The sequence below is a fragment of the Agelaius phoeniceus genome, chromosome Z, assembly GCF_051311805.1.
Source record: "Agelaius phoeniceus isolate bAgePho1 chromosome Z, bAgePho1.hap1, whole genome shotgun sequence".
Taxonomy (NCBI): domain Eukaryota; kingdom Metazoa; phylum Chordata; class Aves; order Passeriformes; family Icteridae; genus Agelaius; species Agelaius phoeniceus.
The window spans coordinates 95,281,655-95,352,341 of NC_135303.1; the positions used below are offsets into that span (position 1 = coordinate 95,281,655).

At 45.4% G+C, this 70,687-nt stretch overlaps 3 long non-coding RNA genes across 4 annotated transcripts; all 3 read left to right on the plus strand.

Annotated features, from left to right (window-relative positions):
- Positions 1 to 3,377: 3,377 nt before the first annotated feature.
- Positions 3,378 to 5,136, plus strand: LOC143692096 (uncharacterized). The gene is made up of 4 exons (XR_013179960.1): positions 3,378 to 3,510; positions 4,401 to 4,436; positions 4,537 to 4,936; positions 5,014 to 5,136. It is a non-coding gene; the product is annotated as an uncharacterized LOC143692096 (long non-coding RNA).
- Positions 5,137 to 8,373: 3,237 nt separating this feature from the next.
- LOC143692007 (uncharacterized) lies at positions 8,374 to 10,771 on the plus strand. Its single transcript, XR_013179858.1, has 2 exons — positions 8,374 to 9,746; positions 10,317 to 10,771. It is a non-coding gene; the product is annotated as an uncharacterized LOC143692007 (long non-coding RNA).
- A 21,201-nt stretch (positions 10,772 to 31,972) lies between these two features.
- On the plus strand, positions 31,973 to 40,774 carry LOC129122033 (uncharacterized). Of its 2 annotated transcripts, none has more exons than XR_013179963.1 (6): positions 31,973 to 32,094; positions 32,173 to 32,258; positions 32,339 to 32,454; positions 36,683 to 36,941; positions 37,740 to 37,937; positions 40,678 to 40,774. It is a non-coding gene; the product is annotated as an uncharacterized LOC129122033 (long non-coding RNA). The 2 variants fall into 2 exon arrangements; XR_013179964.1 differs by having other exon boundaries at positions 36,683 to 36,864.
- Positions 40,775 to 70,687: the final 29,913 nt, after the last annotated feature.

The window sequence follows — 70,687 nt, forward strand, 5'->3', positions numbered from 1 at the left end:
GTGAGTTGAGGGTTGTGACTGGGAGAGGGAGGGTGAGCAGGTGTCCAGTTAGGAGTTATTGGGGGGCAGGGGGGTTTGCAGGCAGCAGGGTGAGAAAGGGTGTTTATTTGAGGGCCCCCCCACGCAGGGCTTTTCAGAAGCATAGCAGAGGCATTCCCATGTCTTCCTCACACAAGGTCATCCAGTGCACCCACAGGAATGCCATTTAACTGTGCTTTTCTCTAACCCAGGTGCCACTAATAGTAAAGGCCACAGCCTTGGAATCAGGATGAAGGTGGAGCCTGAAGGAGCCAGGCACACTCAGGAGAGGGCAAGTAGCTGACTTGCTGGGATTTGGCCCACATAACTCTGAACTCATACGTTGGTTTTGTTTTTCTTTATTGTAGCTGACCGAGAGGCTAACAGGCGATCACGGGGCCCTCCGAGGCAGACTCATTTCAGGTGCAACGTGGATTCACATCGCCGATCATCCAAAAGATAAGTCTGGGTCACGGCCTGGAGAAGGGAGAGCAGCGGGTTGGGAGTTCCTGGGACAGATTGAAAAATTAGCAGAGGGAAAAGCAATCTTCTCCAAGGGGCCTCTTAGGACAGCTAAAGGGAGAGACTCCACATTTGATGGCAGCGTGCAGGCGGGCAGGGCAGAGCAGTTCCGGTCCGTGTCGTGTTGTCGGGTGTACCGTGTTACCTACTGTGTCTTTGGGGTCCCTTTTGCCTTTTCCCCTCGAGGCCCTCACCACAAGCATAATGTGTCGTGTTTAACGTCCCCCCGTTGGTCACGTTCTGTGTCACGGGTGTCTGCACATGTTTGTGCCGGAGCTGCTCTGCCCTGCCGCAGAGGCTGCTGCAACAGGACAAGGCTCAGGGACTTGCAGTTTGTGGGGTGTGGCCGGACTCTAGATGATATTCCTAGATAGACAGAAGATGTTTGGAGCTGTGAAGATATCCTGCAGCCCTTTGACGTTTGTCCTCGCTTTCTTTCAGACGCAGAAGGATAAAATCCAGGGCAAAATCCATCCACCCATCCCGAGTGAGGAGGTTCCCCCGAGCAGGTCAGTCACTGTTTGTCTCTGCAGGGAGAGTGTCAAGTGTGACTCTGTTACAGCTCTGTTCTTTTTCTTTTTAGGAAGTAAAGCTGGACATCAGCAGTCAAGGTGAGGTGGGCAAGGTGAGCATTGAGTAGCGTACAGAAGCAGTTGTTATTGCTCCAGTCTCACTTTGCGGTGCAGCTCTAAGCATCCGTTCCTGTTTCTGCGCTTCAGGCAATCCACTCGGAGTAGGCCAAGCCCCAGTCACCAACCGGCCGACGCGCCGGGTTTGCCGCTCTCCCGAGCCCTGGGGAAGAATCCCAGGACTCGGCGATGAAGCCTCTGCCTTTTCTGTTTAAAGGTGTCACCAGGGCAGCCTTCAGCAATGGCCGAGGAGTTGCGGTGAGTCAGGGAGGTAGGGAGGAGGAGCGAGGCTCCGCTCAGGTTTCAGCAGCGCCACATCCCCTCGTCTCCTCTTAGCCCAGGCGTGCCCCACGACGATGGCGTCAGCCTCCGAGTGCGGCTGAAGCGTGCGGCCCCAGGAGCCGGGCATTCTTGGGAAAAGAGTGAGTGGCAGAATTGTTGGGTTTTGGCCAATGTGCTGCTGAGGTTATGCATTGATATTTTGTTTTCTTTATTGGAGCAGACGAAGAAACAACAGGAAGTTGTTGAACAACAGTGCCAGCAGGACCTTCCCAGCTGTCGAGGCAGCCTTCCCTTGCACCTGACACAGACCGGCATCCCCAGATGTCTGAGAGATAAGTAGAGGGCCATGACCCACAGAGGGGATGAAACCAGGGCGCAGGGCAGGGACCCACCGGGAGGGGTTTTTGAGTCCGCTTTGGAGACGGGGGTGTCCACGAAGCGGCCCCTTAGGCCTGGGGGGGAAATAAAAGCAAAGTCTCACTTTTGATCCCAGTGCTGAGGTGCGCAGGGCAGAGCAGTCCTGGTGTGTATTGTGTCATTTGTCTATTGTGTGTTCTGTGTGGTTGGATGTGTCATGTCTTTTACCTTAGGCCTTTGAGGAGCCTAGCAGAAACCCTGGCATCATTGTTAGCATCTGTAATCTCTGCATTCCTTGGCCTGGTACCCAGGCCATTGACCTTTTGACTCGGGAGCTCCGACAGGCATCAGAACTGCATCTCTCTTTGGAAGCATCCAGTCAGGTGGCTTTTCAGGTCTTGTTCTGAGCTGCATGGACAGCCGTGCTCCTCAGTGCTCCGTTATGACGGATTAGGCTTTGTAAGAATGCGAGGTTAGGGAGAGGATTCTGACCGTAGGATTCCTGGGTGTCCATCTTTGCAGTTCTTGGAATAAATCTTTCAGCCAGCATCTTCCTCCAGGGTTCTCTGAGCCTCATCAGTTTGCCATCAGTCTCACCTCGGTCATCTCCTTTTGCATTCTCTGAGTCCTTGCAGCCACTTTCCTTGCCAGGAGATTTCTGTTCCTGTTGTGTCCCCCCTGTCTGTCACGTCCTGTCCTGTGTCACGGGTGTCTGCACACATTTGTGCCGGAGCTGCTCTGCCCTGCCGCATAGCCTGGTGCAGTAGGAGAAGTCCCTGGGAGTTTGTAATGTGGGGTGTAGTGGGACTCTAGATGGGATTTGTAGATGGACACAAGACGTCTGGAGCTCCTAAGTTATCCTGCAACAGTTTGAGTTTTGTCCTAACTTTTTTTTCAGATTCAGATGGATTAAATGTGTGCCAGAGGGCCCCATCCCGGGTGAGGGGTTTCCCCCGTGCAGGTGAGGCCCGGTTTGTCTCTGCAGCAGAAGTGTAAATGATGCCTCTGTTACAGCACTGTTCTTTGTCTTTCTTTTTAGGAAGTAAATGTGGATACCAGCAGTCAAGGTGAGCAGTGGAGAGCAGTAGTTGTTATTGCTCAGGTCTCAATTTCTGGTGCAGCTCTAAGCTTCCATTCTCGTTTGTGTACTTTAGGCAATCCACTCAGAGTATGCCAAGCCCCCGTCACCAGCCAGCCGATGCTCTGGGTTTCCTGCAAATGTGAAGCCTGTGGATGCATTACAGGACTTGGTGATGAAGCCCTAAACTTTTCTATTTAAAGGTGCCATCCGGGTGGCCTTCGGCAGCTGCCCAAGAGTTGTGGTGAGTCAGGGAAGTAGGGGGGAGGAGCGAGGGTCCACTCAGGTTTCAGCCGTGCCAAATCACCTCATCTCCTCTTAACCCAGGCGTCCCCTGTGGCGACGGCCTCGGTCTCTGAGTGTGCCCGAAGCGTGCGGCCCAAGCAGCTGAGCGTTCTTAGGAGCACGGTGAGGAGCAGACTTGTGGGGTTTTGGCCGATGTGGTGCCACGATCAGGCATTGATGTTTGGTTTTCTTTAATACAGCTGTCGAAGAGACACCAGCCCGGTGCCAGCAGGACCTTCCCGGCTGACGAGGTGGCCTTTCTTTGCACCTGAGACCGGCATCCCCAGATGTCTGAGAGAGAAGTAGAGGGCTACGACCCCCAGGGGGGATGAAAGCAGGGTGCTGGTTTGGGAAATCCTGCGACGGGTTTTTGAGTCCCCTTTGGAGGTGGGGGGGTGTCCATGAAGTGGCCCCTTAGGCCCCATAAAAGCAAAATCTCACTTTTGATCCCAGTGCTGAGGTGCGCTGGGCAGAGCGGTCCCGGTGTGTATTGTGTCCCTTGTCTATTGTGCATTATGTGTTGTTTGGGTATCTCATGTCTCTTACCTTAGCCTTTTCAGGGTCCTGTCAGAAACCTTGGCATTGTTCTTATCGTCTGTGATCTCTGCATTTCTTGGCCTGGCACCCATGCCTTACAACCTTTGCCTGGGGAGCTCAGACATGTATCAGAATTGCATCTCTCTTTGGAAGCATCCAGTCAGATGTCTTTTCAGGTCTTGTTCTGAGCTGTATGGACAGCTATGCCCTGCCAGGATCCATTATGGCAGATTAGGACTTGAAAGAATGTGAGGACCGGTAGAGGCTTCTGACCGGTCTGATTCTCGGGCATCCATCTTTGCAGTTCTTGGAATAAATCATTCAGTTAGCATCTTCTTCCATCAGTGTTTTCTGAGCCACATCAGCTTGCCATCAGTCTCACCTCGGTCATCTCATTTGGCATGCTCTCGTTGCTCGCAGTAATCCTTTTTGCCAAGAGATTTCTGTCTGTGTTGTGTGCCCATTGTTTGTTGTGTCCTGTCTGTCCTGTGTCACGGGTGTCTGCACATATTTGTGCCGGAGCTGCTCTGCCCTGCTGCATAGCCTTTTGTAATAGGACAAGCCCTGGGGAGTTGAAATTTTTCATGTGGGGTGTACTTGGACTCTAGATGCTGTTCCTAGATTGATATAAGGTGTTTGCAGCTTTTGAGTCATCCTGCAGGTGTTTGACATATGTTCTAACTCTCTTGCAGGTGCAGATGCATCCATGGCAGAGCACCCCATCCCGGGTGAGGGGGTTCCCCATAGCGGGTCAGTCACCATTTGTCTGTGCAGGGGATGTGTCAAGTGTGACCCTGTTACAGCGCTGTTCTTTGTCTTTATTTTTAGCAAGTATAGCAGGATCTCAGCAGTCAAGTTCAAGAGGGTAAGGTGAGCAGTAGCCTTTCTTGTTGCTGAGGTCTCAATTCCTGGGGCAAGTCTAAGTCTCCATTCTCATTTTTGTGCCTTAGGCCATCTGCTCGGAGCATGCCAAGCTCCCATCCCCAACGGGCCGACGGACCGGGTTTGCCGCTCTCGCGAGCCCCACGTTCCGGGCAGCCGTCAGGAACCGCCGAGGAGTTGCGGTGAGTCAGGGAAGTAGGGAGGAGGAGTGAGGGTCCACTCAGGTTTCAGCAATGCCACGTCACCTCCTGTCCACTTAACCCAGGCGCACCCCACGACGATGGCATCGGCCTCCGAGCGCGGCCGGAGCGTGCGACCCGAAGAGCCGGGCCTTCTTAGGAGAAGGGTGAGTAGCAGACTTGTGGGGTTTTGGCCAATGTGGTGCCAGGATCAGGCATTGATGTTTGGTTTCCTTTGATATAGCTGTCTAAGAGACAATGGCCCGGTGCCAGCAGTACCTTCCCAGCTGACGAGGTGGCCTTCCTTCGCACCTGACATGGACTGGGATTTCCATATGTCCAAGAGATAAGTCAAGGGCTACGACCCACAGAGGGGATGAAAGCAGGGTGCTGGGTTGGGGCTCCTGGGGGGGAGGGGGTTGAGTTGTCTCTGGAGATGAGGGTAGCCAAGATGTGGCCCCTTAGGCCACATAAAAGGAAAGTCTCACTTTTGATCACAGTGCTGAGGTGCGCAGGGCAGAGCAGTCCCGGTGTGTATCGTGTCCCTTGTCTTTTGTGTATTATGTGATGTTTGGGTATCTCATGTCTCTTATCTTAGCCCTGTGAAGGGCCTGTCAGAAACCTTGACGCCATTCTTAGAATCTGTGATCTCAGTGTTCCTCAGCCTGGTGCCCAGGCCATGGAACCTTTGACTCGGGAGCTCCGACAGGCATCAGAACTGCATCTCTCTTTGGAAGCATCCAGTCAGGTGGCTTTTCAGGTCTTGTTCTGAGCTGCATGGACAGCCGTGCTCCGCAATGCTCCATTTCAACAGATTAGGCTTTGTAAGAATGCGAGGTTAGGGTGAGGATTCTGACCGTAGGATTCCTGGGTATCCATCTTTGCAGTTCTTGGAATAAATCTTTCAGCCAGCATCTTCCTCCAGGGTTCTCTGAGCCTCATCAGTTTGCTATCTGTCTCATCTTGGTCATCTCCTTTTGCGTTCTCTGAGTCCTTGCAGCCACTTTCCTTGCCAGGAGATTTCTGTTCCTGTTGTGTCCCCCCTGTCTGTCACGTCCTGTCCCGTGTCACGGGTGTCAGCACACACATTTGTGCCGGAGCTGCTCTGCCCTGCCACATAGCCTGGTGCAGTAGGAGAAGTCCCTGGGAGTTTGTAATGTGGGGTGTAGTGGGACTCTAGATGGGATTTGTAGATGGACACAAGACGTCTGGAGCTCCTAAGTTATCCTGCAACAGTTTGAGTTTTGTCCTAACTTTTTTTTCAGATTCAGATGGATTAAATGTGTGCCAGAGGGCCCCATCCCGGGTGAGGGGTTTCCCCCGTGCAGGTGAGGCCCCGTTTGTCTCTGCAGCAGAAGTGTGTATGGTGACTCTGTTACAGCACTGTTCTTTGTCTTTCTTTTTAGGAAGCAGATGTGGATACCAGCTGTCAAGGTGAGCAGTGGAGAGCAGTAGTTGTTATTGCTCAGGTCTCAATTTCTGGTGCAGCTCTAAGCTTCCATTCTCGTTTGTGTACTTTAGGCAATCCACTCGGAGTATGCCAAGCCCCTGTCACCAGCCGGCCGATGCACCGGGTTTCCTGCAAATGTGAGCCCTGTGGATGCATTACAGGACTTGGTGATGAAGCCCTGAACTTTTCTATTTAAAGGTGCCATCCAGGTGGCCTTCGGCAGCTGCCCAGGAGTTGTGGTGAGTCAGGGAAGTAGGGGGGAGGAGCGAGGGTCCACTCAGGTTTCAGCCGTGCCAAATTACCTCATCTCCTCTTAACCCAGGCGTCCACTGTGATGACGGCCTCGGTCTCTGAGCGTGCCCGAAGCATGCGGCCCGAGCAGCTGAGCGTTCTTAAGAGAAGGGTGAGGAGCAGACTTGTGGGGTTTTGGCCAATGTGGTGCCACGATCAGGCATTGATGTTTGGTTTTCTTTAATACAGCTGTCGAAGAGACACCAGCCTGGTGCCAGCAGGACCTTCCCAGCTGACGAGGTGGCCTTTCTTTGCACCTGAGACCGGCATCCCCAGATGTCTGAGAGAGAAGTAGAGGGCCACGACCCCCAGGGGGGATGAAAGCAGGGTGCTGGTTTGGGAATTACTGGGAGGGGGGGATTTGAGTCCGCTTTGGAGGTGAGTAGCTTTGGAGGTGGGGGGGTGTCCATGAAGTGGCCCCTTAGGCCCCATAAAAGCAAAATCTCACTTTTGATCCCAGTGCTGAGGTGAGCGGGGCAGAGCAGTCCCAGTGTGTATTGTGTCACTTGTCTTTTGTGTATTATGTGTTGTTGGATATCTCATGTCTTTTATCATAGCCCTTTGAGGGGCCTGTCAGAAACCTTGGCACCAGTCTTAGTATCTGTACTCTCAGCGTTCCTTGCCCTGGCACCGATGCCATGGAACTTTTAACTCGGCAGCTCAGACAGGTATCAGAATGGCAACTCTTTTTCGAAGCATCCAGTCAGATGTCTTTTCAGGTCTTGTTCTGAGCTGTATGGACAGCTGCACCCTGCAAGGTTCTGTTATGATGGATTAGGACTTGTAAGAATGTGGGGACAGGTAGAGGCTTCTGACCGTAGGATTCTCGGGCATCCATCTTTGCAGTTCTTGGAATAAATCATTCAGTTAGCATCTTGTTCCTCCAGGGTTCTCTGAACTTCATCAGCCCGCCATCAGTTTCACCTCGGTCCTCTAATTTTGCATCCTCTTGGTGCTCGCTGTCATTTTCCTTACCCAGAGATTTCTGTTCCTGTTGTGTCCCCGTTGTTTGTCCTGTCCTGTGTCACGGGTGTCTGCACACATTTGTGCTGGAGCTGCTCTGCCTTGCTGCATAGCCTGGTGCAATAGGAGAAGTCCCGGGGACTTGATGTTTGTAATGTGGGGTGTCGTTGGACTCTAGGTGGGATTTGTAGATGGGCACAAGATGTCTGGAGCTCTTAAGTTATCCTGCAGCTCTTTGATTTTTGTCCTTTCTTTCAGGTGCAGAAGGATGAAATCCAGGGCAGAGCCCCCCATCCCGGGTGAGGGGATTCCCCCGAGCAGGTCAGTCACTGTTTGTCTCTGTAGAGAGAGCATAAATGATGGCTCTCTTTTTAGGAAGTCAAGGCCGAGTGGGCGAGGTGAGCATTGAGTAGTGTACAGAAGCAGTTGTTTTTGCTGATGTCTCAGTTTCTGGTGCAGCTCTTAGCATCTCCACTTTTTATTTTAGGTGGTCCACTTGCCGTCTATCCTGGCCGGGCATGCCCATTCCAGCTGTGTGCAGCTTAAGGTATCAGTGTGGCATCCTTGTCAGATTTGGGAGGTTGTGTTTTCACAGTGTCTCAGCATGCTTTTCTGCTTTGTTTCTTTGCAGGTGCTGTCGCTGCCCTAGGCATGCCAAGGAACAGAGGAGGGCAGGTGAGTCGGTGTTTAGGCAGGCTGACTCACAGGTGAGTGTTACACAGCAGCATGCTCAGTGTGTACCTATTCTTTTTGCAGGTATCTTCTGGGCACCCTCTGGAGTCAAATCAAGATTTGAGGTGGGCCGGGGCAGGGGTGCGGAGGAGCCCTGGGGATTACTGTTTTTGACGGCAATAGTCACCTTTTCTGTTTTGTCTTAGGTACCCTGAGGAGCCTCGTAGCCAAAGGTTGGAAACAACAGCACCGAGGCACACACGGAGCACATTTCACCATCCACGTCCGACCGAGGATGGATTTTGTCTGCTCCTTTTCCAAAAGATAAGTGTCGGGGCCAGCAGTTGGGAGAAGGGGAAAAACCTTTACTATCACAGAGGGCAATTTGATGTCAGCTTAGCGGAGAGGTCTGTAGTGGGACCAGCTCTCTGGAAGAAGAGGAAGAAGAGGGAGAGGATTTCTCCTCAGCCTGACCAGAGCCTTTGCCGGGCAGGGCAGTTCCGACCCATCTCAGGATTCTCGTGAACTTTGCGTTGTCTGCCTTCCTCGGCCCGACGTCGTCACGGATCTTTCCCCTGAGGAGCTTGCCTTCACGTCCGGAGCTACAGCCACGGTCACCTGGCCGTCGGCTTCCTTCTCTAGGCTTGCTGAGCCTCTCGAGCATCCTCTTAACTGCTGTGGCACTAACTTCTTTTAACGAGTTACATTTCATCATCACATGCTATCGTCATAGGGCTTCCTCTCCTTTGGCATCATCAGCCTCTGGCACATCTTGCGCTAGGCATCTCGGGTGCCTAAGGGGACAGTGCCAGGCAGTTGCCACTTGTCTCTGTGTCTATGTTGTCCGTGTCTGTGTTGTCCGTGTCTGTGTCCGTTGTCTTCCACGTCATAGGCCTTTATTACGTCTCAATGCTTTATCGGCACTATTCTGTGCCATCTAGGCTGTATTCTACTCACGTTCCTTTCTGGATATCCCTTATTCTGGCATCTTTACATTTTTACTCTTTGAGACAGGAATGTCTCAAACGGACAAGATGTTCTCATCCATCTTCCTTCTCACTACCAGCTTTGGTAGTGCCTTTTTTTCCATGCCATTTTCTTGGACTGCTAGAGGGAGTGTCTTGCACCCTCCTCATGTGACTGCAGTACTTCTATAGGTTCCATCTTCTGAAGGGTATAGGACTCAAGAATTCATCTTCCAGCGAGTTATCTCAAGTCCTGGCTTATATTGTGTGTACCTGTGCTGGCTTATACTGTATGTACCTACCCTCTATGTACACTTGCACTGTATGCATCGACTTAGATTGTTGTGTGTACTTATATTGTACCACTTATGGTTGGAGCTGCCCTGCCCGGGCACGTAGTCACAGTCAGGTAGAAGAGTTATAAAAACTTTACTGTTCATCTGTCTTTTATGGGATTTTGGGTAGAAAACTTATTGGTCCAGAGTGGAGACAAGTCCTAGCTGTCAGATAGCCACTCGTTGACCGCTTCCTGTCGTCTCACAGGTCCCCGAGGCTACCGATTTCCCCAGAACCTACCAACTGACGTCAAGGAGCGCAGCCAGAAGATGTGTGGCAGCACGTTCTTCAGCGTCTCGAGTAAGGGCCGCAGCGAGTGTGTAAGTGGGAAGAGCGTGTGAGCGTGTGTGAGAGCATGTGTCTGTGTCTGTCTGCGTCTGCTCATCTCTGCATGTGTCAGCGCATGCCGACTGGATTACTGGATTTAACCTTGTGTGTGTGACTTTTGCTTTTCAAGTTTTTCAACTCATTTTTAAATTTAGAATAAAAAATCCCCAGCTGGGTTTCCCCCCCGCCGGCTGTTTTTTTTTCCTCGGTCCCAGTCGGTCTGTGAGGCGACGCTCATCACCAGAGTTTGGGCGCGGACTGTCCAGGGACCGGGGTTTTTGTCAGGCAGGAAGATTTTTTTTGAGGCTCCCGGGAACCACGTTCCCGAGGACCAATGATTGCTGGGGTGTAATTTAGCAGTTGTGATGAGAGGGATGGTGACTTCGTGTGTCATCTGAAGGGGGTGTTAATTGTAGATGAGTGTTGTTTTTTGTGTGCTTTTGTTGTTTTGGGTTTCCTATAACAATAAATCCACATGTAAAGAAAATAGAAAAAGGTTATCATCTTGTGTTAATATGTGTGTTGTATTGCTCTGTATTGCAGGGTGAGCACAGGGTGAACTCTCTCCTCCTTGCTGTGACACCTGGGCTGGCAGGGATGACACAGTGACCTCGGCCGGCCGATGCTGCCTGTGCCATCACCTGGCACTGACGTGTTTGATGAAAATGCTTTTGCTGGGATTTTTCTCCTGAGAAGCCTCAGAACAGAAATGGAACCAATAACGATCTGCTGGCTGTGGAGTGTGGGCTGGAGATGGTTTAGCAACAGGGGCATCTTGGATTAGTCTCCTGTGCAGTGTCTACTTGATGACCAATCATGGTCCAGCTGCGTCGGGGCTGTGAGCAGTCCCAGGTTTTTATTATTTTATTTTATTTTATTATTTTTATTATTCATTCCTTTCCAGCTTTCTGATGTCTCCTTGCTCTTTTAGTATAGTTCTACTATCTCATTTTCTTTTAATATAATAGAGATCATAAAATAATATTTCAGCCTTCTGAGAGGTGGAGTCAAGATTCTCGTCTCTTCCCTCGTCCTGGGGACCCTCAAACACCGCCACAAACAGCAGCCGAGCGGGTTTGTGCGGTCCTGAGTCGGCAGACACCGGGGGGCAGCCCTGACACGGCCGAGAGCGGGGAGACACTGTCTGTGCCCCGAGGGTACTGCGGGCACCGGGGCTGGGGGGAGACACTCTCTGTGTGTGCCCCGAGGGAACTGAGGGCACCTGGGCTGGGGGGAGACACTCTCTGTGCCCCGAGGGTGCTGAGGGCACCTGGGCTGGGCCCCTGTGCAGCACAAGAGACACCAGAGACAGCGGTAGATGATAAAGGGCCGACTCTTAGCAGGGGTTAATCCAAGGTTTTATTAGGAGTCCCAAAGGAGCTCCTGCACCTCAGGGGCCTCCTGCCAAGAGCCCCAGGGAGATGTGCCAAGGTTACATTTAAAGGGAGGTGGAAACCGAAAGTAGATAACATTTTACCAACCAATAAGTGACCCTAAGGGATGGATGCTGGGGCATAGACATACAGGACAGCGTATGGGGCAAGGCTCGGGGGGCTGACCCCTGGCCTCTGGCTGATCACTGGACGACTTGGACCGAAACTTCTGCATGGAGGGGATGGGAGGCTGAGTGATTGACAGAGAGCCAGGGTGGGGGTTTGGGGATGATCTCATCCTGGGAGAGGGATAACACAGGTAGAAGGAGGGGGGTACAGTTTGGGATAAACGATTTGGGAAAAATATGGGGATACAAAACAAAACTACTTCAAAGTATTATAAAGTATAAAAATGCACTACAGCAGGTTTGGGCAGTACCAAATGAAATGTAATAAAATAAATAAATATAATAAATAAAATATAAAATATAAATAAATAAATAATTTCTATTCTTTAAAAATAGAAAAATTAAAAATAAAAATTAAATAAAAGTAAAAAACCAAAATAATTTAAAATAAATGAAAAACAAAATAAAAACTGTAAAGTGCTGTAAAGTGCTGTAAGAGTTCCATAAAAGGTAGTGCCGTAATGCAAGACCCTCAAACACCACCACAATCACCAGCTTGAGTTGGTCTGGGCAGCACTAAATAAAAAAATAATAAAAACCTTTAAAAACAGAAAAATTAAAAATAAAAAATAAAAAAAAAAAATTAGAAAAATAAAATAAAAGCTTTAGAAATAGAAAAATTAAAAATAAAATTAAAAAATTAAATAAAAACTTTAAAAATAGAAAAATTAAAAATAAAAAATAAAAATAAGAAAAATAAAATAAAAGCTTTAAAAATAGAAAAATAAAAATTATAAAATTAATGCTTTAAAAATAGGGAAATTAAAAATAAAAAATAAAATTAAAAAATAAAATTAAAGCTCTAAAAATAAAAAAATTAAAAATAAAAATTAAATAAAAAATAAAAATAAAAAAGTAAATGCTTTAAAAATAGAAAACTTTAAACTTAAAAAAATAAAAAATAAAAATCTTTAGAAATAGAAAAATTAAAAATAGTAAGTAAATTTAAAAAATAAAAAATAAAATAAAAAACGTTAAATATAGAAAAATTAAAAATAATAAGTAAATAAAAAATAAAATTAAAAAATAAAATAAAAATGCTTTAAAAATAGAAAAATTTAAAATAAAAATTAAATAAAAGTAAAAAAACAAAATTAATTTAAAATAAATGAAAAACAAAATAAAAACTGTAAAGTGCTGTAAGAGTTCCATAAAAGGTAGTGCCGTAATGCAAGACCCTCAAACACCACCACAATCACCAGCTTGAGTTGGTCTAGGCAGCACTAAATAAAAAAAAATAAAAACTTTAAAAATAGAAAAAAATATAAATTTAATCAAAAATAAAATAAAAAAATAAAATAAATTCCTTATAAATAGAAAAATTAAAAATAAAAATTAAATAAAAAATATGACTAGAAAAATAAAATGTGTTTTAAAAATTGAAAAATAAAAATAAAATTAAAAAATAAAATTAAAGCCCTAAAAATAGAAAAATTTTTTAAAAATTAAATTAAAAACAAAATGCTTTAAAAATAGAAAAATTAAAAATTAAATAAAAAATAAAATTTAAAAAATAAAATAAAAAGCTTTAGAAATAGAAAAATTAAAAATAATAAGTAAATAAAAAATAGAATTAGAAAAATAAAAGCTTGAAAAATTAAAAATAAACATTAAGTAAAAAAAAATTTAAAAAAAAAAACAAAAATAGATTAAAAGCAAAATAAAAACCGTAAAGTGCGGTAAAGTACCATAAAAGTTCCATAAAGGGTAATGCCATAAAGCGCGACTGTCGCAAAACTGCCGTAAAGCGCGACTGTCGCAAAAGGTGCCGTAAAGCGCGACTGTCGCAAAAGGTGTCGTAAAGCGCGACTGTCGTAAAAGGTACCGTAAAGCGCGACTGTCGTAAAAGGTACCGTAAAGCGCGACTGTCGCAAAAGGTGCCGTAAAGAGCGACTGTCGTAAAAGGTGTCGTAAAGCGCGACTGTCGCAAAACTGCCGTAAATCGCGACTGTCGTAAAAGGTGCCGTAAAGCGCGACTGTCGCAAAATGTGCCGTAAAGCGCGACTGTCGCAAAAGGTGCCGTAAAGAGCGACTGTCGTAAAAAAAGTGTCGTAAAGCGCGACTGTCGCAAAACTGCCGTAAATCGCGACTGTCGTTAAAGGTGTCGTAAAGCGCGACTGTCGCAAAACTGCCGTAAAGCGCGACTGTCGTAAAAGGTGACGTAAAGCGCGACTGTCGCAAAACTGTCGTAAAGCGCGACTGTCGTAAAAGGTGCCGTAAAGCGCGACTGTCGCAAAAGGTGTCGTAAAGCGCGACTGTCGTAAAAGGTGCCGTAAAGCGCGACTGTCGTAAAAGGTGTCGTAAAGCGCGACTGTTGTAAAAGTGTCGTAAATCGCGACTGCCGTAAAATTGTGCCGTAAAGCGCGACTGCCGTAAAATTGTGCCGTACAGGCTGGCGGCGCCCTGGCCGACAAGGGGTGCCGTACAAGATGGCGAGGGCCGCCCGAGTGGGCGTGTCCTGGGCGGGGCGCCGTGTCGACGGGCTGACGTCATTAGGCGGCACTCTGCCTGCAGTGCGCCGATGCAGACGGCAGGGGGCGCTGTGCCTGTAGTGCGCCAAAGCAAACGGCAGGGGGCGCTCTGCCTGCAGTGCGCCGATGCAGACGGCAGGGGGCGCTGTGCCTGTAGTGCGCCGATGCAGACGGCAGGGGGCGCTCTGCCTGCAGTGCGCCCATGCAGACGGCAGGGGGCGCTGTGCCTGCAGTACGCCAAAGCAGACGGCAGGGGGCGATGTATAAATAGAGTATAAAGTATAATCTATATAGAAGAAGAAATAAAAGCTCTATGTTACCTGCAGCTGTAGAAAATTTCAGGCTCCCATGGAGGAAATAGTTTTCCTAAAATCATTGCCGTTTTGGGGTTTTTTGCACTCCCCAGTCGGCTGAACGTTTCTACTGCTGCTTTTTTTTATTCTAAAGCTAGAATGGAAAGCCAAGATTAGAAATACAGCGAAAGAAAGAGAGAAAGAATTAAAGAGAGAGAGAGACAAAGAGACAGAGACAGAAAGAAAGAGAGAGAAAGAAATAAAGAGAGACAGAAAGAAAGAGAGAGACAGAAAGAGAGCGAAAGAAAGAGAGAGAGAGAGAGAAAGAAAGAGAGAAATAGAGACAGAAAGAAAGAAAGAAAGAGAGACAGAAAGAAAAGGAAAAAGGAAAGGAAGAGAAAGAAACAGAGAGAGAAAGAAATACAGAGAGACAGAAAGAGAGCGAGAGAAAGAAATAGAGAAAGAAATAGAGAGAGAAAGATAGAAAGAGAGAGACAGGAAGAGAAAGAGAGAAAGAAAGAAAGAAAGAAAGAGAGAGAGAGAGAAAGAAATAGAGAAAGACAGAAAGAAAGAAAGAGAGAGAGAGAGACAGGAAGAGAGCGAGAGAAAGAAAGAAAGAGAGAGAGAAAGAAATAGAGAAAGACAGACAAAGAAAGAAAGAGAGAGACAGGAAGAGAGCGAGAGAAAGAAAGAAAGAGAGAGAGAAAGAAATAGAGAAAGACAGAAAGAAAGAAAGAGAGAGACAGGAAGAGAGCGAGAGAAAGAAAGAAAGAGCGAGAGAAAGAAATAGAGAAAGACAGAAAGAAAGAAAGAAAGAAAGAAAGAGAGAGACAGGAAGAGAGCGAGAGAAAGAAAGAAAGAGAGAGAGAAAGAAATAGAGAAAGACAGACAGAAAGAAAGAAAGAGAGAGACAGGAAGAGAGCGAGAGAAAGAAAGAAAGAGAGAGAGAAAGAAATAGAGAAAGACAGAAAGAAAGAAAGAAAGAAAGAAAGAAAGAAAGAAAGAAAGAAAGAAAGAAAGAAAGAAAGAAAGAAAGAAGAAAGAAAGAAAGAAAGAAAGAAAGAAGAAAGAAAGAAAGAAAGAAAGAAAGAAAGAAAGAAAGAAAGAAAGAAAGAAAGAGAAAGAAAGAGAGAGAGAGAAAGAAAGAAAGAGAGACAGAGAGAGAGACAGAAAGAGAGACAGAGAGAAAGAATGAAAGAGAGAGAGAGAGAAAGAATGAAAGAAAGACAGAGAGAGAGACAGAAAAAGAGACAGAGAGAAAGAAAGAAAGAGAGAGAGAGAAAGAGAGAAAGAGAGAAAGAAAGAAAGAAAGAAAGAAAGAAAGAAAGAAAGAAAGAGAGAGAAAGACAGAATGCAGACAGAGAGAAAGAAAGAAAGAGAGACAGAGAGAGACAGAGAGACAGAGAGAAAGAAAGAAAGAGAGAGAGAAGGAGAGAAAGAAAGAAAGAAGGAGAGAAAGAAAGAAAGAAAGAAAGAAAGAAAGAAAGAAAGAAAGAAAGAAAGAAAGAAAGAAAGAAAGAAAGAAAGAAAGAAAGAAAGAAAGAAAGAAAGAAAGAAAGAAAGAAAGAAAGAGAAAGACAGAATGCAGACAGAGAGAAAGAAAGAGAGAGAGAGAAAGAAAGAAAGAGAGACAGAGAGAGAGAGACAGGAAGAGAGAGAGAGAAAGAAAGAAAGAGAGACAGAGAGAGAGACAGAAAGAGAGAGAGAGAGAGAAAGAGAGAAAGAAAGAAAGAAAGGGAGACAGAGAGAGGGAGACAGAAAGAGAGACAGAGAGAAAGAATGAAAGAGAGAGAGAGAGAAAGAATGAAAGAAAGACAGAGAGAGAGACAGAAAAAGAGACAGAGAGAAAGAAAGAAAGAGAGAGAGAGAAAGAGAGAAAGAAAGAAAGAAAGAAAGAAAGAAAGAAAGAAAGAAAGAAAGAAAGAGAAAGACAGAATGCAGACAGAGAGAAAGAAAGAAAGAGAGACAGAGAGAGACAGAGAGACAGAGAGAAAGAAAGAAAGAGAGAGAGAAGGAGAGAAAGAAAGAAAGAAAGAAAGAAAGAAAGAAAGAAAGAAAGAAAGAAAGAAAGAAAGAAAGAAAGAAAGAAAGAAAGAAAGAAAGAAAGAAAGAAAGAAAGAAAGAAAGAAAGAAAAAGACAGAATGCAGACAGAGAGAAAGAAAGAGAGAGAGAGAAAGAAAGAAAGAAAGAAAGAAAGAAAGAAAGAAAGAAAGAGAGACAGAGAGAGACAGAAAGAGAGACAGAGAGAAAGAAAGAAAGAAAGAGAGACAGAGAGAGAGACAGAGAGAAAGAGAGAAAGAGAGAAAGAAAGAAAGAGAGACAGAGAGAGAGACAGAGAGACAGATAGAAAGAAAGAAAGAGAGAGAGAGAAAGAGAGAAAGAAAGAAAGAGAGACAGAGAGAAAGAGAGAGAGAGAGAAAGAGAGAAAGAAAGAAAGAAAGAGAGACAGAGAGAGAGACAAAGAGAGACAGAGAGAAAGAAAGAAAGAGAGAGAGAAAGAAATAGAGAAAGACAGACAGAAAGAAAGAAAGAGCGAAAGAAAGAAAAGGAAAAAGGAAAGGAAGAAAAAAAAAAGGAGGAAGAGAAAGGAAGAAAAAAAATGAAAAAGGAAAAGGGTGAGAGTGAAAAAGAAAGAGCGAAAGTGGAAAAGGGGGTGAAAAACAGAGTGAAAAAAAGAAAAAAGAGTTGGAGTGGAAAAGAAAGGACATTCGGGAGGGGCGGCGCTGCCTAAGGTGCTTCCGCGCCCAGGAGCGAAGGAGCCGTTTGACCTCCTGGCGGGAGCGCAGCTCCCGGTGGCGGAGAACGGAGCGGTGGCTGTCAGTCCGAGACTCCAACTCCCGGCAGGCCCTGCGGCCGTAAAGCGCGGCGTCTGACGCAACGGCCGACGCGCCATATGAATGGCTGGCGGGCCGAGGCGGCCGCGCGCCGGGGGAGCGGGCAGCTCCCGGCGCCTGTGCCACGCGGGACGGAGCCGCGGCAGCGACGCTGGAGGGGCGAAGCCTCCGTCCGGCCGCCCGCACGGAGCCGAGCGGCGCGGAAGGGGCGTCCGCCCGGTGCCTCGGCCTCGCTCAGCGGTCCCGGTGGCGGGGGCTGAGCTCGGGCGGGGCGCGCTGCCGCCCGCCGATGGCGGAGCGCCAGGCGGTGCTTTGCTGCCGCGGGCCGGGAGCTGCAGGAGCCGCCCCGGGCGAGCGGCGCCGGGCGCTGCCGCGGTCACTGTGCGGCGGCTGCCCTCGGGCTGGCGGAGGCGCGGGAGCCGCCGAGCTGCAGCCGTCTCCCTCGGGCCGCTGCCGCTGCTGCGGGCGGGGGCGGACGAGCGGCTGCGGAGGCGGCTCCGCGGCGGGCTCAGCCTTGCGAGCAGAGAGCGCTCGACATCGCTGGCATGACACGGCTGCTGAGTGCCTCAGTGCTCGTGGCTCTTCCTTCCACGCAAACAGATGGAGCGGCATCGCTGAGCAGTAAAACACAGCGATGGCCCGGAGAATGGCGAGCGCAAGGAGCGCCGGGCAGGATCCTTCTGATGGCACAGGTGCGATCGGCAAACTCAGCCCCTTGTGCCCCTACCCTCCCGACCCCCAGGGGAAATGCTCTCCAGCCTCGAGCTGCTGAGAGACAAAACGTGTGATTTGACACTAGGGTCCGGAAAAGGTTTCCGTTTAGATTAGCAAATGCCTCCATTGTTCTCGGTTACATCCTAGGATCGGTTTTAGGCAGTGACTTTCTACCGCTTGTCGGATTTTCTTGTACAATGGTAAGAAAATAGGCAGGTCTGATACTGGTTTCGCTTTTTTTCTACTTCATGTTCCATGAGCTGCTTTTATCCAAGCAATTGGTTTAAAGTTCTACTGTAGGCGTTTCTGGTTCACTTTTTTTTTTTTTTTTTTCCTCTAAATCGGCAGTAAATATAGCTGAGTAAAATTACCTTGGTTTTCTTCCTTCTTAAATGTTTTTATTGATAATCCTATTTGAATATGCAGAACACGTGGGTATGTCCTGTAATATATCCTAGCTTTTCTTGTTTACAGGGTACTCAGAAAATATTTTTCCCTTCGAGTCCCACTGAAACATTCTCCGTGCAATGTCCGTTAAGGTCTGTGTTTGCAAATAAGCCACCATCAGCTGAGACATTTGCCTGTGTACCTTTTCCTGTCATTCAGAGCTTGCGTTCTGTGGTTTTTATGATAAACCTATCAAACTTGCGAAACCGTTTTGCAAGTCTTAACCGTTGAAGGCAGCAAGAAGTGGTTTTAAAGCCTGTTCTTGAGCAGACAAAGGGAAAAAGTGTGAATTTGCTGCTGAACTTGTCCTTTTTCATTTGACTTGCCTTGAATTATTTAGGAAGAGAGAGCACTAGAAAAAAGAGAGAAATAGAATTGGTTCTTGAGCCCTCCTAAAATGCTCCCCGTGATTCCGTGTGGAGCCAAAGTGAAGGGTGATGGAACAGAGCCCCTGTGCTTTAGAAGGAAATCAATTTCAACCTGATCTCCACCCTGAGTCTCCCTAATTTCTGTTTTTAAAATGCAAACTCAGTTTAGGAAGTGTTGGGAGTTAGTATTTTGGGGAAGAAATGGCAGTTGCACAAACCGTTCCATTTCCCAGAGGCTCTGGGAAGGATTCATTTTGTAAGCGCTGTAACTGCCATCGGTTGGGGGTTCGGGGTTGGAATGTGCACTTGCCCTCCTATAAAGCACTCGTTCATTTGCATTTCAGTGCCAGGAGTCTGGAGAAACTGGAGAAGAGCCCAAGAGACATTTTTCATCCTGAGATACAAAAGGTAGGAAGTGACTTTTTTTGGTTTGGTTCTTTTTCTTTATGATTTCCTGGAAATAGAAGTAATTAAGTATAGATCCTACTGGTTTGTTTCTTCCAGTAGCTAATAAGAATAATAATAATAAGAATCTAATACTACTTAAACTGTCTCTTTATCCATTGAGCTGGCCATTTCAAATCCAAACTTCTAAACACCAATAAAACCATCATCCTTGTAGAATCTTTAATAGGAGGGGGCTAAAGATGCTGTTTTTGTTGACAGGATGTATTGGTTCTTGAAGGGCAAGAGGTGAGTACAAGCCTAACTACTTCTTGCTCACAGACCCGTCCGGTGAATACGGCTTTGTATTTGGATGGGCTTTTGATGACTTCTAAATCAATTGCTCGTTACAGTAAAAAGAAGTCCTGTTTTTTTGAACCTGACAGCAAAAATAACTTGAAGCACCAACTAAATAATAATAGATCACCCATCTCAGTTAATGATTTTATGCTATACTATCAAAGTTTAAAGGTAAATTATTGTGTAGTAGGAGATGGTATAAAATGTATGTTCTAATGCGTAGGATGTAGGCAAAGATTAGAGGAAACAAATTTTTATGTCTTCTGTTTGACTGTTCACCAAATAATATTTGGTTTTATTTTCCAGGGATTGGTGAATTTTAAATTTGGAGTCCTCTATGCTAAGGATGGTCAGCTTACAGGTGATGAAATGTTCAGTCATGGTGAGGTTTTCACCTTCTCCTTAATTGTTTTGCTCATCTGAAAAAAAAAAAAAAAAAAAAAGGTATGTTTATTATTTGTTACCCCGTTCTGTCCGTTTCCTCAGTATTTGCTGGAGCTCTGCTTACCCAAGCTTTGGGTAAAACAAGCTTTGGGTTCCTTCTGTCCCACTGGGTGTTGCCCAGTTTGGTTGCATCTGGTGAAATTCAGCCTGAGCCCTTACAGAACCAGCTCAAACCACGTGAGAGCCATTCGCAGCTCTCTCAGGACACCCGGAGGAGGATGGGTGACGTTTCTGAGCATCTGGCAAGTGCACTTCTATCAAAACTCGGCCTGTGCAATTTCTGGGGAAAACCCTTCTGTATCCTGAAGGGTTCCTCAAAGTCTGTTGAGGATCCAGTTAGCAGTTGCTCACCTGGATGGTTCCAGCTCCTCAAGCTAACACTGGTACTCTTGCCCTGTAGTTTAGATCTATTGTAGTTTTGTTATTTTGCAAGATTTTACGTCTTTGGACAATAACGTGCATTTCACTCTTTGGAACCTCTGGGATCATTCTTTGGTGCAGCACCACCTAATGGGACACTTGGCTGCTGTGCTGAAGGGCTTGGTTACTGGAATTGTAAATCCCGGAGAGTTTGTAAGTCTTCTGTCCCCAGGGAGGTGTCACGCTTTGTTCACCGTTGCTCTGTTTGTCGGGTGCTGCTTCTCGTCGGAAGTATTAACTTCAAACTGCCCTGTTCTTTTTTGAACTTTTTTTCCTGGTTCTCTCCGTAGGGCAGGGAAGGACTCTCGTATCCCGGTCGTCAGACTCAGCGCTGCCCGAGAAGATACAGAGACTGTAAAAATCATAAGGAGCAGCTAGGACTGCAGAGGAAACAAACTGGAGAGAACAAAAGGTGATATTGTTCTCCTTAGCCTGGATTAGAAACATCCACTGCGCTTTGATGCCAGTGGCTGTCAGGGGCTCGTTAGGTCTCTTGAGGCAGGTGTAGGTGTTCACTTGTAGGTTCTATTTTTTGGCAAAGGACCACGAGAGAAGTTTATTTATAGATCCAAATAAACATTCATCTTATCTGAACATAACCTGTCATCCCCTTTCTGACATTAAGGACTCCTGTATAAATACTTGGGGGGGTTTTCTTTGTCATTTCTGAATGGTTCCATTTTGCCGGATACTTGAACGAGTCTGAGGTGGTTTAATTGCATACTGCTTCCTTGAAATTCTGTTGGTCTCTGCTTGGAACCCTTCTTGTACTGCTTAATGAAAGACTTCTGATGGTGTTTTCTTGCCTGTTTGTGGTTAAGGTCGTGCTCTGATGCATTTACAGAAGCCATGGCAGGAGAGAGTCAGCTGCTGGAGAAGAGGAGACAGTACTATCCCTGTGCAGCACGGAACTGTGCCACTGCTGTGTCATCAGCTGTGTCTGCACTGAAAGTAGCCACCTTCACTTGTAGGTAGCTCCTTGGTGCTTTAGGACACGCTGAGGGATTTATTCCTTTTGGGATCCACGATGAGAATTCCCAAGAGAGGTAGTAGTAATAAGGTCTGAGATTGGAAAAAAGCCTGTGTCCTTGGAATGTTGTTGTTGTCGTCAAAAGTTAATTTTTCCTTCTTTCTTAGCCGGTAGTCAGCTTTTTGCTTTATTTTTTGTGGTATCAGTATTTGATTGTTTAAAAAATTGCTTCAAAAGAACTGCAGTGGCTGGCCACCAGGACCTTGTTCCGATTTGCCTATTTGCTTGTAGCTAAAATGTTTCCATATTGTTTATCATTCTATTGAAGAAACTGCTGCCCAGGCAACTAAGAACTGAACATCTATCTGTCTAGGACACGGGGAGAGGATTTAGGTCATGTCTTTGTTTCCAGAAAAAAGTTCCAGTGTAGTTTCTAACTAGAGGAAAAGGGGGGGGGTGAAGACTCGGGGCTCTGATGCCACTGGGGGCACCCCGAGGTGCCCAGGAGAGGGAGCCCCACTGCGGTGCAGGAGCAGGTATGTTATCACGTACTAGAGAGCAAATTATAAATAGAAATAGGAAAATTATAAATATAAAAATATTTTTTAGATCGTTAAAGAAAGCGGTTTTTTTAACTTGTCAATAGGCAGGGTTTTGATGATAAAAATGATAAATACAAAGAATATGAAGGTAGAAATCTAAGTCTAGAAAGATATCATAAGTACATACAGATAAAGTTTAAAACTAGAAGAAAAAATCAGTTGCAGCAGTAGATACGATACATAATATAGATAATACTTTAAATACATGTCTAGAATTTTATAGATATTATAGATCATTATTAATAGATTGCATCAAAAGAAACGATAAATATAAATGTGAGTATAACTATACAAAGTATAAAAATATTTCGATACCGTTTAAAAGAAGGTGTTTTCTTGTATTTATTTGAGATGGGGTTAGAGATGGGGTTTTTGTTTGGATTAATAGAAGTATTCTAGAAATAGAAATCTAACTGTAGAGAGATCCAATCGATAGAGGAGGATATTTCTAAAACCACAACCGAACGCCGCCGCCTTCGGGGGAATCGCACGAGCTCGGCCGAAGCAAGGCGAGAGCGGCCGACCCTGACGGCCTCGAGCGAACCGAGGCGAGGCTTCCGAGGCTGCCTGAAGCGAAGCGAGCCGAGCTCAGGCGAAGCGAGCCTGCTGCTCTCGTGCGCGCTGCTTAGCGCCAGTGCGCTCCCAGCCTAATGAGCTCCTGCCCGAGCCCGCGCTCCCGGTCGTGTCCGCGCCGTGGCCGGGCCGCCCGCGGGACGCGGCAGCGGGAGAGCCCCGAGCCGGGCGAGCTGAACGGGAGGCGGCGGCGCTTGCCCGCCCGCCGTCGGGGAGCCGAGGCGAGGCGAGCGGAGCCGAGGCGCGCCGAAGGCACAGAGCGGCTGGGAGTTGGGCCGAAGCGAGGCGAGCTCGGCCGAAGAGGCGAATGCAGGCGCCAAGAGCCGAGTTGAGGCGCCAAGAGCCGACTGGAGCCGAGCGTCTCCGGAGCGAGCCGAGCTCCGCCGAGCGCCGCAGCATCCCGGGCAGGGCGAGGCGCCGGGCCGGGCTCGGGGTGCAGCCGGGGCTCTGGGGGGCTTCCCCGCCTGTCCCTCTCTCTAGCCCTCCTTCCTTCTCCCCGTCTTCGCCTTCTCTCGCTCCCTTTCCCCCATTCCCTCTCCCCCCGCAAAGCCGGCTCCTTCCTGTCCTGTCCCTAGCCCGCTACTCCCTTCTGTTCCCCCTGTCTCCTTCCTGTGCCCAGCCTCCGTGTACCCTCGTCCCGGGCTTTCCCTTCCCGTGCCGCTTTCCTGCACAGCCCGAGCTCCCTCGCCGCCCTTTGTCGTGCCCTGCTCTCGCTCCTCTCTTCCCGTGCCCCCTTTCCTTCTTTGCCCCGCAGCCGCGGGGCTCGGGCTGCCGGAGAATAAAGCCCCGAGGGCCGGAGCCCGGCGCCCCTGGGCCCTTGCGGGAGTCCCCGCGCGGGGCCGGAGGCTCTCGGCGGATCCCCCCGTGCCGCTCAAGCAGCGCGGCCGACAGCGCCGGAGCTGCGGCTTTGCCGGCATCGCGCTGAGAGCGGCCCCCGCTCCGTGCCGGGCCGTCGCCGCCGTCTGTGCCGCTCCCTCTCTCGCTGCCCCTGGCCCGTGACAGCGAGGCTGGGCAGGAACCTCAAGCCTTCTGGGGGCTGCCCCCCCTTTCTTGTTGCAGCAGAATCCCTTGCTGGGGCCATGCACGTGTGGGAAGGGCTTGGGGGAAGCGCTGCGCTGCTGTCCGGGGCAGTCGGATTCGTTCGGAGCCTTCTTTGGGGGTCAGGGAAAGGCGGGGTGAAGACTCGGGGCTCTGATGCCGTTGGGGGCAGCCCAAGGTGCCCAGGAGAGGGAGCCCCACGGCGGTGCAGGAGCAGGTGGGGGGCGGGCGAGGGGCGGGGGTCACGCTGGGTGCCGTCCCCCAGAGGGACCCAAAGCTGCCACCAAATGCACAGGGAGGGGTGAGTGGGTGTAGGATGCTAAAACCTGGCAAGGCATTCGGTTTTCTAGGTATTGCTAAAGAATAGGAATTGGTCTCTAAACTCAGCTGGGGAGAAACCCTCTCTATGCACTCATTTGTTTACAGGAACGTAGAAGGTTCCGACTGGAGATGCGTAGTAGTTCTGAAGATACTGCCGTGAGGTTTTGATCTAGGAACGGACCGAGCTGTGCCCTGGAACCCTCAGAACAGCTGCAGGGGCTGAAGGCGATAGAAAGGGCTCTCTGGCACCTTTTGCCTCCGTTCTCTGCCAGCGCCCAAAGCGTGTCGCAGTCCCGGAAGAGGCGCTTGTCATCCCGAGAGCCAAAAGGAAGACGTGTCAAATCCCAGCTCTGCCTTGTGTTTCGTGTGGGTTTTTTACTTCGTATTGATGTCATTCCAGAGAGCAAGGAAAGAAGAAATGGGACCGGGTCCCACTATTACTGTGTGAAGGCTTTCTTGAAAGGCTGCTGTATTTATATTGTCCTTTTCCACTCCAAGCTTGACTTTTGCCCTCGTTTTTCGAGCTCTGCTGCATTGGGTGTCCCAAGGAGGGCGGGGTTCCTCAGCAGGGCTCTTAGGAGGCGGCGCTGATTCTGCTTTTTCTGAAGGCGTCTCAAAGCGTGCTACCAGAATGACAGTTTTGTGCACTGGAAAGCTTTCCCTCAGTGCCATCAGCGCACGTCCGTGTCTGAATTGTGGAAGCAGACGGACTAAGAAAAGCCAGCACCCGGAGCAGATTTCTGTTGGCTCTGTGTCTGTGAGAAGCGGGCTGTGTGCTGGACGGGGAGAGGCGCTGTTGGAGAGTGGCATCAGCGCCAGGTGTGAGCTGTGAGGATGATGGGGGGCTCGGAGCAGCGCCAGGTGTGAGCTGTGAGGATGATGAGGGGCCGGCTCCTGCCGGGGGGGCGAGGCTGTTTTAGGGGGAGGCTTCGCCTCAGCTGCCTTTTGCATGGAGCTGCTGAGTAGAGGGGTTCGTGGGGGGGCTCCCGGGGCTGTCTCATGGAAGGACTGCGAGAGCTTCTGGCAGCGTCTGGGCGAACACCTGGATACGCGCTTGGATCCGCGGAGCATCGCTTCAAGGAGGTGCCGAGGGACGAATCTTTGTGCCGGGAAGCAGCAGCCGAACGGGTGAGCGCGTGTGGATTTGGAGCGGGGACTTTGGTCCTTTCCCTTTTCAATTGGATCTTGGCAGTCCCCCCTCCCCGCTTCCCCAGGAACAAAAAGGGAGCTTGTGAAGACAAAAGAAATGAAGGAGAGGCGCTACTCTCCTAATATTGTCTGTGTTTGAACTGGGGGGGATCCGCTTTCGCTTGCGGTTCCAAGGATGTCGGTTGAAGGAAAAGCTGCCTTTTCCCGGCTGTTAGGGGTATCCCAGGGGTGACAGGGAATCCCTGCGTTCCATTTGAACGGGAATGGGCAAAGTATTGTTGTCATCGGATGGCTTTGATTTGAAGGCAGCCAGCCCATTTTCATCATCCTAAGGTTTAAATGGAGGGGACAGCGCTGGTGTCCCTCCTTTGCAAGGGTTTGAATGGAGGTCAAAATCCCCCTTTGCACATGGCTGGAAGGATTTCATTGGAGGAAAGCCCCTTCTTTTCTGCTCTCCCAGGGGGTGAACTTGAAGGGGAGAAGCCATTTCTTTGCCCTTGTTGAAGCGAGGTGAGCGCCGCCCGCGGCGTCAGTTTCGGGGTTGAGTTGCGGGAAGCCGCAGCTCTGGCGGCGTTTGCAGGGCTGCAGTCGGGCTGTGCCGCTGCATTTGAGGGCGCTTCTTGTGGCCGCGGCCCGGGCCGGAGCGTTGCCGCTCGGGAGCGCTGCCGGCCCGGGCCGGGCGGGTGCCGAGGCGCACGGGGAATTTGGCGCGGCAGCGGCGGAGCCGCTTTGCCGGTGCGAGGCGCCGTGCGGAGCCGAGGGCAGCTGGCGCCGGGCCGGCCAAGGGCGGCAGAGGCGGCGCGGGCGCTGCTGCGCCGGCCCGGCCGGTGCCGGCCGCTCTGTCCGCTCCGGGCGCGGGGCTCGGGCGCCGCCGGGGCCCCCCGGGCAGGGGGAGCGGGCGGGGGTGGGGGGGCTCTCCGGGGCGGCGCCGCCCCTGCGCGCCGGAGCAGCCGCCGGAGGAGCCGCTTTGCCGCCGGGAGCCGCGCTCCGTCCGGGGCCGGCAGCGCGGGGTTGGGCTGCCGCAAGTTCTTGGGTGTCGTGGTTCGGAGGTGGCTTTGTAGGGATCGATCGCACGGGTTTGTTCTGGTCGCAGCGGGTATGCGCTAAGGGCTATGGCGTTCTTCCTGACCGGTACGGTTCTCGGTTCTTCGGGTGGTGACGATAAAGGTTTGGTTTGAATCGAGTTCTGTAGTCGGATATTTTTTTTGCCGGGCTATTCTGTTTTTAAAGGCGTGCAATGGTTTCTACGGGTCGTTGCGTGAAGCAGCGGCTCGGATTTTAACTCTGTCGCCGTGGCTTTTATTAGCGTGGGCGTGTAGCGTTTGTTTCGGTGGGTTCGAGGTGGCGTCGTGTCGTTAATAGCAGCGGGGTTTTTAAAATCTCTCTAATTGCGTTTGTGTTTCTCGTCTTCCAGGGCTTTTATTTCTTTGGTTTGTTTGATTGTAGTGTATGTTTTATTGTTACGGATCATTTGGGAGATCTTGTGAATGGTTACGTTTCTCTTTCGGCTTTGTGTTTATTTCTGGGTGGTATTTTTATTTTGATCGAATGAGGCTCTATGCGTTTATTCTTCAGTTGGGAATAATTTTTTTGACGTAAATTAAAGTTGATTTGGTTTGGGTGACTTTTGTTTTACAAATTATTTTCTTTTTTTTTTTTTTCTTTTTTCTTTTTTTTTCGTTTCTTGTTGTCCTTTGACGTATTTGGTGGTTATTGATCAGTTTTATTTTTGGGAACGTGGGTGTTTATATGGTGGGACTTTTTAAGTAGTTTTTTTATTTGGGTAGGTATTTTCTTATATTTTACTGGCTGAGGTTTTTTTTTTTTTTTTTTTCTATTTCGTTCATTAGTTCGCTTTCTAAAGTTCTTTTGACAGAGTATTGCTTATTCTTTGAGTTAGTGTAGATGGAGATTTTTGGTTAGTTTTTAAACTAACGTTCAGGGTCAGTGGCACTGATTGGAGTTGAGTGAGTTGGTTTGGGTTCTTTTAGAGGTTTTTGTGATTTGCTGCGTGTGTTTCTCCAGGGTTTTCTTTTCGTTTGGTTCCATTTTTCTGATGTGATGAGAACTGTTAGTGGAAAGAGTGTTGTGTGTTTTTTTCGCTGGCAGTTGTTTGGCTGGTGGAGGTCTCTTGATGGTTTTGGAAGACATTGGTGGGAATTCGATGCTGTTTGTTTTGTCATTGCATTTAGGAATTGGATTTTAAATGTAAAATTCTAAGGATGGCTATCTTTAAACAAGACAAGTAGGTGTGTAGAAATGGGAATAAACTTTTATTTTGATCTATTCGATCTCTATTTAAAATTTAACAGTTAACATAAGTCATGGTGTATTCCAAGAAGATATTGTAGTTTTTAATAGAGTATTGTGTATGTTGATAGATATATCAATAGAGATGCTAAATATAAACACAACTCAAACGAAATTTTAAATGTAGAAATGTGTTTCGAATCTTTGCAGATATATATATAAAATTATTAAAGGATTGTAAATATAAAGTGACATAAATCCATACAACACGTAATACAAGTGATACTGTATGTATCTTATGATGATATATTATAGCAAGTAGCTATAAAATAGCTCTAAATATAGTCCATCACTATGATATAATATCTAAAACATTATAGGTATGGTAAATATAAATACAACAATATTATTAAAAGTAGTTTAAAAGAAAGGATGGTTTTGTTTTTTGTTTGGCAAAAGCAGGGGTTTTATTATAAAAACTACAAATACAAATAATAGAAAGGTAGAAATCTAATTGTAAAAATATCTCATGAATACATCAAGATGGATATAAAAATTGAAAATATTAGAAAAAAGAAGTTGTAGCAGTAGATATGGTACATAATAAAAATAATAATTTATCTATATGATGTGAATGATATATATGTGATATGTAATTATGAATAGAATGCATCAGTATAAACGGTGACTATAAAAGTGAATATAATTATGCAAGCTCTAACTATAACACTATTTCAATATAGTTTAAAAGAAGGGTTTTTTGGTATTTGTTTGGTTAGAGATGGGATTATTTTTGGAATAATAAAAGTATGATGGAAATGTAAATCGAAGTATAGAAATTTACAATCAATATATACTGATATGGATAAAACCACAAAATATGAATAAATACAGATAATAGGAATAGACATAATAGATTGTATAAATGACGTAACACATCACTGTCCGGTATAAATATGTGTGTGAATAGAACTAGGAAAACTAGAACTATAAAATTTATTTAAAGAAGGTTTGAAAGAAAGGGGGCTTATTTGGTTCTTGTTGGGTAAGAGGCAGGTTTTTGGCATTTATTTTTAGAGGAGTTTTTGGGGGGGATGGCCCCTGTTCTTTTTTGCCGCCTTGGCCGCCCGCAGCCCCGTGGCGCGCGGCGCCCCCGGCTGGGGTGGGTGGCAGTGCTGCCGCCTTGTGGGCAGAGCGCGGTACTGCAGCCCGCCGCCGCCAGGCAGCCCTCTTGGGCGTGGCGCGTGGCGGAGTTTGTTTGACCGTCTCAAAATGGCGGCCAAAAGGGCGGGCAACCGGAGGCCCGCGGTGTGTGTATCAGGACTGCCTGCACGGAACACCGGCGCGGTCCCGGCGGGATATTCTCTTGCGTTTCAGGTGTACCCGGCGCGGGCTGTAGGGTCAGCGGCGCTGCGGGCGGGCGTATTTTGGCGGGTTTCTGACCGGCATCTGAGTAACCGCCTCTCTCGGCTGGGGGGGGAAGGGGGGGAGACCTTTCTCGGCCGCCATCATGGGAGCGGCGCGTCGCCAATGTCGAGGAGTTTGTTTGACCTTCTCAAAATGGCGGCCAAAAGCGCGGGAAAATCGCGGACCCGGGAGTCTGCCGCCCTGTGGCCAGAGCGCGGTACTGCAGCCCCCCGAGCCAGCGCCCTGCCCCTCGCCGCTGGCTGCCGGAGGCGGGGCAAGGACGCGGCTGCCGGGCGGGAGCGAGGGGCGGGCGGGAGCGAGGGGCGGGCGGGAGCGAGGGGCGGGCGGGGCGGGCTCGGTAAATGGCCGGGAGGGGTGAAAGACGTTCAGGAGTGCAAAAGGGACACGATGGCTGAGAAGAATGGCCGGGGGGGGGGGCGGCCCGGCGGGGCCGCTTTCGGCGGGCGGCGGAGGCGCGGTCGCAGCGCTCCGCGGGCCGGGGGCAGCGAGCGGGGGCGGGCGAACGCCGTCGGAACGGGGCTGCACCCCCCCCCCCGAGCCCGCGCACGCGCCTCTCCAGGCGGCGGAAGCGACGGCGGGCCGGAAAATCCCGGCGGGGCGGCGGCGCTGCCCCCCCTTTGTGCCGCCATCTTTGCAAGGTAAGACCGCCCGCCCCGCCCCGTCCCGCCGCCCTCCGGTGTCTGTAAACTTCTCTCTGGCTTCGCAGGTCCGTGCTGGAGAGTGGGAGAAAGGTCCCTGCTGCTTGCCGTGTCCTCGGTGGGCAGAGATCTCTGACCTTGCCTTGGATGGGCTGCTGAGGATTGGATCCATGGGGATGTGCTTGGATGCATTTAGTGACCTTTACAGATTTCTTTCCCCGCTTTTTTCAGTTCCCAGAATCACGGAAGAATTCAGGTTGCAAGGGGCTCTAAAGATCACCTCATTCCAAGGCTGCTGCCGCCGTGGGCAGGGACGTGCTTCCATCGAGCAGCTTGCTCAGAGCCTCATCGCAGAGCACCGAGGGGCCTTGAGCACTTGCAGCGATGGGGCAGCCCCAGGACCTCTGAGCAACCTGTGCCCTGTGCCAGCCAGGTGCCAGAGGAGGAAGGAAGCCCTTCCCACCTGGAGCAGAGGCTGCGTAGCCTTGTGTCACCGAGCGTGTGAGACAGAAAGGCCCTTCCTTTCTGGAGGGGTAACAACACTCAAAGCTCTTTCTCGGGACAAGCAGAGCAATGGAAGGCCAAAGGAGCCTTCAGTTCTTCCAGCAGCTTTGGGAACAACTTGAAGGAGGAAAAGCAGAGCCAATCTCTGAGAAGGGACGTGCGAGCTCTGGCGAGGACGGCTGCTCCCCCTGGCCTTGGTGTGGGACCTCCTGAGCTGCCATTCCTGTGGTGGGAGTGTTTCTCCTCTCCTCCAGCCAAGCCAGAGACCGCCTAGGGAAGGAGCAGGTAAGGTTGAAGCACTGAGATCTCCCAGGTAAGAAGTGACACGGCAAGAGGAAATGGCCTCAACTTGCAGCAGGGAGGGCTTAGATTGGATTGGAGGGAAAATTTCTTCACTGAAAGGGTGGTCAGGCATAGGAGCAGGCTGCCCAGGGAAGTCCCCATGCCTGGAGACATGTCAAGGATGTCAAGATGTGGTGTTTAGAGACCTGATTTGGGGGGCAGCAGCTGGGCTGGATGTCCTTAGAAGGCTTTTCCAACCGCAAGGATCCTATGGTTCTGGAAAGCCTTGACCCCTCTGGCTCTAGCACAGCACCTGGATGCTGACAAAATGAGGCTGGTCATAGAGCCTGGAGGTCCCTGTGCCACAGGGAGAGGACAAGCCGGTGTCACCTGCAGGGAGGGTCTCGTCCCCAGAGAGCAGCCAGTGACTGCGTCCCTGCCCGGGGCTCTGGGTGCACCCTTGGGGGGGGGACTCACCTGCCCTCCTTGCTGCTCTCATCCTTATCCCATATGGATTTAGCAGCAATCTTCTGTCTTTGCTTTCAAACTGTCCTTGGGAGAGTTCCAAGAGAGGGTCATTAGTTATTTCAAAGCCTACATCTTTTACCTATTGGCACTGAAGAGAAAAGACACAAACCTGCTTTGCATCCTTCTGCCTGGAAGTCCTTGTGACACACAGGGAAGGGAGGAAGGGGCTGGCCGGGGTCAGCCTCTGCTGAGCCTCAGCTCTGGCTGCTCCTGCTCACAGGGTAAAGCCAAAAGCTGTCGTGATCAAAAACGCAGGCCACCCTTCTGACCTGAGTCACAGGGGCCGTTTCTTCTGAATGACTCAAGATGGGAAATCATTCTTGGAGCTTCAGAAGAAAAAAACCCCAAAACCGTAGGTACATTTGTAAGAGTGTGTATGTACGTCCATTTCCTTGCAGGCAGCAGGGTGAGAAAGGGTGTTTATTTGAGGGCCCCCCCACACAGGGCTTTTCAGAAGCACAGCAGAGGCATTCCCATGTCTTCTTCACACAAGGTCCACTGCACTCACAGGAATGCCATTGAACTTTGCTTTTCTCTAACCCAGGTGTCACTCATAATAATGCCCACAGCCTTGGAATCAGGATGAAGGTGGAGCCTGAAGGAGCCAGGCACACTCAGGAGAGGGCCAGTAGCTGACTTGCTGGGATTTGGCCCACATAACTCTGAACTCATACTTTGGTTTTGGTTTTCTTTATTGTAGCTGACCGAGAGGCTAACAGGCGATCACGGGGCCCTCCGAGGCAGACTCATTTCAGGTGCAACGTGGATTCACATCGCCGATCATCCAAAAGATAAGTCTGGGTCACGGCCTGGAGAAGGGAGAGCAGCGGGTTGGGAGTTCCTGGGACAGATTGAAAAATTAGCAGAGGGAAAAGCAATCTTGTCCTAGGGGCCTCTTAGGACAGCTAAAGGGAGAGACTCCACATTTGATGGCAGCGTGCAGGCGGGCAGGGCAGAGCAGTTCCGGTCCGTGTCGTGTTGTCGGGTGTACCGTGTTACCTACTGTGTCTTTGGGGTCCCTTTTGCCTTTTCCCCTCGAGGCCCTCACCACAAGCATAATGTGTCGTGTTTAACGTCCCCCCGTTGGTCACGTTCTGTGTCACGGGTGTCTGCACATGTTTGTGCCGGAGCTGCTCTGCCCTGCCGCAGAGGCTGCTGCAACAGGACAAGGCTCAGGGACACGCAGTTTGTGGGGTGTGGCCGGACTCTAGATGATATTCCTAGATAGACAGAAGATGTTTGGAGCTGTGAAGATATCCTGCAGCCCTTTGACGTTTGTCCTCGCTTTCTTTCAGATGCAGAAGGATAAAATCCAGGGCAAAATCCATCCACCCATCCCGAGTGAGGAGGTTCCCCCGAGCAGGTCAGTCACCGTTTGTCTCTGCAGGGAGAGTGTCAAGTGTGACTCTGTTACAGCTCTGTTCTTTTTCTTTTTAGGAAGTAAAGCTGGACATCAGCAGGCAAGGTGAGGTGGGCAAGGTGAGCATTGAGTAGCGTACAGGAGCAGTTGTTATTGCTCCAGTCTCACTTTGCGGTGCAGCTCTAAGCATCCGTTCCTGTTTCTGCGCTTCAGGCAATCCACTCGGAGTAGGCCAAGCCCCAGTCACCAACCGGCCGACGCGCTGGGTTTGCCGCTCTCCCGAGCCCTGGGGAAGAATCCCGGGACTCGGCGATGAAGCCTCTGCCTTTTCTGTTTAAAGGTGTCACCAGGGCAGCCTTCAGCAATGGCCGAGGAGTTGCGGTGAGTCAGGGAGGTAGGGAGGAGGAGCGAGGCTCCGCTCAGGTTTCAGCAGCGCCACATCCCCTCGTCTCCTCTTAGCCCAGGCGTGCCCCACGACGATGGCGTCAGCCTCCGAGTGCGGCTGAAGCGTGCGGCCCCAGGAGCCGGGCATTCTTGGGAAAAGAGTGAGTGGCAGAATTGTTGGGTTTTGGCCAATGTGCTGCTGAGGTTATGCATTGATATTTTGTTTTCTTTATTGGAGCAGACGAAGAAACAACAGGAAGTTGTTTAACAACAGTGCCAGCAGGACCTTCCCAGATGTCGAGGCAGCCTTCCTTTGCACCTGACACAGACTGGCATCGCCAGATGTCTGAGAGATAAGTAGAGGGCTACGACCCGCAGAGGGGATGAAAGCAGGGTGCTGGTTTGGGAAATACTGGGATGGGTTTTTGAGTCCACTTTGGAGGTGGGGGGGGTGTCCATGAAGTGGCCCCTTAGGCCCCATAAAAGCAAAGTCTCACTTTTGATCCCAGTGCTGAGGTGTGCAGGGCAGAGCGGTCCCAGTGTGTATCATGTCCCTTGTCTATTGTGCATTATCTGTTGTTTGGGTATCTCATGTCTCTTACCTTAGGCCTTTGAGGGGCCTGTCAGAAACCTTGGCATTGTTCTTATCCTCTGTGATCTCTGCATTTCTTGGCCCGGCATCCATGCCCTACAACCTTTGCCTGGGGAGCTCAGACATGTATCAGAATTGCATCTCTCTTTGGAAGCATCCGGTCAGATGTCTTTTCAGGTCTTGTTCTGAGCTGTACGGACAGCTATGCCCTGCCAGGATCCATTATGGCAGATTAGAGCTTGAAACAATGTGAGGACAGGTAGAGGCTTCTGACTGTAGGATTCTCGGGCATCCATCTCTTCAGTTTATGGAATAAATCATTCAGTTAGCATCTTGTTCCTTCAGTGTTTTCTGAGCCACGTCAGCTTGCCATCAGTCTCACCTCGGTCGTCTCATTTGGCATGCTCTCGGTGCTCGCAGTTATCCCTTTTGCCAAGAGATTTCTGTCTGTGTTGTGTCTCCATTGTTTGTGGTGTCCTGTCTGTCCCGTGTCACGGGTGTCAGCACACACATTTGTGCTGGAGCTGCTCTGCCCTCCTGCGTAGCCTGGTGCAGTAGGAGAAGTCCCTGGGAGTTTGTAATGTGGGGTGTAGTTGGACTCTAGATGGGATTTGTAGATGGACACAAGATGTCTGGAGCTCCTAAGTTGTCTCTGTTTCTCTGCGAGCCTCTCAGGGACCCTGGGCCAGTCCCGAGTCGGCAGACACCGGGGTTGGGAGCCCCGACACGGCCGAGAGCGGGGAGACACTGTCTGTGCCCCGAGGGTGCTGAGGGCACCTGGGCTGGGGGGAGACACTCTCTGTGTGTGCCCCGAGGGTGCTGAGGGCACCTGGGCTGGGGGGAGACACTGTCTGTGCCCCGAGGGTGCTGAGGGCACCTGGGCTGGGCCCCTGTGCAGCACAAGAGACACCAGAGACATTGGTAGATGATAAAGGGCCGACTCTTAGCAGGGGTTAATCCAAGGTTTTATTAGGATCCCAAAGGAGCTCCTGCACCTCAGGGGCCTCCTGCCAAGCCCCAGGGAGATGTGCCAAGGTCACGTTTAAAGGGAGGTGGAAACTGAAAGTAGATAACATTTTACCAACCATTAAGTGACCCTAAGGGATGGATGCTGGGGGACAGACATACAGGACAGTGTATGGGGCAAGGCTTGGGGGGCTGACCCCTGGCCTCTGGCTGATCACTGGACGACTTGGACCGAAACTTCTGCATGGAGGGGATGGGAGGCTGAGTGATTGACAGAGAGCCAGGGTGGGGGTTTGGGGATGATCTCATCCTGGGAGAGGGATAACACAGGTAGAAGGAGGGGGGTACAGTTTGGGATAAACGATTTGGGAAAAATATGGGGATACAAAACAAAACTACTTCAAAGTATTACAAAGTATAGAAATGCACTACAACAGCTATGAAATAGATTTTGTGTTTACTCAAGCTTCTAAAGTCAGTCCACGTTAGGAAATGCGTAAGGCAGGAGTAAGAGTAGCCCACTTACTGAAATGCAGTGACTGATGGAGCAATGACTCTGTCCAGGCTCCTGATTTCCGAGTCCTCCATTAGAGCCTGCTTTCCTTTCACAGTTCTGTCCTCCGTGGTGATGCTGCATTGTTGTGGCAAATAAAGCCTCTGGTATTGCAGAGCTGTGAGCAGCCACTTAGACCAAGAACAAAGCTTTAATCTTCACGTTTTGATAGTCATCCTCTGCAGTGCTGCATTTTGGGAATAGAGAACGGGTTTGTGCTATTTTTAGGTGCATGGAATTACAGTAACATAAATGTCTTCTTTTCAATTTAATGTGCTGTTAGCTAGTGGTTGGTTTGATAGTTCTGTGCTTGCTACAAATCTCTGTGTGTTCGGGGGTGAGCAGTAAGAACATGGAGTTTGGCACAAGCGTGAAGGAAATTAATGTGGGTTTTTTTACTTGATAAAGGAGAAAAAGTGTGTTGATCAATAAGCAGCAAGTCAAATCCAAAACAGAAGAGTGCTCTATGCTATGTAAGTGTTTATTCCAGGTGATGCAGTCACAGACAAACAAATTGAATAGTTATTGGCAATGTAATGTTGAAAATTTTGGGAATATATCCAGTCAATTCCTAAAATATTGCTGCAGTTTAAATGTTGTGAGGGACATGATCAGCAGACTGTTTCTTTTTAATTCTTGTTTGTCTGAAAACCTGTAAGAATCAGGATTTTTCTGTGATATTCTCGGTTCATGCAGAGTTCATTGATTCAAAGGTACATGGCATGCAGAGTCCTGCAAGGCCTGAGAAACAGCTGCATCACACCTGGTGGATGTCCAAGAGTCTGCACAAACAGCAGGGATGAACTTTAGGATGAACTTGCAATTGATGAGCTCTGTTGTTCTGTCAGCTCAAGAGAGCACACACCCCCCTCCTTTCCAAGGATGAACATTTAATATGGCTCACAAAGTGTGCTTGCTTTTAATTTTCTGTGCCATTACCCATTCCAGCATGCTGCTTGTCCAGATCTGTTGGAGGTGAGCAGCTCCCAGCGTGAAAGGCTGATTTCTCAGATTCTCAAACTGCCTGGGGCTCAATGGCAGGACACCCCAAAGTTCACTTGAGAATGTATCTGAGGTTGTCCAAATGCTTCCTGCACTCGGGCAGGTTTGGTGCTGTGACTGCTTCCCTGGGGAACCCGTTCCTCAGGAGAAGGTAAATGGCTTGCTAGGGTTTTCACAGTCAGCATTGAGCTTTAATGCAGGTTTGATAATGCCCAGTACAGCATAATAGCCACAGGAGCATTATTCTGCATCAGAGCAAAGACATTGCTGGATTTGTGGAGAGATCCAGAATAAAGGGACTTTATTGTCCCAAAGGGAATTCTGAGCGATACCATAATGTAAATAGAACATAGGAATGCTAATAAAGAATGAAGTGAACATTGCTTTCAGTTAATAATCATTGTGAACACAATATTTATACTCCACATATTGTGTTTTCTCATGCAGTGGTCTTTAAACCAGAGAGATAATAGCTGTTGATCTAAGAGTTATTATACTTTAATTAGGAATGATTCTTCTCTAGAGCTTTTACTTGTCTTTGTTCTAAGAGCCAAAGTTGTTGAACTTTTTAGTCAAGACAGAAACCAGTTGTCAAAGTTGAGAAAGAAAAATGGAAAGAGAAAAATAATGCCTTTTACTCTTAGTTCTCTTTTTTTTCTTGCAATATTGGTAGAGAATATTCATGGAAAATACTTAGGCTTTTTATTTATTTTCCTGGAAATATAAGACAGGTGCCTTGTTTTTTGTTACAGTAAAATAATATACTCTTATGTAGCTATGACACTTCATTTTGTGGCTTGTTACTGTTAAACAGTGCCAGGATTCTGATGGCAGTCATGTAGGCTAAATAGTTATATCTGAAATTTTTTTATTGCTAAATAATTCATGGTCCTTCTCCTTTTTATTTGCCCCCTTTTAGACTGACTATTTGAGAGTTCTGAGTAGCCGTGTGAAGGCTGCTCCTGTTTTACTCAAAGTGTGGTATTCGCATTCTCTGAACAAAGAGAGATTTAATTCTCTCTCCCAGGACTTTTTCTGGGGAAGGCAGTGAGAAACCTCAGAGAAGAAGAGAAAACAATTCTTATCTCTACTTGCTGCTCCTGTTTGGAACATGTGGAATGTGTCATGGAGATGGTTTGCCAGAAGTGGTTTGTGAGCTGGACACCAGCGAGGGTTGTTTGGACTGATTGGCCAATTGGGTCAAAGCTGTGTTGTGACTGTCTGCAGAGAGTCATGTGTTTTTCTTTAGTAGTATTTGGTATCTCTTTAGTGTAGTTTTAATATGGTATTAGTGTAATATAGTACAGCTTAATAAAGCTTAATAAAGGATTTGTTCAGCCTTCTGGAATCATGGAGTCAGAGCACATCATTCCCCGGATGGGGATCGCTCATCTACGACACAAAGCGCGGATTTTTACGCCTTGTCGAGCTGGCATCTCTTGCTGACGCCCAATTCTTGCCCTTCTACAGAGGAGCTCAAGGAGAAGCTGCAGCAGTATGTTGATGAGGTGAATGCCCACGAGCCAGGTTTCATCAAGGCTGTCCGGCACAGCAGGCAGGAGGGGCTGATCCGCTCCCGAGTCAGCGGCTGGAGAGCAGCCACAGCGCCGGTCGTCGCTCTCTTCGATGCCCACGTGGAATTCAACGTGGGTTGGTGTGTGCTCCTTCCATTCTCTCACCCAGGGACCTTTGCCAAGCACTGGTGGTAAATTACTGACTGGCATTTAGAGGGTGAGTTAGAATTTTGAGCTTTTTAATGAAAATTCAGACATAATCATGGACACAAGCAGGAAAAATGTGTTTGTGCTGTGTAAGATGATCTAGATACATTTTCATGGTTTGAGTAATCTGCTGGTCTAATTACAAGGTAGTTAAATCATATTAGAAAACTGCACATTAAAAATCTCCTCCAGTAATGTAGCCCTTTGTCCATGAGGGTGAATGTATCTTCTTTTCATTAAAAAAGATTATGTTTCTTTTACATTCTGCAGTGTAAACAAAGAAGCGTTTTTTTGGTTATTTTGGCCACTCTGCAAAAGTAAACATAACTAAAATAATGTGTTTTACCGTGTTCAGTCTGGATTTAATATCTCCCTTGCTCCTTAAGTAAAAGTGAGGTAAAAAGGCAAGAGCTTCTGTCTCTAGGATAGATCTATTATTAACTCTGCTCCTGATGTCCTTGATAGTGTTGCGAGCCTGAAGTTGTCATTACTTGGTAGCAAGGGTATAAATGCTCTATGATATGCAGATACTCATTTCTTCCATCCACCAGCTCAAATCAAGGTTAACAACAGAGCCTCCTAGAGAATATGTTGCAGTCTATTATTTTGGGGCAGAAAGGGCTCTGAATGGGTAACAGCTTTAGACTTTGCTCCTTCTGAAAAATACAGCATTAGCTGCTATATTGTTTATTTGGTGGTGGACTAAATACTCTTTAAGGGCTCCTTCCAAACCAAACTACTCCATGATTTCCATCAGTGCTATGCTTGCAGTGGTGTAATCTTAACAGTGTATTTCTTTTTTTTTTAGGGCTGAACCAGTGCTCACCAGGATAAAAGAAAACAGAAAAAGAGTAATTTCTCCATCATTCGATAACATTAAGTATGATAATTTTGAAATAGAGGAGTATCCCCTCTCAGCACAAGGCTTTGACTGGGAGCTGTGGTGCAGGTATCTGAACCCTCCTAAGTCCTGGTGGAAACTGGAGAACACAACTGCTCCAATAAGGTAATAAATAACTAAATTACAGTGTCTAAAAGCTCTCCTGGGTGTGACAGGGGGCAAGTGGGCTCAGCTGTGTGATAGGTTTTACTGACTGTAAACTTCAAATACTTAAATGTCCTTGATGCCTACACAGTCATCAAGAAAACTCCTGTTTTCAGTAGATGTTTTTAAAGGAAACTTTTGTTTTCAGTAGATCTTTTTAAACAGGTTTCCTGCCCAAGTGGAATGGTAGGCAGGGCTGCTCTGCAGCACTCTGTTCTCCAAATGTCTTGCCTGCTGATTTAGTGCTTACGGGCCAGAAATGGAATTTTCTTTGCAGTTACGTTGCATAAGCAGAGCTGACCTGACAGCTGTGTTCTTTATAGTGTTGTCACATAGGTGCACAGCTGTGCTGTGTCCCAGGAGTTAATGTCTGGTCAGTGACACTGTGAGCAAAGGCTGCATTGGGTCCTTGCTTTGGGACAGTCTGGATCTGCACTTTGTTCCCATGTCCAGAGTGTTGTCAGACTGGTACAGAACAATCCCTTTGTCTCAGGGAGGGGAGTAGTACCCTCTGAACCCACTGAGCAGCTCTGCTGAGAGTACAGGCCTTGCTTGTAGACACACATTCATTCCAAGGAGGGCACTGGTACCTGTGCTCCAGCTCCCTGCAGAAAGGAAGTGTGAATGCTGTTCTTACCTCCTGAAAGCAGAACCTCAAACAGCACTGGCAGCTGTTTTTCATCCAGCAGCTATCTTGGCAGGCAGGCACTTTTCTCAGGTTCTGTCAGTTTAACACCCTCTGAACTGCACTGACCTATGAACAGAACCTAGAATTGGAAAGCAGGAGATAAAAATTAACAGGTTTGCCAAAGACAAACGTGAAAAGGGGTTAATTTCCACATCATTAGAAATAGTTATTGCTGTTAATGAACTCTGTTGACACTATAAAAATGTTCCTGTGAAGACAGGTTGAGAGAGTTTGGGTTGTCCAGCCTGGAGAAGAAAAGGCTCCAGGGAGGTTTACAGCACCTTCCAGTACCTAAATGGTGATTCCAAGAAAACTGGTAAGGGACAGAAGTAGGTAGTGATAGGGCAAGAGGGAACAGCTCTAAACTGACAGAAGGCAGGGTTATGTTAGGTATTGAGATGAAATTCTCTCTGTGAGTGTGGTGAGGCACTGGAACAGGTTGCCAGGGAGGTTATGGATGTCCATTCATGGAGGTGTTCAAAGCCAGGCTGAATGGGGCTCTGAGCAACCTCATCTGTTTGAAGATGTACCTGCTCATGGCTGGGGTTTGGAATGAGATGATCTTTCAAGTCCTTTCCAGCCCAAGCCATTCTATGATCCTGTGATTAATTATACAGAGTAACCATTATGATTTTTAAAATTAAAAGTAGTGAAACACCAAGTAATGACTTTTCCATTTTACCCCCAAACTCTGTTCCACATGAGGACTGGGCAGTGCATGTACTTTATGAATTTCAGGTTTGTTCCCTAGCTCTTTCCCTGGCACATTTTTTAATTCAGTGCAATATGCTGCATGTGTGTGTTGGATAATTAAAACAAGCACACCAACAAACAAAGCCATGTGTCTTGATGGATGGTTTCTATCTGCCTCCATTATTCTTTTAGAATTATAGCAAAGGGAAGCAGGTGCACTGAGAAACACTTAAAAACAACAACAAAGGCAAAAGTACCTATCATAAATGAAGCATAAGTTTTGTATTGATGTTAACTGCTATTTTCTTCATTAATAAATACATCAAAGATGGTCTTTCATTGTTATAAAACGGGTACTATAGCACTTGGAGGCATTAATACATAGATTTCTGTAGAACTGTAGAATTTGTGATTAAGACAGCCTATGATCTGTTTGAAAGCAGATGTGTCCACTAGCTGTAGCTTGAGTGTTCTCCATAAAAGCAGGGTGATTTCTCCTGTACTGCTAATTAATATCTTGTCATTACCAGAGTGCCAGCATAATAATCTGAAAAGACATATTTATTTCTTGCAATTGTGGATTATAAGGTAGGAGAAAAATGAAAAGGCTAAATGACTCTGTATCCTTCTCTACTCATAAGGTGAAATTGTACCCTCTGTGGCTGAACTCTTACCTGACTAAAATTGGCTCTGTATAGTAAAAATTGGTTGGTTCCCACCATGACATAGGTAGAGTTTACTGATCCAGTAAAGCTATGTGATTTGTTTAGGTTTGGCTCAGGATAATGGACTAATGTTATGCTGGTAAAGGCAGGCTTTGCTTGATTCTGTATTAAAAAAATGTATCTGGATGGTCCTATTCAAGAAATAATCTCTTTCTTTAGGTAAGCTTACAGACACAAGTTTTTAGCTCTAGCTGAACCTGGCTTCTGGCTAAACACACAGAACTGCACATCATTTGCAATTGTCACAGGCAAGAGCCTTGAGGACTTAGCAAGGACAGAGGCTACACTGGCTGGTGCCCCAGAAACAAAACTGGGGCACCTGGATCTCACACTACTAGCACTGAAATCCTTACTGCTCTGGTGAATATTTATGTCCAATAATTTGACTCTAATTTCCTTCAATGGTGCTCATTTCACTTTAGAATTAGGAATGTCAGAAGGCAAGGCTCAATAAAGCTCTTTGAGAAATACTTTCTTAAGAATCTGTTTTGCTGCATCATTTTACGTAGCAATGATAAATACAATCTGTGCCTGAAAAATAAAATTCTTCATAATTTATCTGCTAATTTTGGTTGCTGATGATTTATTCTTCCAGAAGTCCTGCACTGCTTGGATGCTTCATAGTGGACAGAGAATACTTCCAAGAGATTGGATTGCTGGATGAAGGCATGGAAGTATATGGAGGAGAGAATGTGGAGCTTGGAATCAGGGTAAGGAAGGCAAACAATTAGCCCATACTGGTGGCTTACATTTAAAATATAGCTTACTTCTTATTGCAGAGGGGGAAAGCAGTCCAAACCATGGATGATGGCATGGAAAGGAGATCCACAGCTCTGCAGACATGTACATTTATTTGAGGAGAGAGGAGGGAAAAAAGAGCAATAGCTCTCTTCACAGAACTTAATCTGGGACAAGGGTAGATGTGTAGAATTTGGGATTGTTCTTTCAACAGAGTTTTGCAGAGTTGATAGCTAAATTTCCCTGCTTACCTGTGGTCCCAGACTCAGTAAGAACAGTTTCTCACAGGTGTGATGAGAAAAACCTTTCTAGATTACTTGGTTTATTTAAATTAGGAAAATCACTGTGGAGCAAAGTAGAATATAGGGGCATTTATGCTGCCTTCCAGACAGAAGGGAATTAAGGTATTCATAATGTGAATATATTGTGAGTGCATATATTTTCTTTTTCCATTGTACACTCTTCACCTGTTTACTATAATGCAGTATTGTGTGTGATTTGAGTACTTCTTTCTGTATCTCTTCACAGTTTAACACCTTTCTGTTCTCTTTGAGAATCTCTCAGGTTTTTGATAAGGGTGGAATTCCTAGGTAGATAATGGTAGTGAAAAATGGGGTGGTGTGTTATAAAAATAAATTGTGAGCCCTGCTAGGAAAGGTAAGGGAGAGGTAACATTGTGTTTTGAGCCTTTTAGCTGCCAGAATATCAGCATACCGTTGTACAATAGCAAAAAAAGGGGAACTTACTGTAAGAATAGATAATTATCTCCTGAGACAGCAAGATAGAACACAAAATACTCATTTTTATTTCTGGCTTCTTGAAATTCTTTTTCTTCCGCCTGTTAGAGATAAAGAGGTTTTTCAGCCAGAGTGAAGCACAGACCCTCTTTCAGCTTTCTCTCTCCCTCTTTCACTTGTTTAAGGAAAGGGAGAGAGAAATGCAAGGCTGCTTCTTTTAATAACATTGTTCTTCTCACTGTAAGGGCCAGAGAGCTGCCTTCTGCTCCCAAAAACTTATTTTGCAGCTCAGTGTTGCAATGAGTTGAAAATTACCATCACTTTGGTTTTTCTGTTCTTTTTCCAACTGACAAAACATTATTGTTTCCTCATGAGTGCAAGGAGTTGTCTCTGGGTTTGCATCATGAGATGTCTCCTGTCTGGGCTGTAGCACTTAGCCTTGGAGGAGTTGATGTTGGTATGTTGGTAGACAAGGCCAGAGAGACACAATCTCTGCATAATTGAAATTTTGGAGTATGCTGGATCACTGAAATAAGGCCTGACACTGCTCTGATTTCCTTATGGCTTTTTCTCTGTCTCCAGGGAAGCAGTGCCTGACCTACATAAAATACTCTCATCTGTAACAGAGTGTAGTGTGCAAGGTAACATAATACGTGCTTCCTTATCTGAATTTATGCTGGCTTGGATCTGCCTGTATGAAAACAAATTCCAGAGCTGTAATAAATTACAGATTGTTTAACAGTTTATTAATGCTCTTCTGACAATCCTCAGTGTGTCTGAGATCATCCAAGGGTGAGACTCAGTGAGGGGAGACCTCAGTGTGGTCTTCAATATCCTCACCAGGGGAGGTGGAGGTGCAGGCACTGATCTCTTCACTCGCGTGGCCAGGGGCAGGACCCAAGGGAATGGCCTCCAGCTGTGTCACAGAAGGTTTAGGTTGGATATCAGGAAAAGGTTTTTCACTCACAGGGGTGGTTGGGCACTGGAACATCTCTACATTACTTGTGGTGCTTTCAGCTGTGGGGCTGCTGATGAGTGCCTTAATCAAAATAGTCATTGTTCTACAAAAACGACATTGTAATTACAGTATTAGTGCAATAAATAATGTTTCCCTTTTAAAATGCTGCTCTCCAATCTGTGACTATGTAGGCTCACTGCACCTCCTCTTTCATTGTCGTTTTCCTTTTTTTAAAGAAGTGTCTAGATTTTTTTAGTATTCTGCTGTGTGAAAAGCATTCTCATTCAGGATAATGGACAAGCAGACACTGTCTGTCCAAAATGGCCTGCTAGGGAAATTTTATGCAAAAGCTTGTAAGAGCAAACATCTAGAGGAAGAACTGGAGAGTTTATTTTTGACTGCAGAAATAGCACATGTTAGAATCATTTGAGCTACCTGTTTATCTGAAACACAGTGGGTAGAACATGGTCCCATGTCCATCTATCACTGATTTTGTTCCAGAGGATGTAAAACTTCTGTGAGGAATTAGACCCTGACAAATGGAGACTTTTCCCACTATCCTCACCCAGGAGTTATGTTTGTCACCTCATCATCTGCACAAATATCTAGTTATTTATGTTATAGGAGTGCAAGAAAATCACCAACTATTGGAAACTGTATTTGAAGGATCCATTGCTGGCAAACCATTACAAGCCACAGAGAGCAGGACTTTGGAGGATTGTTCTCTTGATTCTGAATTTGCTTCAGAGCTGCTACTCAGCTCTGTTGGTCTCTGATTTGGAATACTGTTTTAACTTCTAAGATTTTTACCCTTGTCTATGGATTTGCAACAGCATTTGTAAAATACTAAACATGTATTATTAAATAAATATTAATAGAAATCTTTTGCCTTGAGCTAGAAGCTGGCAGATGAGTTCAAAACATGAATGGATTTGATTCTTAGAAGAAACTCTTTACTCTTCAACCAAATGTTTTCTTGTAAATCTGTTTATTTGCCTCATAAGACAAAAAAGGCAGGCTGGTTGATGCAAGACTTAATAGAATCGTCTTTGAGCAGTTCAATCATTTTAACTGGGGTTTAGAAAGATTCATTTACTGTCAAGAAGCATCATATTTATAAAATCAAGTTAGAATGAGTGGTGCTTCTTTTTTGTTCAATCATTCCCAATTGAATGGACTTAAGTGTGCTTTTAAATTACCAGGTTGCATTTGGAGGGCAGATTGGAATCACATTTTCATCCATGTGCCCAAGCAGGAACTGTGTTGGTAACTGCCTTAAAAGAATGTGAGTGTAAGGCTGGTGTTTCTCAGTGTCATTTGGGCTCAGCTTCTGGCTTGGGCCTGCACAAGCAGTTCTTGTGGCCGTGGAAGACCCTACAAATCCTCTGCCATCAGTTGCATTCATTCAGCCAGGTTCTGCTTTGCATGGTTCATGTCTGGTTTGCAGTAGGCTTCTTAAAGGCCTCTTCCAATTCCTACTGAAGTCAGAAGAAGATTTTCTATCAAAAGCAACCCTGTAGCAATTCTTTTGTCTTTTAAAGCAGCCTACATACTTGATAAAGCTCTGGAATATCTGTTACAAGAAGTTATTTGTGCCACTTTTAGGGATGCCCTAACAAATACTCCGTGATTTGCCTCAGGTCCCAGACTAAGTCATCATCAGAGTCCTGGGAATGCAAGCCCAGGCTTTGACTTAGAGTAATTCTGTGTGTCACAAAGACTTTGTGCTTGCAGATGAATTTGTGTTCACTAGGATATAATGGCCCTCTTAAGTGGGTAAGAGGAAAATTTATTAGAAGCTAAAAGCTCTTTAAGGGATTGGGTCTTGTTCCAACTAAATGCTATATCAGGACTTTACATCAGGTGACCCAGGAGGAAAATTGCATTTATAGTTAGACTGAGTGTGGCGCACTACTTTTGTGTAGTATATTTCTGTAGTGAAATTAATTGCTTCATTTCTTGCTAGTCGGGTGGTTTGTCTGCAGACCTTTTGTGAATCTCGTGCTGTTTCTGATGTTGGAGAACTGGAGGAATGCAGTTAATGAATAGAGATGGAGAAATTAGTTACTTGAGCAAAAAATAGTCCCAGGGTTCTTTGGGGTATTTTCCATACATGAGGGTCCCTCTGTGGCAAAGCAAGCAGATGTGAAGTCTGTCATGGCTCTCTCTGATCTATTGTTTTGGAATTCCAGAAGTTAATATTTGTTTGTTAGTTTTGGGCTGGGTCTTTGGGTCTTACCTATCTTGTCTTTTCTTTAACCCCCTCCCCACAACATGCTTCTGGGATCGTGATTTTTCATTGCTTTTTTCATTGCTTCTTAGTTAAGTGAGTCTCTCCCATTTGGTGCCTAGAAACTGATGGCTGCTTACATGTTCCAGCCATTTCCAGTCCACAGTGTGTGTGTATCCTGATTGTTTCTCACCTGAGATCTTTCTTACAATATTGCCCTTGGGATAGTGTTCTTTTTGTTAATCACAGGCAAGTGAAGGTACTTACACTTGGCCCCAAATCTCCATATTTATGGGGAAACATGTCACCCTTTTTCCTCTTTACCTGGAAGTTTCCAGCAATTTTACCTGTCGGTGTTCCTAACACAGGCCATAAATGACACGAAACTGTGACTATATTGCATGTAAATAGATGTCTGACTTTATTAAGGAAAGCCTTTGCACAGCTGTCCTGGCCATGGCTGGGGTGGAGATAATTTTGTTCCTAGAAGCTGGTACAGTGCTGTGTTTTGGGTTTAGGATGAGGATAATGTTAAACTGCACCAACAGTGTTCAAGCTCAAGTGAAATTTCACAGCACATAGGCTACACTGGGTTACATTTTCTCCTTCTCCTTGCCATGCTCTTGTTCTAGCTCCTGCAGCAGCTCACCAGTGCTTTGGGCCTGCCAGCACAGTGGTCTGCCCCACACTGCTGCCTCTGAACACCTCTGCTTCAGTAAACTTTTATTTTCTTTCAGATACAGGGTTAATTGTAATGCTAATCAGCTCGTGATTTGCCCTGCTGCCTCACAAACTGTTTTGTTAGGCAGATTGACGGGCTGGCATGCCAGTGTGATAAATATGGCCAGGAGACTCCTTTAAAAAGGCCTTTATTACCCGAGGGGTCGCGCACAGCGCCGCTGCTCCCACAGCACGGTGCTGAGGAGGAGGAGGAGGAGGAGTGCAGCAGGAGGGTGCGTGCAGCTTTGTCTCTCAGCAGAGCTGGGGCTTCCACCCTCAAGAGAATCCTTAGGAAGATGATGTTGGCTTGTAGTCCAGGGGTATCACCCAAGCTGAGCACTATTAAAGTTATGGTGGCAGGACGGAATCCGGCTCTGGTCAAGGGTGGGTGATTTAGTGTGGTTCTGGGGGGTTAAAGTCAGAGTTCATGTGCTGGTTTGTTGTTTTGAGAGGGTTCATATAGTTCCCACAGCCTCTCATTTGAATTCAGTCCGGGTGCAAGGCCTGGGAGCAGGGGAGCAGGGGAAGTGGTTCCTGACAGGAATGGATACAAATCTAAGGTGAGATGGAAAGGGGCACAAATGCAGAGTATGACTGAGAGAGGTACAAATACAGGGTAAAATGGTAACATAGAACAACAGCAACTCAAGGCAAGTCCTAGAACTCTGACATTCAATGTTTAACAACAGACCGACACTTGAAATTAAGACCCTATCCACTTCATTAACATCAACTAGCAATTACTTCTCTAAAAAAGAGCTCTCCTCTCCAGGGTTTCATTTCTCACACCAAGAGGTAGAAATGTCAGGAAAGGAACCAAGAAGATTGAAGGGATTTTTCACCCAACTGCTGTGTTGTGGGACTGTTTGCATGGAGAGGGAGTAGTGGGCTGTGCCATGTGTGCCTGGTGTCCCTTTCTGTCCTTGCTGCTGGGCCTACCTCCATTGCACTCCATTGAGCAATGGAGATCTTCCCCAAATATGCTTCAGGAAAATTAATCAAGATGTTCCCCATTTTTGCACTTGCAGCTATCATCACTTCTTGTAGTCTTAAAGCCATGTTTTTAGCTTGTTTTCAGTAAGAAGGCCAATATCCTTTGCCACTAGGGAATGATTTGCTCTACAGAAAACATCCTCAGTACGTGATCACAAGTGCTGCCAACAGTACAAGGTTGGTGATGTGTAAAGGCAAAGGGCTGAGAAGTCCAAAAATAGAAATATCCTTAGTTGTTACTCTGAGATAACTTTTAAATACTGCTTTTTCATATAATGGTTCTCTTTAAATTTTCGTTAAAGCTTTAAATAGAGAGAAGTTTATTTTGCTTTTATCCATTTTGTGAATTAAGAGGAGACTATTTCTAGATTGAAGCCTGAAAGAAAAAGATGGTAAAGATTGACCAAATGTTGCTTCTTACAAGATGTAGCCAATGCTTTTCATAGCTCACACTTTCACCAAGACAAAAAGAATTCCTTAGCAGTGCAAGTGTGGCATAAGCACTTGCCTAGCACCCTGTGTAACCAGCAGTGGCTTATCTGTGTGCACAGGATTATTCCTGAGGTTAATTTTGTTTTGCAAAGTACCTCACTGTGTCAACAATTTGAATCCCAAGATGACACAGACTAAAATTCTCTCTTTACAGGATTGTAATTCCAACAGGTTAAAAAAAGAAAGGCTCTATTGAGAACAAAACAAGTAATTGCCATGCCTCCAAATTCTGCCAGTCATGACACTACTGAGTTTTTTGGCTTGCTCTGGTTTCAGTCACTCCTACATTGGAATAATTGTTTTTCCCTCTGTTCTTATGAATGCCTCAGCAGGTAATCTGCAGCTACAGCATGTGTAATTATACATTACCAGTGAATCAGTTTTGTGGTTTTGCTGTTTCTGGGGAGAGAACATGTTATTAGCTGCTCCCACAGGAAAGAAAAGTATTACAGCAGCAGCTAACATGGGACATCACTATACCCTACAAGGAAGGATGAGGAGGCACTTGGAGATTTCTCACAAGTGTTTTTTCACCAACTGTGCATGTGTAGTTGCACATTACCAACTGGGAAGTAATACAGATATATTTATGTTTTATGAGAGGAAAGTGTTATTTATAGTGGTATGGGAAATAGTAAAACAGTTTAACTCAATATACACTTACACATCAATGGACTCAGGTGAGATGCAAGTTAATTAGTGCATTATTAGCCTCATGTTTAATGCTCTCCTGCACTTTCAAGTCATAGTGTAATTGCCATTGTACCTTCTTATATTCCAAGTCTTCATGGCCTAAGCTGGGAAGATTCCATATTTGTGGCTTTCCTCTAGAATTTAATTTCCTTGAGATATTTTAATATTGCAAGACTGATTTAGTAATCTAACAAAGATTAGAGGAAGACCAGTGAGGGAGAGCAAGGGGTTGTTGTGGTAGTGCAGAAGTGAGTAGATGACTGAGATGGGTTCACCAGGATGGATGCAGCATGTTCAGGTCACAGGTGTGAAGGCCAGACACCTTTATGTGTGTGACAGCACCTTATGTTGTAAGGCAAGGCAGTGAGGCAAAAGACCAGCCTGGCTGAACAGGGAATTCTTCAGGAGCTCTTGCCTCAGTCTTTAATAGTACTGATAGAATTTGGGCTACTGTGCTGTGGAAAGGGACCTGGGGCTCCTGCCAATGGCAAACTGAATGTGGGTCAGCAGTGCCCTGCAGCCAGGAGGGCCAGGCCTGTCCTGAGGCACAGCCAGGAGAGCCAGGCCTGTCCTGAGGGCATCAGGCACAGCCAGGAGGGCCAGGCCTGTCCTGAGGCACAGCCAGGAGAGCCAGGCCTGTCCTGAGGGCATCAGGCCCAGCCAGGAGGGCCAGGCCTGTCCTGAGGCCCAGCCAGGAGGGCCAGGCCTGTCCTGAGGCACAGCCAGGAGGGCCAGGCCTGTCCTGAGGCACAGCCAGGAGGGCCAGGCCTGTCCTGAGGCACAGCCAGGAGAGCCAGGCCTGTCCTGAGGCCCAGCCAGGAGGGCCAGGCCTGTCCTGAGGCCCAGCCAGGAGGGCCAGGCCTGTCCTGAGGCACAGCCAGGAGGGCCAGGCCTGTCCTGAGGCCCAGCCAGGAGGGCCTGCCCTGTCTGGGGACATCAGGTGTGAGGGTTTCCAGGATGAGGTGAGACATTCATCTGACTCTATATATTTTAGAAGGTTGATTTATTATATTATGATGTTATGTTATATGATATGAAAATGATATATTAAAACTATACTAAAGAAAGAGAAAGACATTAGAAGGCTAGCAAAGAATGAATAATAAAAACCCATGACTGACTAGAGTCTTGACACAGCTGGCTGTGATTGGTCATTAATTAAAAACAATTCACATGGCAGCAATCAAAGATGCACTTGTTGGTAAGCAACCTCCAGACCCCATTCCAAGCAATCAGATAATTATTGTTTGCATTTCTTTTCTGAGGCTTCTCAGCTTCTCAAGAGAAAATCCTGGTGAAGGGATTTTTCATAAAATATAACTGTGACAACAGAGGTGGCTGGCACTGGAACAGGCTCCCCAGGGAAGTGGCCACCACAGCGAGTCTGACAGAGTTGAGGAAGTGTTTGGGCCATGCTCTCAGACACGTGGTGTGACTCTTGTGGTGTCCTGTGCAGGGCCAGTGATTGAACTTTGATGATCCTTGTGGGTCCCTCCCACCCCAGCATGTTGTATTCTATGATCAGGCTTTAGGCACAGTGCAAGATGAACAAGACTGATCAGGCTAAGTGTAGCTGTGGTAAGGAGAGAAAGGTAAAGCCATAAAAGATGGCCAGCACAGTACATTGCTCCATGAATACTAAACCAGTGGCAATCCTGTTTTTCAGTCTCCTTTTGTGCTTTTTAAGACAAAAAGTGATTTCTTTTACTTCCTGTTGATAACATCAACTTGGCAACGCAGTGATTGATGTGTGGGTTCTTGACTGTGCCTGGCAATGAGATGGACACACTTGGCAGAGAACTGGATGGGGCCCTAAGTGACCCTTGCCATGTGTTACCTCCAAGTAACACAGGTGGAGAGTGGTTCCTGCAGTTCCAAGCAGCAGCACACCATGCATAGTTTAACAGTACACTCTAACAGTTTCACAGCTCATGAAGATACATGCAAAATTAATCCCTGCAGAACAAAACAATTGAAAAAGTACATAATGAAGCAATTAGCTAAAAGAGGAAGACAAGTAATGACCATTTAATTTGTGAAGAATCTTTACATGGATTAGGTTTTCAATAAGAGTGTTCTATGAAGGCACAATTAATGTAAAATGAGGCCTGTGAGGCAATTAATGATGACTTCAAAAGTTAGATTTAAGGGATAATTTACATATTAAAACTGAAGAGCAGCTCTAGTTATGTTAAAGTCTTTTATTTTTCTTTTAAAAAGCCTTTTAGATTGTGAGGGGGTGTTTTTGTAGGTTACTTAGAGTTTCACATTAATCTGTCAGCTTGGTTATGAAAAAAGGCTGTTCTTCCATACAAATAAATAAGTTTACCTGAAAGTAAGTATGACAGGATTGTGTGATGATCAGACATATTTAGTAAAGGTTAACTGAATTCAGTGGAGATATTACCTAAATAAATATTAACATATTCCATCCAGTGGGTACAGTTTCTAGCTCTGCAGAGGCAGATACCCAGTAACAAATGTGCACGACAATCCAAAAACTTCTAGGGTGTGATGAAAAAGCCACTGATAGCAACTAGAAATATGAGCCTTGATTTCAGTGATCTTTGTGTCTGACACTCTCTCTGTCCTTTCTGCAGTCACCTGTCCAGATACCAAAATAAAAATGCAGATTCAAAATGATTATGGTATGAAATGCAAATAGTTTATTCCTGCTTGTCTGTAGAACATCAGGCTCATTACTTTTATCAGTAAACAATTAATGGTAATGACAAAGGATGACAAGATTTTACAATAAATTGTTCCCAAAAATATATTTCAAAGATACTGGTAACTAATTAGTTTGTATCCACAGTAGTAATTAATTTACACTGACTGTTTTTTTAACTCTGGGGCATCTTTAATGAGTACTTCTAATTTTGTAATCTGATAAAAGCAGCTCAGCCACGAGGGTTTGCAGGCACACTGCCTTCTCTGTGCAGACCTCAGGCCACAGAATGCACTTCTCAGAGTTACAGCCAAGCCTGCTCATCTGTTTCCAGCAACTGATATGTGTAATTAAGAAAACAATGCAACCCCCCTTTATGTTCTTACATCATCTTTTCTGTAGTGACAACATGCTGAAATGGAATATCCCTTCCTCTTAGTTAAAGATTTAAATAACCAACAATTTCCCTTTATGTTTTCTAGTAGTAATTTCAGGTAAGAGGTAAACGAGCTGCAAGAAAAGGTTCATCTGTAGGGTGTCCTAACAATCCCTTTGTAAGATCATCTTGACCTTTTAGCCTTGCTCGGTCACTACCTCAGTTTCTCCAAAAAAAAAAAAAGTCTAACTAGATCATATACATGTCTAAAATAGTTGCTCTGGGCCTGTCTAGAAAGTGCATTCTTCATGTTTAACAGTTTTCTAAGGCATCAGTTTTGTTTGCAGGAATGTTAATAACCTGAGTTGTGGATGCAGAGTGATCTTGTTATAGTTCTTAGAGTTTACTTCAGTCATAACCATCCATTCTGGAACTGTGCTCTGCCAGTTCCTTTATTACCCTGCTCTCCTCCTGTAGGGCATAACTAAACTATTCAGCTTTTCTCTGTTCAACCTCTTAAAACTTCCACTCACCTCACTTCAGCCAGCTCAAGCTTGTTACTGTTTCTGTGGGGTGAGAACAATGAAACTTCATTAAGGGGGCAAAACCTGGGCTTAGTCTAAACCATTAATGGTAACGTAATTAACTTGAGTGCAGCTCTGGCAGGTTACATCTGCCCTGGCAGTGCTACAGGAGGGTAAACTGGGCACACAGTCTTGCCCAGAACACCACCATTTGTTGTGGTTGTATTCAATCCCTGAGTTGACTACTTACAGCATTCCATTTTTTTTTAAATTTTATTTTATTTATTACATGAAGCTCCGAAATCTTTCATCAGACCTGGCTTGTTCTGCTTTTCTGCTTTCTCTCTTATTTTACCAGAGTGTTCACAAAGGAGAACACTCACACATAAAACAGTTCACAACACCAACAATGAACAAATACCAGGAAAATCTGGGCACCAAAAAGATTCCCAAATACACCCAGCAGAATTTCCAGTTTCCCTTTTGTTACAGACAAATAGAATAGTTACAGTAAATGGCAGGGGCATTAATTTGGTGCTTCTGTCCACTCTTGTCTGTTGTGACTCTGCCACCACTGAGTTACCACAGACTTAAAACCTGGAGCACGATGTTTCCCTTTAATCTTTCTCATGGTCCTTCCGAGAAAAAGGTCTGATTGTAGCAAAATAAATTCTATTTGTGATTAGCAATCAGGCAGTCCTGGTATAATCCTGTGTTACCTTCCTGGGCTTACACGTAACCTGCCAATCTGAAAGGGGACATATCCCCTCCATCCTTCCCCTTCTTTCCTTTCTTCCAGAGAAACCTTCCACATATCTTTGTAGTCAAACAGAGTAGAAAGAATTTGTATAACATAATGAACTCATGTCTTTGGTCCCAGGTGTAATCCCTGAGGCCTTTGAGGGCCCTTCTTTGCTAGAAATACAGAGCAGCCAGTGTCTGTCCCTTTTCCTTGTCTCTTGTATCTGTGTGTATGGACTTAGAAAATGTAAAATGAGAACAAATGCCTTGAAATGTGGCCATTCTGTTCTCTCTCATGCCTGTATCTGTCACCAGTTGCTAACAGCTTTTTCTTTCTATATAGTATCTGCTTCAAGTGTGGATTTTAGCATTTGTTTGCAGAAAACCTTAATTTATCTTTGTATCTGTCCTATAAAAGACGGAGATGCTCTGAACTCCTGTGCTGCTGTTCTCTTTTTTTACCTCTCCAGTGAGGTGTTATCCTCAGATGAAACAGTCTAATCAGAGCTGATGGCCATATTCAAGCCAGTCCCAGGGGCTCTATCTTCCTCTTTGAAGACCCTCAGAAACAGAAGGAAAAAGTCCCATGATGAGACAATAATCAGTTGTATTTGCATATTTCCTCTTAAATACTTAACCAATATTTAAGCAGTTAATTGTTAATTTAGACCAACTTTTAAAATGTTGTCTTGCTTCCTGCATGAAAGGAGATCCTTTCAAAGCCACCATGGGGTCAGCCTATTCAGCATATTTATCTTTGCCATTAGCTTTTGGGTGAAAGTGCTGCTTCTGTGTAGAGGCCACAAATGCTGTTTGTGCTTCCTGTTGCAGAATGTTCATTACACGAGCAGTCAGCAGCTCCACGTGGGTGTTCTGAGCCCCACCATCGACGACGATGACAACAGATGCCTGGTGGATGTCAGCAGCAGGCCCAGGCTCATGGAATGCAATTATGCCAAAGCCAAGAGAATGAAGCTTTACTGGCAATTTACTCAGGTAATTTTTGCCCAGCAGCCATTTCAGAAAGTTTTGAAGCTCTGTTTCTGTGTTGAAGTGTGAGTAATCTGTTTATTAGCAGAACAGAACCAGATTTATCCTCGCTTGCTTTGCACAGAGCCTGGAAGCTCTGTGCAGGTTTCGTTTTGATCCCAATGTCAGCTACCTCAGTAGGGTACAAAACTTGTATTATATTTTCTGAGTTCACCATGAATAACTCCTAAGGCACAGCACTGTTATGGGGAGTGGAAAAAAAGGTTATTTCAGTGGAGTCAAATGCAAAGTAACCTATTTAGGAAAGAGGAACAGAAATCTGTTTGGTTTTCTTTTAGAAGTAGCTGTCACAAATGGTGGTAGTGGCTCATTGGTGCTAACAGCCTCATAATGAGCTAGTTCTGCAGTTTCTTTTGTAAAAAGGCTCAGGCTTTTACACATGAGTGTGAGAGAGGCAGAAAGAGGCTCGAGGAAAGGCTGGGAGGTGCTTTCACAGGGATGAGAATGCTGATAGGACACTAAGGCCAGGCCTGGTGTCTGCATTCCTAACTGATTTAGAAACATGAGGGAGAGTAAAGAATCCACACAAGTTCTGGGGCTGGAAAAGGTGCTCCAACACTTAGGGAGATCACTCTGGTTTAGCTAAGAGGAAACAGCAGGGTGACTCAAGGCATCTCAGTGCTTCCACAGTGGAACACTTCCAACCACTGGAACCTGTTTTGGCTTCAGGCTAACCTATACCCTGAGGACAAAACAGGTTCCAATGGTTGGAAGCCAAAGACAGTCAAATTCTGTTTTTCAAAGAAAGATGAGTTTTTCCCAAGGTAAGTTTAACACAGTGGAACTTTGCCATGTCAGGTGCTGGCAAGCAGATTTGTGGTGGTTAGTGGTGAAAAAGCCATTTTCAATAACTAGACACTATGATCAGAGTCCCAAGGAGCTCAGCCTAAATTCCATGTTAGAATATGCAGATCAATTGAAATACTGGTGCAAATTCATTTCCTAATTTTCTTCACTTTGCACTCAATTTATTTCTTAGGCCCTAGAGACTGGTTTAATCATAAGCATATAATGATAATGCAAGTAGTTCAGTTTCTGGGTTAAAATGCATGAAGCCTCCTTCTTATGAAGCATTCAGATTAGAGAATTTAGATTAATTAAATACAACACCCACACAAACGAAATAAAATCATCATTCAGTATTTTTGTTTTCCAAGGGAGTTATTTCTCACAAATAATCTCATCTAAACCCCATAAACCTTTGGAAGTCTGTTAACATGTCTGGGAAAGAGATAAAAATCTTGGGTTTCCTAGTTGTGCTGAAAGGAGTTTCTCATTTATCTGGCTGAAGAAGAGTACCTAGGTATAACCTATGCTAAGGCTGGTAAATAGCAATGTGAAGTTGTGTTCCTCACATCACTTGTGCTATATTAGGACAATATTTTCATCCATGGAGAGAAAAAGAGAAAGAGCAAGGCAGTGAGGTGCTCCTAGGCATGAGCTGCAGCTGCAGGATGTGAATGTGTATAGGTTTGGACCCCTCACTGTCAGCAGGACATGGAGATGCTGGGAGGTGCCCAGAGCAGGGCAGCAGAGCTGGTGACAGGTCTGGAGCACGAGGCTGAGGGAGATGGGGATGTGGTGTTTGTGAGGGTCCCCAGGACGAGGTGAGAGATGAAAATCTGACTCCATGTTCCCAGAGGGCTGATTTATTATGATATGCTATGCTGTTATTCTATTCTATTCTATTCTAGAATGCTATACTAAAACTATACTAAAGAAAGAGAAAGGATACATCAGAAGGCTTAACAAGAATGAATAATAATAAAAACTTGAGACTCCTCAGAGCCTCAACACAGCTGGACCATGATTGGCCATTAAATTAAAACAATTCACATGGAACCAATCAAACATTCACCTGTTGGTAAACAATGCCCAAGCCACATTCCAAATCAGCAAACACAGGAGCAGCCATCAGATAATTATTGTTTTCCTTCCTCCCTGAGGCTTCTCAGCTTCCCAGGAGAAAATCCTGGGCAAAGAGGATTTTTCAAAAAATGCCATGGTGGCAGGGGGTGTATAGTCAGAAGAAAAGGAGGCTCCTGGGGCCCTCATTGCTCTTTGTGAGGGGAGGCTGTAGCCAGGTGGGTGTTGGTATCTTTTCTCAGAGCTAGGAGGAGAGGAAATGGCCTCGAGCTGTGCCAGAGGAGGTTTAGATTGGATATCAGGGAAGGGTTGTCAGGCAGGGGAATAGGCTGCCCAGGGAAGTGGTGCAGTCCCCATTCCTGGATATTGAAAAGACACCTAAAAGTGGCACTTAGGGACATGGTTTGGTTTGGTTATGAAATTGATAGTGTTGAATTAATAGTTGAACTCAATGATCTAAAAGGACACTTCTGTAATTCTGTGTACCACAGTGATATTACTTTTATTAAAACCAAATAGGAAGGCAAAACCTAGGAATATACAATTTGCTGCATCACAGATCACAAAATTAATGAAGTGGATTATTTACCTAATCCAGAAGACTGTCCCAGGCAATGGGCAGTGCTTGCAGTTTCACAGAAATGAGCTGTTGTGAGCCAGCAATTCACTGTAAGTCCAGGAGGAGGATTTCCTTCTTGACCCCTGATTTGCTCTCTTGGAGAAGATTGAGGCTTGATTTGTCTGAATGATCATCTCAGCATGCCTAAAAAGAGCTATCAGCACTCTTAAAATTAACTCAGCCATCAGAAACATCTAGTCAGTCACTGAACACTGATGTCTGAGACAGGGAATTCAACAGGTTTCCTGTACTCTGATAAATCACCAATAGCTGTAGCAAATTTTTAACCTAACACTTATTTTTTCCTTAGAAGCTTTGTTCACCAGTTCCTCACTGCTATTCACAGGTATGCATCCTTTGGAATGCTAAAGGCAGGTCCCACTGATGTCCATTCCCCTACTAAGCAAAGTTCTGGTTTTATTTCATGTTACTGTATTTTGTAATTCCCCACCATCTGAACAGTCCATCGCACTTCAAAACAGCTTTGTTGCCTTCCTCTGTCTTACACTTTGAACATCTTGAAGCAGGCCTAGATCACAGCAGATAAATCAAGCCTGAGTTGTTTGCAGAAATAATTTATGTAATCTCAGAATGAAAAAGGTAACTTTTCTGAGAGTTTCACAAAATGCAGTGCTAAAACAAATAAAGCAAATGTCTCCAGCACTCCTGGTTTTTTCTTGGTTGTATCAAGGTATTGTTTCACTACAAAAGCAGCTGTTGCATGGCACAATAAATGAAAAGATAGGAAAGAATTCTGGGTTTAGTTAGAGAAGAATTACCCTGCAGAAAACATTGGGCAAAGCATTAACTTTGGATATTTTCCATAGGTTGAGTCTCACATATGACTCCAGAAGTGTTTAAAATGCAGGATTTGCCTATATCCAACTCTTCTACTAGAGGGAGTATAAAATGTAGCAGTTGTTGCTGTGAACTGACATAGTTTAGAAACACATCTTAAGTTCTAATTTAGTGCTTGAGTATCAGAGCTGGAGCACAGAGTAGCCAGTGAGCCCTGAATGTGGTGGGTTCTGCATATGGAGGTTTCTGAGTGCTGCCCAGTAGCATAAGCAGGCAGATTAGGGCAAGGGAGGACACAAAAGACAAGTGTGAACATCATCCCCTTTAGTGATGAGGAAAATAAAATCAGAAATACCCATCTGTGAATCATCCCCCATCAGCATGCATCTCTGCAGCTTACTCCTTCAAGTTCCCAAACAGGCAGTTCTTGCTGAGTGCTGGTAGGGGTTGCTCAGGACAGCTGTGGTCAGAAAAGCCCAGCACAGCATCCTCAGCTGCAGGGCATGGAGCCAGTCCTTCCTTTTCACAAACGGCTTGCTAGGCAACCCTGGCTCTCAGAGCATCAACACAACCCAGCATCATCTGGGTTTGCTGCCCCATAAAAACCAACAATGCATGCAGCTCTAAGTTCTGCATTTCCCATCATTATCAGGGCCATGTAGGGATAAAGGATTCCCTTTTTAATCTGCTTTCCACTCTGCCACAGCCACCCCCCAGCCCTGAGACAGTGTTCAGTAATTAATTACAAAAATCTCATCATACACCTAGAATAGCTGTTTCTGTGTGTTTTTCTAGCATGTCAGGAAGATTTCCTGGCCACTGCTGATTGAGTAATAATTCATGTTTACTTTCTGTAAAATATCTTAGTCTGGCTCATGTATTCTTCTCCAAAACTTCTGGTTTTGTAGTCTTATCCCAATTTTCTGTAGTGAAACACATTTCCAGCTGTGATATCCTGAAGAGCTTCTTGGTATTTCAGTAAAGGCTTGAATTTAATTATTTTCAGGTTATTATTTTTCTTAATCTTGCTATTACCAGGACTGCAACCTGTTATAAATCTGTGATAATTTTTTTTATATGTGGAGAAATGTTAGTGATAGGTAGAGATCCACGTGTTCCATTTCTGATTTTTATGCTGCATCTCTCTAATTTCTTTTCTATTCCAATTACATTCTCTGAATGAAGCTGCATTTCCTTGTACCAGGTTTAATTGCTTTTATTTTAAAACCTTAATTAACAGTATAGTGTATTTCTACATCCTGGAGAGAGTAAGCAAATCAGACCATCCAGTCTAGAGTAAAGAAAACAGAAAATGATTGCACAGATGTCTAGTTATTAAATCCTGCTCTGGACATGCAGATGAGGCTGCTTCATTTGATTTGTCACAGCTGCAGTATTAAAAATTTAGTGCAGCATTAGGAAAATGTAGCATTTATGATCATGTAAAACCTGAACACTCAGATGTCTTGGGAAAGGAATGAGACAAAATTGTGATGCAGACATTGAAGCTGTGTAACTGTTGAATGGTGTGCCTAATCCCTCTGTCAGAGGATGTTTCACAGTGTTTACACACTGAGTACCAGCAAGTGGATGCCAGTGCTTGGGTGGCTACCTGACAACAGAACTGGAGTGCAGGAGGAGGGAAAGAGTTTACATTTCCCTTAAGAAATGGTTTGGCTGATCCCTACTATAGCACTACTTAAGTTTACATTGTACATCGTAATTAGTTTTGTTTAGTACTGGAAAAATGAATTCAGATTTTAAGTGAGTCTTGTAAAAATTCTCATGTGCTTAGCTACCCTTTAAACAAAGATCCAAATAGCTGAACAGATAACAATATATTTTTAATATATAAACCTGCTGTATATGATACTTCATATACATAAAAGCAGTTAAATGCACCTCATTTTCACAGTACTCATCTAAAATATATTAGGAAGCATGTGTTTGAGTAAGGGCAGCTATCAATATACTTGAGTGAGAAATATTTGAATTAAAATAGTTCAAGTTAATTGATGAAACATTTGAACAGGAAAGGATATGTTAAAGAGCCTGCTTTACTTCCAGCACACCTGTTAGACAAAGAGTTGGAAAATTTGTCATACTTCTTTGCATTCAAGAAGAAGTTAATTCATTTCCTCTATGTTATATATATATCTGTGTCCTTTATACAGCTAAAAAGCAGAAAATTTAAACTGAATACCATCATCCAATATTTCTAAGAAATGGGCAATACTGAAAATGCATAAATTACTGGATGGGATAAATTATTCCCTTCTTCCTGTGAACATTTTTTTATTGCTTCCACATCCATACAGAGGTGAATCACACGGAGGAAAAAAATAGATATATTTTTTGTATAATTTTTGAGTAATTTTCTTTAGGTTTAAATTTGGTGTACTAAGAGTCACTGAAAATGTAGCCCAGTATTCCTGGGAAATGCACAAGGAGATCAAGTGTTCTGTTTGAAGTGGAGATTGTCTCATACACCTCACCATAATTCTTTGATTCAAATGTATCAAAGCAACAGCAAAGATTAGAGTTTCTGCCTCAAAGGCAGAGTGAACATGTAAATATTTGAGGTCACTGGTTGAGGTCCACATAGAAAATTAATAGACTGGAGAATGCAGTGATCTATACAGTGTATGTGATAGGAGGCTGGATATACTTATTAACCTTTAAGGACCTTTTTCTGAAAAATCCAGGTTTAGGCGAGCATGTTTTTTCTCTTTCAGGCAGAATAACAGGAGCTTTAATATGATGAGCAAAAAGCAGGTGTAAACTCTGAAAGGAAAAGTGTTCCCTTTAGAGTAAGTCCTTAAAAACAGCCATCAGTCTGATTTGCAGTAATGCTGACAACCTCCAGCCCTCATCCTTCTTCTCTGCAAGTGACCGGGCCTTACAGAGTGATCAGGTTTGGTACCTGTGCATCTGCCACCCCCAGTAAACCAAAACAGATCCCATAGAACAGTTCAGCAAAAACTAGCCTGTCTAAACTGTCTGATTGCTTTGCACAACTTTGTACTGCAAGGGTTTGCAGGCACAGCAGATGGTGTCCTTAAATGCCATGGCACTGGATAAATTCTGCTTTAGTGAAGGACTGGGAAGGAACCCCCTTCCATCCAGCAGAAATGCAGAAAGTGCAGTAACTCTGAAGGAAGTCAGAAGCGTTGCTTTCCACTCTGTGTACAGGATGTTGACTTGGGACAGTGTTAGCATTAGCAGTACACTTACAAATCACCCAGTCAGCCTTCTGTGTGTCTGAGTACCAGCAGGAGCTGAGAACATTTGTGTTTCTCACAGGAATTGCTTCAATTTGCTTTGCAAAAACCATGCAGTTCCCAGTCAAACCTGTTAGTGCTGACACGTTCAGTCCATTTTTTACAGAAGAGTTGACCTGGATGCTTATTTATCCTCTTGAGACTCCTTCTGCCATTGAGCTGTCTCTCATCATCAGTGCTCTTAATCCTAATTCTGTTCAATTGCCCACAATGCCTCTTGAAACTTCTTTCAGTCTACAGAATTATGTTTAATGTTTCATGCTTAAAGACATTACTCTAGGCTATCAAGTTTTGCCTTTAAATTGGAAAGTAGAGATCTTGCCTAGAATGGGGGAAGGAACCCAGATGGGCATCTCTCCTTTCAGTGAGCATGAAGTGTAGTAACACAATAAACCCTTTTGCCAAGCATGCAGTAAATCCAATTATGAGAGTTTTATACAAGTTTGGATAACTGCTTACTATAAAAAAAGGCAAAAAATAATTCACTTAAAGGGCACCTTTGCTTGCATTTGGCTTTAGGGTTCCAAATGCTAATGATGGCAACAGACTGCAGAAACCATTCAGGAATGCTGGAATTTGGAGGCCAGGCCAGTTAGAGGAGCACAAGACAGTGTTAGCTTTTGATGCCTCAGTCCTGCCTGCTCATTTTTTTCCTGGAGTTACTCAGTTTGTGTGCTTTAATCCTTACACAGCTCACTAGTTCAGGCTTTGCAGCCTGTATTAGGTGCACTGTCAGCAGTCCAGAGCTGACAGGACAGTACCACTGTCCCAGGCTTGGATTGGGCATATGAAGGGGTGAAAACAGACACAGTAAGTAGAAAAATAACAGGAAATTTTAAGTAATGTGTGTGAATTGAATATAGAAACCTTCCTCCCTGTACTTCAGAGCAGTTCTAAAGCCAAAGCAGAGGCAGAGCTGAACCAGGCACTGCTCTTGTTCCTCCCTGTCTGTGTGGATCTGAGAGCCAGCCGTGCTCATCCTGCCTTTCTTCCTTGCTGCACCCCAGGCCATTGCTGTAGGACACATTCAAGGCCCTGTGCAGAGGAGAACAAGTGGCTCTGTGGGGGTTTAAATGATCTGCCCAGTGCCCTGAAGAGCTGCTGTGCAGGTGAGCTGGGAGTGCTCATCCAGCTGTGCTGCAGCCCCGTCCTCACACGTTCACCACAGCTGGATTTCACCAGAGCCCCCGGGGCAGAGTGCAGCCACTGGCTTTCAAAACACTTGCAGAATGTTTGGGCCTAACTCTTTGGGGAGGATTTAATTTTCTTAATGACTCTGAGTAAAGTGTGCACTGCACCCACTCTGAAGGCTGAAGGCTGAGGCTCTGCACAGGCCTCTCATCTCTTGGAAACAGAACAGCTTAGCTCCTCACAGGGCTTGAGCCTTCACATTTCCCTTTTGTGGTTAAAAAAAGCACATCTTGCTAGAAGCATCTGTGCTCCCTGCAATACTCAATTCACACACATGAACCACGACTTAATTTTGGTGTCTCTTTGTATTCCATACAGCAGCTCCAATGTACTCAGCTGGCTGGTTTTCAGTAGCCAATGCAGAGCACTTTCCCCACATCAAAAAGAGCTTCCTTGGCTTTAATCTCCCAACTCCCTTGTTTCTGTTAAATAAAAGCCAGATTTTACATGAGGGCACTTCAGAGAGAGTGAAGGAGTGTGAGGGGGCTTTAAATATGGTTTTTTGGTTGCTTGTTTGTTTTGTTTTTCCTTAGGAATGGTTTACACTTAGTTTGTGTAGCTGCCTGTATTAGTGTTTCTCATGAACACATTTACTATAACACCTAGGTCTGCTCTACAAAATTTAGAAAAAAGGAAAAACGTTGTCTCCACAGTGAACATCCTCCTTCCTCCGCCCCCAAATCCACATGGCATTTCAGCCCATTCAAGTGAAAGAAACCCTTAACCACTGACACAAATGGGAATTAAGCAGAAAAATTCCAACTCCTCATGGCAGTCTTTAAGTTTTAACCCTGTGCCTTCCTCTACCTAACAGAGCTCCAAGTGCTGTACTTCACAAAAACATGGAGAGAGGGAATTCTGTTCCTGTTCTTATGCCAGTAAATTAGAAATGACAGGAGAAGCCTAAGAGTGCCATGCACAGAGTCATATCCCAAGTCCAGAAATCAGGCAAATAATGGACCCCAACTAAGGCAGTTTTCTAACAAGACAAAGTGGGACAACTTTCCTCAGCTTCAGTGCAGGTTCCGAGCTGAGAATGTCTCAAGCACCAGAAGTCGGATGAGAGACAACCAATAAATGGAAGATGCAAAACTGCTTTACATAGCTAACAGCGACACAAGCACCTCCAGCATCAGCTGAGAACACAGGGAAGTTCATCTTGATTTTGGCTTTAGGCAGAAACACTTGTAAGGTGTAATTCCCAATTGCCAGTTTAAGCCGAGAGAGCTGAGCCTGGGTGCCATGCAACCCTGAGTCTCCCCAGTGGAAAACCACACTCTACAGCTTTCATCAAGGATAGAAATGTTATTCTGGAAGAAAACAGGATAACTGCTCCTTTCACAATGAGAAAATATCCATTACCTCAGAGTTTCACATGTGAATAATCTGGTTCAGAGCTCATTAACTTGGAGAAAAAAAAATCAACCTCGCTGCAGTGATCTCCAGAAGGCCAAAGTAACAAAGGGAATGGGGGAATGAGATTGGTGGAGGGGCAGGGATAAAGTGTGAGTGTCTAGGATAAGACAAGAAATGGCATATAATACAGAACTGAAAAAATTTTCATCTTAGTTTCTTCAAATTTCTTGTATGTCATGCAGTGTTATTACTTTTGGATAGTTTGGAGTTTATTTTCCCACCAGGCAGCCAAATGTAACTACTGTTATTAATACAAATGTCAATAACAGTTACACAGCAGTGGGAAAATACAGTTCATTCAGCATTTCATTATGGAGGTGTATTAAATGCCTCTGCAAGCCTGTCTGTCTGGTAAAGTAATCAGTGGGAGTTTTATCAAGGCTGCACATAGGCCTACCAGGAGGATTTATGGGAGCCACACGTTTCAAATTTTTGTGGATTATTCTAGAAATGTCCCTCTTGTCCAAAGCTATATTTAAAATGTGGAGCTTTCAAACCTAATTCTGTATTTCATTAACCAGGCCCAAAATGGTATTTTAGAAGTCCCATCTCAGAGAAAGTTCTCGCTAAGCATTACTGGTGGGATAGGAGGGGACCCTGAGCCACCTGTGTGCGTGAAGCAGAACCTGCCCTGAGTGGCACAAGCTGCCCCTGGCTGGGGAACAGCACACAGCCTTTCTGTGGGGTTTGTGCCAATGTCCTTCCACTTTGTAATGACTTTATAATACAAGGGACAACACAGACTTGAACAGAGCTATGAGGTGGTGGGCTTTTGCATGGAATTGGGTATTCAGTTTGGGTTTTTTACAGAAACTCTTTTTTCCCATCGTACCTATAAGCGATTTGAATGCTTCTGCTCCTTCCATACTTCAGGTGTACTAATCTGCACCAAATCCTTTCTTTGATTTACAGATTCAGCCAGTGATTCTCTACACAAGCCCAAGGTCCTTTTTAGAGAAAGCCACTTTCAGACCTGTGTGCAATTTACTCTATCTCCATGTATCTTGGCAGAAACCTCCCAGACCCTGATGTGTACACGTTATCTGTTGCCTTCCTTAGACAGGAGAGAGGAGGAGAGAACCAACTGAAAATAGATTTCAAGAGGGGGAAATGTAATTTATGTCACCTGCATGACAATTTAATTGTAATTGAGGTCTATAGGTTTTTGTGCGATAGCAGAGATTTAAAGCTTGATGCAACTCAACAATGAAGGCAAGGCTTTAATAAGGCAGCATTAAGCTGGGAATTGAACAGAATCAATACTGAGAATTAGCAAGAAAAGATTATAAAAGACATTTCAGTATTCAAGGAAAAAACAGTTTTTGCATTTGATCATTTATGCAGCATACCATGGCTGTGTTTTGCCTTATTTTGGTGTTCAGAAGTGCAGCAGAACCACAAAATCAGGGAACTCAAGCAAACAGGAAAGCTTTTGGCTTTTTTATGGTTAAAATGCATGGGTAGAAACACAGCTCCATTCCAGAAATCCCATTTGCTGAAATGGAAACCAGGCAATTGAGACTATTGCAAACTGCATCAGAGATTAAACCAGCCTGCAACAAAGGAACCTTCATTCCAAATCCAGCAAATCCTCACCTTGTCTCTAACTGTAAAGGTTTTCACAGTAGATGGACACTGGAATGTTCTATAACTTCTGTTACCCCGCAGGAGCAATGCAACAAGGTCAGTGTTTAACACAAACCCCTCTTTTTCTTTTTCTTCTTCTTTTTGCCCCAATCTCTACAGGGAGGTCCTATCCAGAACCGAAAATCCAAGCGCTGCCTGGAATTGCAGGAGAACAATGAAAATGAATTTGGATTTCAAGTGGTCCTTCAGAAGTGCACTGGACAACGCTGGTCCATAACAAATGTCCTGAGAAGCTTGTCATTATAGCAGACTAAATTTTGTACCCATTTCTTTTGCTACTGTGTAGCAAGTACTGCATTGTCGCCTGCTGTACTGTATCCCTCCCGCTCCCCGTCCCCCCAGCTCCTTCTCTCCCCTTTTTGTCTCTGATTTGATTTTGTGAGTGTGTGGAAATAGGGTTTGTGGGCTGGAAATAAGAAGTTTTTATTTCACCATGATGTTTTCACGACATTTATAGAGATGCTGAATGACAGGTGACGGGTAGGCTATCCTAAAATATTTTACAACTGTAACTATTAAGCAAATGGAGAATATTTATATCTCAAACTTTTATTGAATAAAAAAGCCCAAACACTATTACTGGGTAGGTGTCTCCATGGAAATCAATTTGGAAGCTAAGTGCTGGTTTCATTGCTTCATTAACCCAAGCCTGATCCTGGCATGTTGCTGCAGAGCATCAGAATTCTGCAGACTTTGGATAAAGAGTTCTACCTGCACACCAGCAGCTACAGCAAGGGAGGATTTTCTCCAGTCTCCCTCCAGAGCTCTGTCTAGGCCACGGTAGGTACCGGTGTGCAAATACAGGGGAAAGGTCTGGGGTGTGGAGGTGTTATGTCCCCAAGTATTTTTCCTCTCCAGTACCACTTAATAAAACCCCAGAGAAAGCTCCAGGGCTCAAGTGAGGCAGGGAAGAGAATTTATTAAAAAGAAGGGAAAAAATATCCCAAGAGAAAAGCAGCAGCTACTGGAAGAAAAGTAAAATATAAACCCTGACATTTCACAGTGGGCTGGCCTCCATTTCAGTGGCTGAACCTTCCTTCCAATTCTTCATTGTTCTTACAAGTCTTTTTTTTTTAATGCAGTTGTTCCCTGGGTGCTGCAGACTTGGGTAAAAGTGGCTCCATCCAAGAGAAAAAGGGATGAATTCACTCTGCTTTTCTTCCTGCCTTGAAGGAGGTGTGAATGCAATTCCACATCTCTTCATCTCTGCTCAGACTGGCGAGGAGAGGAAATTTGATGAGGTAAACCAGAGCACTGGGATTACTAGAGTTCATTTCCAGCAGCTTTTATTTGTATGTAAATTCCCCCGTATTTTGATCAGTTTTTCTTGACAATAACAGTACACCTACCACATCTACCAGCTGATAAGGAGATACTGACAATTAAAGGAAATAGAACATTGCAAGAAACCCCAAGCCGCCTTCCTACAGTACTTGCTTAAATATTTATGGACAGCAAATATCTTGTCAGGTATCATCCCTCGTGCCAGGATATCACCTAGGGTGCTTTCCCAAGGTCTCCCACTGTGTGTTCTCTCACCACATTTGCACCTGGGGCAAGCCACCAGCACCAAGGAGGAAAAAGTTGTGCTGGTGATGTGAGGAGAGCCTGCAGAGTATCTCCACATCCTCAGGGAAAAGCTGTTAGGGCTTGGTTGCTATCAGAGACCCTGGGTAATACTTTTGAAGATGGGCTGTTCAGAAGGGATCCAGCTTCCAGGAATTTATTCATTGATCTGTTTATATACTTATTTTTACAAAGCTACCGGTTTCAGGAGCACAGATGACTGACACCATACCCAGTCATTCCCAGCTGGAACTCTGACAGGAGAATTCCTGATTATCCTTGCCTGCCTGATCTTTCCAGGCTGGCCAACATCTGCTGGGAGTGACTGTGCAGGGCATGGTTTAGGATTGTCCTCTTTTGCTGGGGAAGGTTCTTTGGCTTCATCTTTCTGAAGGACCAGAATTTCATCCTCCAACACCATGTGTCTTTTTCTCTGTCTTTTATAAACAGAAGTTAATCAGTCAAAACTAATCACTGAGCCTTTTTGTGTATGGTAATCAAGAGGTAGTTGCAAAAATTATAATTAAGCAAGTAGCTGTCATATGTCATTTTATACTGGGTAGCACTGAATACTTATTTAGCTGGAGATATAAAGGGAAACAGATTTTAGAAGGTCACACTTACATTTTACAATCAATGTAAAAATGTGTCTGTAAGCATCATTTTGTTTGCAGACCTAAATTATGTGTATTTGTGTGTGTGTATCTCTACATCATCAAATACATGTAAATTTATATGTAAAACATCAGCATGCATGTACACAGACAGCTCACTGGCCAACCACAACAGAAGCAAAATTACATTAAAGTGCACTTTCTCCAACTAGAGCCTTTTGAGACGTGCAGATAAGACACCAAAATGTCAGCTTTGGTTCACAATTACATCACTGCTACACAGATCACCTTCAGCACTGCAGCTATTTTTAATGCTGACAAAAAACACAGAACACATGATCCTTTTTCAACATTTTTTCAAGTGCATGTTGGAAGTTTTCCACAACAACTTCTCCAACCAGAATACAAAATAGCTGTGTTCACGCAGAGGCTCTGGAGGCAATTAGCAAGGCTTTTATCTAACAGTGCATTTTCTACTGATTTTCTAAACTTTCCCCCTGCTGCACACCTTGCTTTAAAAATACTTAAAAGTGCAAAAGTTGAGTCTCAGGTCTGTCCTTCATGGCTACATTTTGACAGCAAAGCAGTGTATTGTTGTTTACTGGCTAAGATGAGCTTTGCATTGTCACATGAAATGACAGTTTTACCTGAATTCAGTCTTGTTCTGAACAGTCTGAGGGGATTTTTGTGATAAACCAGCTGAAAACTGTTTAGCACTACAAAAGCATACTTTTCATGATAATATATTGTTTCCAGTGAAGTCGTCTCATTTGAGGTGCATATATGATAGGATAGTTTTTCAATTGAAGAATATAATCTTAGGATATGAAAACAACAAATATATATTAGTTCAAAAGGCCAAAGGTGCATGAAATTTTAATTCCAATTTTAAAAGGAAAGAAACTGAGTAGTCTAAATAAACTAGACCACAGTTTAGAAGGTGGTGACTGCTCAGGCCTAAAAGTATGAAGAGTTCAGCCTTTAAACTCTGCTGACATTCTTGATCAGAAGTCTGTGTGGGTGGCAGTTTTGGGGTTTCTTTAATCAACAATAGCAGGCAAACATTTTAACATAGAGACTCTTTCTTACTCCTAGAGAACCAAAGCTCCTGTAAGCACACACAAAGAATGGTGTGAGCCCCAGCTTGTCATTTGGACTGATAGTCCCTTAGCTTCTCTCATTGCTAAAATCACTTGATTTCAGTGTTTTATTTCCCCATCTGCTCTAGAAGTGGCATACCAACAGCTAACCTCAGGAAGATCTGCCCATTTTCTGCAAACACAGATAGTAAAGAACCATATTTAAGTGCCCATAAATGCCAGTTATTCTCATAGCAGTTAGGAATATTTTGCTGCAGATGACAAGAGCACTCATTCAAATTCAAAACAAGCCACCAAAGGTTACATTCTTATTTTCAGCATCTGTTAATAAGGGTTTTCTGTGCATCATATTTTTGTGATTTACCATTATTTTATAGTTTTCTGTATTCTCCTAGACATTGTTCAGCTGTTAACACAAGAAGTATCACTTGAGTTAAATGCTCTGGAAATGCTCACAATTAAAGAGGAGATTCTAAAAATATGTCCCAAACTTGTGGACAGATCACCTTGAATAAGCACTGACAACCACAAAAAGCATCCTGTTGCACAAAAAGGACCTTGCCACCAATATTGGATGCCGAGACCTTTCTAAACAGTAGAAAAAGTACAACACAAGCAGTGCAAAGACAAGAATCAAAAGCTGTGCATGGGCAGCACTTTCCAGAACAGGTCTCGTGCTTTAGGCATTTTTGCTGACCATATCTCATCAGATCTGGCAGCCATTCAGAGAGAGCTTCTTTTATTAAGAGATGAAGAAAGATCATCACACTAAAGAAGTGAATTGCCTTGACTTTTAGTGTGCCTAACGTGCTTTGCTATTGAACACCTTTTACCTGGGCATGCATTGCAGGAGGGAAAAAAATACCACAAAACCACCAAACATGTATCAAAGGTAGCTTTACATTTCTGGCAGGCATCACTTTCCTAATCTGCCTCACTTTCCTGTTCTTAGAAATCAGAGTCCAAAGTTCAATTGAATATCTTGGAAGGCACATTGGGTATGTGTGAGGTAGCTAATCCTTCTGCCTGCAGCTGAATGCAATGTGTACCACCGCCATTTTTCTAACCTGTGTGTATTGTGCCTAGGCACTTCAATGTTAGATTTCTGTGTATTTAGCAATGAACAAAGTTAAACCCCTCTCTTACACCCAATTTTTTTAGCAGAGAGACAGGAACATTCAAAGTGTCAGTTCAGGCTTGAACCAGTTCATATTTAAATCATTTTATTGTTCCGCAGCATGACTTCCTCTACTTGGTCTCACAATCACAACTCCTGTCAAGGATGGCAAATTTAAATGATTCTTCTTGAGAGTAAAGCTTTCAGATATTAAACCCTTGACTGAATTTTCCTAGGAGAGATTGAATCACTTGGAGATTTCATCATCTGGGGAAGGGCTTGGGGGAAGTGCTGCGCTGCTGTCCAGGGCAGGCGGACTCGTTCTGAGCCTTCTTTGGGGGTCAGGGAAAGGGGGGGTGAGGGCTCGGGGCTCTGATGCCGTTGGGGGCACCCCAAGGTGCCCAGGAGAGGGAGCCCCACGGCGGTGCAGGAGCCGGTGGGGGGCGGGCGAGGGGCGGGGGTCACGCTGGGTGCCGTCCCCCAGAGGGACCCAAAGCTGCCACCAAATGCACAGGGAAATTGCATTCCAATGTCTTGGAACAGAGGCTCATCGGAAGTTCTCTCAGCTATCCAAGGCACGGAGCCCTGGAGCCAAGTCAGCCTGAGCTGCTGCGTGCTTGCTGTGAGCCTTGAGGTGAGCGCGCATCATTGCGGGCTCGGGATCGATTGAAATGCGCTAAGGAAACCAGCTCTGGGGAGGGAGGGAGGCAGGGAGGCAGGGAAATGCTCTCTTAACATGTGCCAATGCTTCTGTCAAACTCATCAGGGCAGGACAGCGTTCAGACTGAAAGTGTAAGAAGATGTGGAGTGAGACAGAGAACCTGACAGGAGCACCGGACTCACAAGTGCACGAATTTTGCTTTTGGCTTGGATTGAAACTCAGAAGTTGTAAGGAATTTGGAAAGGAGAAGGGACGTTTCAGAAGGAGAAGAAGAAAAAGAAGTTGTTGGTTTTTTTTACAGCCCTGGCAAAATCTTTGGTTCTAGCTAATAAAGGAAGTTAGTTGAAATAAAAAAAAGAAAAAAACATGGGTTTTTCTCCTTCATTGTTGTATTTGTTGGTGGTAGATGGTGTGTTGTTTTATTTCTTGGTCTTATTAACTCTGTGTAAATAGTTTTTTGAGTGAAGCTAACTTTCTGGACAGGTTGGTTTGTATTTGAGGTAGGATTAATTTCAAGAGGTTTCTTTCCTAGACTTCTGATAGGTATTCCTGGGATTTTGGTTTTATTTACTGCATGTATCAACAGAGAGATTTGGTAGGGCCAGCTGGGCTGCTGAAGTTCTGGGTGTTAATTTATTAGATGGCTTTTGTTAAACACAGATTAATTAAGTAAGTTAACAGCAAATTACCCAATTTATCTAGGTATGCTACCTAAACACAATGCTTTATGTCTTACCATTTTTCTGTTGTTCTGCTCCAAGTAGTTGTGTCAAAAAAGAAAGCGCTGTTATTTTTCTGAAGAGCTTTCTTCTATAACAAGACCTTTACTCCCTTTGGATTTGAATCAGAGGAGCCAAACAGCTGCAGCTGCTCTGAGGGCTTTTCTATTCAGTGGGATTAGCCCCCTCCCTTTTCCCAGGCATCATGGGAATGGGAGGCGGGCACCATCAGGGGTATATTAACCCCAGCCTTTGCTGAGGGGTTTCATTCCCTCTCTGGGGTGTGCTGGGGTGAGGGCTCTCCTGTCATTTCAGTGACGAGGCTCTTTCAGCTTATCTCAGCTTGCTTTCAGCAGGTGTTTCTGGGCATCTAAAGCAATAGAGGCTTGGAAGATCCTGTGAAGAAAATGGCATGGAATACAGGGAGTATTTAAGGTGACGATTTTGGATTTTGTGTTTAGGGGTGATAAAGTGCATTTGCAATTTCTGGTTTTGTTCTTGTTTTGTGTTTTTATTGTTTTTAGGAGGTGCACAGCTTCCAGAGATCCCAGGTTGTGTCCAGCACAGCACTTCTTTCAGCAGATTGATCATGTCACAGGAGGCATCTGCCCAGTGTCAAAAATGATGTTTGAGATGGAGGCTTCAGGTGAGTTGAGGGTTGTGACTGGGAGAGGGAGGGTGAGCAGGTGTCCAGTTAGGAGTTATTGGGGGGCAGGGGGGTTTGCAGGCAGCAGGGTGAGAAAGGGTGTTTATTTGAGGGCCCCCCACACAGGGCTTTTCAGAAGCACAGCAGAGGCATTCCCATGTCTTCCTCACACAAGGTCCACTGCACTCACAGGAATGCCATTGAACTTTGCTTTTCTCTAACCCAGGTGTCACTCATAATAATGCCCACAGCCTTGGAATCAGGATGAAGGTGGAGCCTGAAGGAGCCAGGCACACTCAGGAGAGGGCAAGTAGCTGACTTGCTGGGATTTGGCCCACATAACTCTGAACTCATACGTTGGTTTTGGTTTTCTTTATTGTAGCTGACCGAGAGGCTAACAGGCGATCACAGGGCCCTCCGAGGCAGACTCATTTCAGGTGCAAC